Source organism: Podarcis liolepis, assembly GCF_965112155.1.
Source record: "Podarcis liolepis genome assembly, chromosome: 9".
In the NCBI taxonomy this organism is placed as follows: Eukaryota; Metazoa; Chordata; class Lepidosauria; order Squamata; family Lacertidae; genus Podarcis; species Podarcis liolepis.
The window spans coordinates 8,976,089-9,048,177 of record NC_139564.1 but is presented as its reverse complement, the minus strand read 5'-3'; the positions used below and the strand labels follow the sequence as shown (position 1 = coordinate 9,048,177).

Here is a 72,089-nt window from a genome sequence, read left to right as displayed (position 1 = left end):
GGTTAAAAATTATGATATATGTAAACTGCTAAAGATGATGTAAAATGAAAATCAGATAGCGGGGACTTGGGGAAGCTCACCTAACAAAGGTTAGAAAAAATAAGGACAAGAAAGGTCCGTATAGTAAAAGCTATGGTTTTCCCAGTAGTGATATATGGAAGTGAAAGCTGGACCATAAAGAAGGCTGATTGCTGAAGAATTGATGCTTTTGAATTATTGTGCTGGAGGAGGCTCTCGAGAGTCCCATGGACTGCAAGAAGACCAAACCTATCCATTCTGAAGGAAATCAGCCCTGAGTGCTCACTGGAAGGACAGATCGTGAAGCTGAGGCTCCAATACTTTGGCCACCTCATGAGAAGACTCCCTGGGAAAGACCCTGATGTTGGGAAAGACACAAGGAGAAGGGAACGACAGAGGACGTGTTCTCAAAGCTACCAGCATGAGTTTGACCAAACTGCGGGAGGCAGTAGAAGACAGGAGTGCCTGGCGTGCTCTGGTCCATGGGGTCACGAAGAGTCAGACACAACTAAACGACTAAACAACAACAAGGACAAGACAAGAATTATTGATTGTTTTTCTGTTTGTGTTGTTTATTTGTGTTATAAAATGAATAAAGAAAATTGGAAAAAAAGAAAGAAATTCGGAGTACTGCATGGAGGAGACGAATATCAACGGCTACTAGGCTGATGGCTACGCTCTTTCCTCCACAGTGGGAGAAAGCAATACTTCTGAATACCAGCTGCTGGAAACCACAGGCGGGGAGAGGGCTCTTGTCTTGAATCCTGCTTGCGGGTTTCCCACAGGAATCTAGTTGGCCACTGTGAGAACAAGATGCTGGACTAGTTGCCTATTGGCCTGATCCTGCAGGGTCTTCTTATGTTCTTTTGTCACTTTCAAAGGAAATCTATGTTTCAGTTCACACATTCTTCCTGGAAGCCCAAATGAGATAGGTTCTTATTCAAATGTAGGCCAAGCCAAATTTCTCCCCCCAACCCTAACTGCAGATACCAAAACAACAGGTTTATAGCGAAAATGTGCATAATACACTCCAGTCGGCAAGCACACACCCAAGCCATGTGGTTACAGCTGTTCCCAAGAAAGGCTTGGGTGGAAGCCAGGGGAACAGACAGAAGTGAGAGCAGAAGAAAATAAGGCTAGGGAAGATCAAGGAGAGCTTCTGAACTCCTGCATGGAGACCCGTGATAATCAACTGGAATTACCCATGATTCATCTGGAGGTGTGGGAAGCAGCTGTCTGAGATAATACTAGAATCTGCATCTGCTAAAAGCAAGGGAGGGGAGCAACCATCAAAGGAACACTTTGTAGTTGGGCTTGAATAGAAGACTGAAGAAGTTCTGTAGACTGGCAGACTCGGTTCTCAAAGCGCGAAGGGGGCCTCCCTAGGAAAGATGCCTTGGAAATGGCTAAAGGGAAGCTTGACCTCCTTCCTTCCTTCTAAGAATGGGCCTTAACTGGGTTGGAGATCAGAGTGCTGGTCATCAGATCTCTTGGACCAGCAGCTATCTTCTAAAGTTCTTTGCTCCAGCTTCTTCAATGAATCGGCTATATTCCCTGCATTGATGGAGCACCTCTCATAGAAGAAACTTCAGGACTGAGCTCAGATTCCAGCATCTTTCTGGTAACATATGTATCTCACAACCTGGGACCTTCTACATACAAAGCAGAAGCTCTCTCTACCGCTGAGCTATGGCCCTTCTTCCTGGTTATAACTTAATCAATTGCTGTATCTTAATTGAGGGTGGCGCTGTGGGTAAAACCTCAGTGCCTAGGACTTTCTGATCGTAAGATCGGTGGTTCGAATCCCCGCGGCGGGGTGAGCTCCCGTCGTTCGGTCCCAGCTCCTGCCCACCTAGCAGTTCGAAAGCACCCGTAAGTGCAAGTAGATAAATAGGTACCGCTTTCTAGCAGGAAGGTAAACGGCGTTTCCGTGTGGGGCGCTGGTGCTGGCTCGCCAGCTGCAGCTTCGTCACGCTGGCCACGTGACCCGGAAGTGTCTTTGGACGGCGTCGGCTCCCGGCCTCTTGAGCGAGATGAGCGCGCAACCCTAGAGTCGGTCACGACTGGCCCGTACGGGCAGGGGTACCTTTACCTTTACCTTAATTGAGGATTAAGGGTGGGCAATGAAGAAGAGTGCCTTGGAAACATCCACACACAGATGGGATTGCATAGATCATACTGCAAGAGGTTTGGGGTCAATCTTGTTAGGCATAATTGGGACTTAATTACAGAAGAAAAGATCCCATTATCATTGACTGTGAGAGGATCATTTCAGCTGTACTTAAAGCTAGATGGTCAGAAGAGAAGAACAGAACTAGACTTGTAGGACAAACAAGTTGGAAATGTTGGGTAGTGTGTGTGATCTGAAATTGTCTGAATGGGGTCCTCTTATAACTTCTGCCATTTATTTATTTTTTTACAATGTACAGATTCAGTACATTTTGAAAATAATCTTCACAGAAATTAAATGGTTTTACAGCGGATGAGTTTGGGCAGAAGTTAGATGAGCTAGGAATAATTAAGCCTCAGACCATAAGCTCATCACCACCTGGAAAAAGGAAGAGAAATCCGTCCTCCCCACCCTAACCCAGCCTGTCTCCAATGCTTTTATGGATATAACATTACAGAATTAACGGCCTGGACAGGATTTGCAACTTCCGCTTAAAGCATTTGGAGTGGAACAAATTCTGGGTTGACTTCACCCCTTGGCCAGATGGTCCATTGTTTGCTCAGATGACATGCCCTATATGATCATGGCTTTAATCCTGAAACACTTCCAGGCCCTTTCTGCACCTGCAGAGTGACCCAGGGCTGGCTGGTTCCCACTCCATCAGACGCTCAGATGTAATGCTTTATTATTCTTTTATTTCATTTTTAAAAACAAAAGAACATCTCCACTGCTGTTTGTCAAACAATACCAAGGTGGTGTATGAAAGGGGAATGGCCATGGCTCGGTGGAAGGAAGGGTTGTGGCTCAGTGACAAAGCATCTGTCTTTGCATGCAGAAGGTCCCAGGTTCAATCCTCAGCACCTCCAAGTAGACCTAGGAGAGACTCCTTGCCTAATCCTGGGGAGCCACTGCCAGTCTGTGTAGGAAGTGCTGAGCTAGGCAGAGTAACTGTCCGACACAGCATCAGGCAGCTTTCTAGGTTCTAGAGTGTGTGTGTGTGGGGGGGGGGAATCCATATAAATAAAACTAAAAAGCAACAAATGAGCATTAAAAAATAAAGCAAGAGAGACTATGCCGAAATGGCAAAATTAACTGGGAAGCTTAGAAACCAAGAGGACAAGAACTTTAAAAAAGAATGGGAAAAGTTTATAATTTATGTACTTACGAGACCACTGTAAGCAGGTCAAAACATTAGCAGGATTTTAATCACACTTGTAAAGTAACAGAAAGTATGGATAATTTGGATGGTTAAAATTTGGATAAGTATTGATATGCAGTTGTAAATATGATGATTAGGACCCATGGAAGGGATGGGGGAAGTCAAGAGATTCAGAGCAATCTCAAAATATGGATCTTCAATTATTTTTTATATATGTTTAGATTTGTTAAAAAACTCTATATATAAAGAGAAAGCCAAAGTAGACCTAGTTAGGATCACACTGTTCATGGGTCTGATTTTGTTGTAGTAATTCTTCAGCTGTGTACACACCATACACTGAAAGCACATGGCTTCACCCTAAAAGTGCTGGAAACTGTTATGGGTGCTGGGAATTGTGGTCCTATGAGGGGTAAACTACAGTTCCCATAATTCTTTGGGAGAAGCAGTGCACTTTATCTGTACCCTGATTGTATGCAGAATTAATCACGCTTGCTGCTTTGATTGCATATTAGATGCAGAAAAGTAGGAGAATACGATATGAAACTATAGAAAGTGGGAGGGAATGGTGTCAACATCTGATAATCACCATTTTCTTTACAGTCCCCTTTTCATCATCACTGTGGAAGACAGAGGTTTGCAAGTCTTTGCCATGTCCTATGCAATTGAGTAGCAAGTTATCAGCAGCTACACTACTAGTGAGCACTGATCAGTAGGATGAATCTTACATATTCTTGTGAAAAATATTGAGTACGTACCTTTCTTTATACACTTTGTTTTGTATATTCTGTTTTACTATACAATGTGTATGCGGGTAGCTCAATTCTGTTATCATTCATTGGTTGTATGCTTTGTACTGTATTTTCAGCTGATGAAGACTATCACGAAAAAGTAGTATCATTCCGGAAACACTGTCTTTGAGACTTTTGGGATGTCTTCCACTGAAACTTTTGAAAAACTATTGAGAAAAGTTTACTTTTTAGACTTTTGAGACGTCTTCTGTTGTAACCTCTGAATAACCATTGTGAGACTGACCTTTGACTTTTGACACCTATCTTGAACACATGGCTTGCCGTTCTGCGCCACTAGTCTATTACATTGTATATATGAACTCCTATTGATTTATTTCTACTTTTTGAATGATATCATTATTCTATTATATATGCTCTAACAGTTATTAGCCTATGTGTTGTGTCTATATTCTGTGATGGATGTCCTCAGCATGGCAGACTTCCAGTCCTGTGTTGCCTTTTGGTTTACAAAGATCCCAAGAAGCTCAAGATCAGTGTATCTGCCAGCCTTGCAACACTCTTCCTAACTCGACGAAGATGCTTCACAAAGTGTGCACAACAGGGCCTGGAAATCACATGTTTTAATGGACAGCCATCCAGATGGTGAAAAGATGTGCGGAGAACCCAGTGCAGCTGCAGAAATTGCTTCCTGCTGGTATTGCTTCCTGAACTCCTTTTCAATGGCTTGTTCCTGCATCTAACAAAGAATGTGGAAACCAGTTTTTAGGGGCAATTAATACATGCAGAAATAGTGCATGTAGCAAATTGTTCCTGGCCTTTATCATTTCAACCTACAGGTGGATAGGACTTCAATGGGTGGGTGGGTGGGTGGGTGTGCATCTGTCTGTTGATGATATTTGACCTCTTGCTGGCATCTATCTTTGTGTGGCAAGGCCCTGAACCCTCCCCCATTGTAGAATAAAGACACTTGACACCAGAATTTAGGTTAATGGGCTGAAAAGGGCCACAACTTTATTGGTTACAGAATGTGAGTGTTATTGGCTTAGGCACTGGAAACCACACAACTATATCTGACTCCTGCCCGCCTGCAGGGAGTCTAATAAGGGTTAACCATCAATAGGGGGAGGCCTGTTGATGCACATCAACTAGGAATTTCCCCAGGGTCACCGACAGGAGTCGTGCTATGGCCCTGGCCCCCGTCTGGGCTTTGGACAGAGGACAACCCCCCCCCGATTCCTTTAACAGAATACCCTTGAAATAGGAGGGGTAGGTGATGGCCGCCACCTCCCCTCCCTCCAACCGAATACTCCAATGCCTAACCACCAAACCTTACAAAGTTGTGACGATTTGCTATGAGGTAGGTGAAAAACCAAGTGGCTGGTGCCAATTTGCCAAGTGGGGAAAATTTCCTACCAGGCCCCTTCAACAGGCGACCAACCAAAGTCCATAGCAAGGTCAAAGGATAAGGAAGGGAGGGAGGGAGAACTGTGCAAGCAGAGGCGAGGTAAAAGAGAGTGAGAGCCTGGCCGCGGCTCGTTTAAATAGGCTAAGCCACGCCCCCCTAAGCCGACCGGATTGGCCGATATGAAATGGTGCGACCAGGAACTCCCTGTGACGCGGAGCTACCAAGAAGAGTTTGGATTTGCTATCCCGCTTTGTTGTTGTTTAGTCATGTCCGACTCTTCGTGACCCCATGGACCAGAGCATGCCAGGCACTTCTGTCTTCCACTGCCTCCCGCAGTTTGGTCAAACTCATGCTGGTAGCTTCGAGAACACCATCCAATCATCTCATCCTCTGTCGTCCCCTTTTCTTTGTACCCTCCATCTTTCTCAACATCAGGGTCTTTTCTATGGAGTCTTCTCTTCTCATGAGGTGGCCAAAGTATTGGAGCCTCAGCTTCACAATCTGTCCTTCCAGTGAGCACCCAGGGCTGATTTCCTTCAGAATGGAGTGGTCTGATCTTCTTGCAGTCCACGGGACTCTCAAGAGTCTCCTCCAGCACCATAATTCAAAAGCATCAATTCTTCGGCGATCAGCCTTCTTTATGGTCCCGCTTTATATCCCGCTTTATCACTATCCAAAGGAGTCTCAAAGTGGCTAACATTCTCCTTTCCATTCCTCCCCCACAACAAACACTCTGTGAGGTGAGTGAGGCTGAGAGACTTCAAAGAAGTGTGACTAGCCCAAGGTCACCCAGCAGCTGCATGTGGAGGAGCAGGGACACAAACCCGGTTCACCAGATTACAAGTCCACCGCTCTTAACCACTACACCACACTGGCTTTACCTAAGCCCCGCCTGCATTGGTTGGGCTCATGATCTGCCCACAATGTCGACTCCCTGCGAGGGGGATCGGCTTTCTCAGGGGGCGTTAGAAGAGTGCTCCTTTGGGGCTAAAGTCAAACCACTGGAGAGTTGCAGCACCCACTGTGGCTGTAGACACTGGTGGAGGAAGAGGAGTGTCCCCCAGGACGCACTCCCTGCCCCTGAAGGCGGTGCGTCCCGCCCCCACCTGCTCTCTGCCCTTGGTGCCGGAGCATGAACCTTTGCCACTGGCTGTAGAGAACAATATGAGAGAGACATGTTTCATTGCAGGTGGGGCAGATGAAAGCACTCAGTTTTGTTGCCACTGGTGCACCATGGTGTTTCTTCTCTGTGCTTCTCCCAGCTGTCATTCCTCCTCTCGTCACTGCCATGGATACACGACCTGACTTCCTGTCCCTCGGCACTGTTGGATTCCCTCATGGATGTTGATGTTGACAGTCTTCATGTCACATTGAGGATCCTGCCATCTTCCGTTCCGTGGACATGACCAAACCAGCATAGACAGGCAGAAGTGTGAACATGCTGGGATTGTGGACTTGGGAGAGCGCATCGTTTGAGACTCATTCCTGCCACATGAGGCCCAAAATCTTCCAAATACTCTATTCCCATAGTGACGAGTTACATTTGTCTTTGCAATACTGAAGCAGGAAGCTGAAGTCATTCAAACGGGTTGTTCCTGGATACATTTACAAAGGCCCATAGCTGTTCTTACAGTAAGAGAGCTTAAAAATTATCCCACCTTCTCCGAAATCTCTTAAAGATGTTCCAAGCGACCTGGGCAACCTTTGAATATTTACACCACTTCAAAAATATTATGAAGTTAATAGCAGGGAGCACAGCAACTCAAATTCACAGGGCTAAACACTAATTGTGATGTTAAATGCATTTTATTTTATTGCTCTTAGAGTGCATGTTTCAAATGGGTTTAATTTTTTTTAAAAAAACTTTTCTATGCTGCCATTCATTTTAAAATTTCTAAGGGGTAGTAGTTACAATTAGGAATAGGCTTTACTTTTGAGTAGACATGGTTAGGACTGGAACCTCAATCCTATCAATGTCGGTAGGTTGTGCAGAAGGCAACCTTCTCTGTCTTTTCCAAAAATGAAAATGTCAATACAACTTTGGGAAACAAATGGGGCCCGAGGCATTGATGATAACATGCAAGATATTTGCTATCGGGCCTACATCAGAAAGAATACAGAATTAGGCCATCCGGCAAGATCTGCAAGCAGCTTCTTTCAAGATAAAGTGAAACGATTAACACATTTTGTGATACCATTTGCGAAACAGTTTGTGTGTGTGTGTGTGTGTGTGTGTGTGTGTGTGTAAGTAAGGAGCCAAGTTCTTTTATTGCTTTCTGTACATCCGGTATCTAAAATAGCTCACTGCTTTGAGCCTAAGAATAGCTCTTTCCTCCACCTCAGATCTCTTTCATTTCATCTTTTTCTCCTCCCTCTAAGACAGATGTGCTTAAACCGTTCTTAATATTGTGTAATGTTCTGCTTTAATGCCAATGTTGTGTTTTAATTGTTGTAAACAGCATTGGAACTTTAGGGTGAAAGGTGGGTAATACTAATTCTACAGACCTTCCAAGTGTCCCTATTTTCCAGGGACAGTCCTGGATTTAGAGAAGCCATCGCTGTTTCTGATTTGATCCTGGAATGTCCTGCTTCTCCTTGGAACATCTCTATTTTCAGCAGAGAAAAATGTTGGAGAGTATGGTAGGATCATAGCTGTCAACGTTTCCCTTTTTTAAAGGGAAATTCCCTTATTCCGAATAGGATTCCTCGCAAGAAAAAGGAAAAATTGACAGCTATGGGTAGGATGCCCATATTTTTATCAAAGAAATGTTGGAGGGTATGATACTAATACTAAAAAACATTCCTCAGAAATGCCTGGACCGCCTGAATCCCAGATGGGGATGACAGAGTACCACTTATTCCTCTCCATAATGCACATGTGATGAAACCCCTGATTCTTCCACCCTTCTTCATCCATGTGTTTGCGATATGTCCACCCAAACACCTCTACTCCCCCCTGTGATGGTCTGCAATGGACAAATGGGAGCCCATATTGTAATTTGCAAAATTAACATTAACAGCTGCCCCTCTGAAGGTCCGGATTTCAGTCAACCCTAATGAATCAGAGAGCAAACGAATTCACTGTGGATTTGCCTTTATCTTTGTGTGACACGTTTTGTTAAGTAGTACGGGAGTTCCTCTCTCCCTTCTGGTAGGTCACTGTGGCGTCTGCCTCCTAGGTGGGTCATAAGGAAAGAGTTAAATGAGTGTGATGTGATTGGCCAGAGAGAAACTGATAGGAGGAGTTAGAGCTAGAGTCGGTGTTGTGTGGAAGTCAGTTGAGAGTGGGGAGTTGGAGAAGGAAGAGGGAGGATAAGTCTGTGGGTTGGTCGAGTTGTGTGGTGAGAGAGTGAGAGGAACTGTTAGGTGCAGTCAGATAGATAGGTGGGATAATCAATTTGAAGTTGTTAGGAACGAATGGTCAGTAAAGAAACTAAGATTAAGAAACTGACAAGAAGAATTAACTGAAGCCTTAAACTTGTTCATGCTTATAAAAATAAACTTGATTATTTTTTAATGTTAAGGACTGTCTGGACACCGTGTGTACCCGAGGGAAACGGGTTGGTGGCAGCGAAGAGGCAATCACAATGGTGGCACAGGGGTCAATAAACCGTCAAACGTCCAGGGACCCTGTGTGATTGCCACAGTCACCAATAAGGATTAACAAGCATTTGGTAGATTTATAGTCCTTTTATTACAGCGTTGTGTTGCGAGCACAAAAAGATCACCCTCTGCAAGGATATCAGTTGCTCACTCTGACCCCCCCCCCCCAAGAAAGAAGTGCGCCAACAGGAAGTTGCCCCTCCCCTGCGTTTCCTTTGTTCTCTGATATGCTCAGTCCTCCAAGTTTGGGGGGAGGGAGGGATCCCCCCACACACTCTCGATTGATGTTTTGCCCAGCTGCTCCCTCCCTTCTGGTTGCTTAGCTACTATCTCATAGCTGGATAGCTCCTGTCTCAGCTGTGCAGCTGCTTCTGAGTCTGCCTGTCTCTCTGCTTCTGGAAACTCTGGAATATTTCCCCTCCTCTTCTGTTAGAAGCTGATCTTCCTGTGATTGCATTCCCTAATCTTCCAATCCAGAGCCACCTCCGACACATTTCCTGGTGAGGAAGACTGTTGAATTGCCTGTCAGGAAGGTCCATGCAATAATGCGATGGAGAGATATTTTTTTAAAAAAACTCAACTACTGTTACATTTAGTATTCCATTCTTCCTTTGTGGCAGGACCTGTTGTGATGAAGGGTGGGCTATAAAGAATATGCCAAATATATAAAATGGTGTGGGGTTGGGGGAATAGAATAAACTTGACTTGGCCAGGCTGAAAAGATGTTATGAAGGACTCCTTCAATAAATGTTCCCTGACCTCTGAATGAACCAACAGGTCTTAAAAACCTTTGTGCTAGCCAAAGCAAATTATTGTAGCGAAGAAGACATTTAAATTATTCTTTCTTTCTTTCTGTCCCCCCATTTCCTAGTGCTGCTTGAAGCAGGACATTTCATCCTGCTGAAGCCCCTTCTGCACCACACATTTAAAGCAGGATTATACAACTTATAAAGAGACATGGCTTCCCCCTAAGAACTCTGGGAAATGTAGTTTGTTAAAGTTCCCAAGAGTTCTTATGAGACCCCCTATTCTCCTTGCAGAACTGCAATTCCCAGAGTGCTTTAGCAATCAATCTCTCTTCCACGGGGAAGTCTGGAAAAGCCATTTCCCATTCCCAGGGAAATGACACTGTGGGCTGGGAGCAAGCCCTCCCCACACGCAAGGGGGGGGGAATAGCTCCTGCGCCATCAGGGAGTCCTCGGCCACATCATCCCTAGGCTGTCCAATCCAGACGGTCTGGGGGGAATGGTGCAGGCTATTTAAACAGCCCGCGGCCGAGGACTTGCCCCCTTTTTTCTTCCTCCCTCCCTCCCTCCCTTAGGTTAGGCTCTTTATTTCTTGACTTTGCTATGGACCTCGGTTGGTCGCCTAGGTTGTCCAAGGGGCCTGGTAGGAATATTTTTCCACTTGGCAAATTGGCACCGGCCATTTGGTTTTTCGCCTACCTCGTAGCAAATCATCACAACTTTGTAAGGTTTGACGGTTAGGCATTGGAGTATTCAGTTGGAGGGGAGGGGAGGTAGTGGCCATCACCTACCCCTCCTAATTCAAGTGTATTCCATTAAAGGAATCTGAGGGATGTGGTCTCTGTCCAAAGCCCCAGACGGGGGGCTAGGGCCATGGCATGACCCCTAGCGGTGACCCTGGGGGAGTTCCTAGTTGATGTGCATCAGCAGGGCTCCCCCTACTGGTGGTTAACCCTTCCAAGACTTCCTGCGGATGGGCAGGAGTCAGATATAGTTGTGTGGTTTCCAGTGCCTAAGCCAATAACACTCACATTCTGTAACCAATAAAGTTGTGGTCTTTTTTCACCCATTAACCTAAAATGCTGTCTCACGTGTCTTTATTCCGCTTCCTGGGAGGGTTTGGGACTTTGCCACACAATGGTAGATTGCACAACAAGAACCAGGGCTGACGTGCAGCCGGAGTTAGCACAACTATTGCCTTGGATTCCTTTGTGGTGCGACGTTTAAACTGTACCATCCACTAGTGCAAGGACTCTTGTGTGCTGGTGGGCAGAGAATGTTAGGTTCAACCCTAATTAGGCAAGCAGTGCCAACCCAATTTCATGTGGCCTTGGGGAAAGCAGGTGAGCAAGCACTCTGATGGAAATAGTGTTTTCCTCTGAAAAATCCACAGTTCATTACTTGGGCCCAGGCTACCTGAAAGATCATATCTCCCTACAGAAACCTTTCCATTTTCTAAGATCTTCAGGTGAGTGCTTTCTCTCGGCCCCATCAACATCAGTTGGTGCTGATATGAGAGAGAGTCTTTTCTGTGGCTGCTCCTATGTTGTGGAATTCGCTCCCAGGAGAAGTTAGCCCGGCTCCTTCTTTGTTATCCTTCTGTTGGCAGCCCAAGAACTCCCTGTTCAGGCAGGCTTTTGGAAAATATGGTGCAAATGTTGCATTCTCACTGGGCTGCTGTCAGAACAAACTGTGTCTTAATTGCTGGTTCTAAATGCGTTTCGGTGTATTTTAACTAATTTGTTTGCATTACTATGTATTTCATAATGATGTTTTTAAATGTTGGAAGTCACCTTGACATCCCAGCTCGTGAGAAAGGAGCGCTATAAAAACATTAACTAGAAGGATTAAAGAAATAAATTAAATACAAGATTAAAAACCGGGTGTGGGGAGAAGACTGTTTGCACTTATATGGGACAAATAATCTCAGCTGCTTAGTCTCTTCAGAGTCTGGCTACATTTGATCATAGAAGGTTGGAAGTACAGTTGGAAGGGGCCAAAAAACATCTGGTCTAACCCCCTCCAATGATTGGTTTGATGAGTTATGGTTTATTAAATGTTTTTGGAAAGCAATAGACAGATAAACATCTTATTTTATTTATTTTATTAATTGTTGTAGTTACGATATTATGGCAAAAGTTCTGGGATTTTTTCTTTCTTGATTGTAATTGTATACAAACCATTCATTTAATAACATTCCTTTTTAATTTTCAAGTGGGGGGGGAGATGGGATCACCAGGAATTATGCTACCAATCCAGTTGAAGATGCAAAAATAAGAAAGCAAGAACAGCCTGCTTATTTTATTCTGCTGGATCTTTGCACAGCTTCTTTGAACAGAGCTCAAGGTGCATTTTTTCATCATCATCCCCACCCCTTGGTGAAAAACTGTATCTAAGGCCAACAAGTTTTTTTCTCGCTTGTGTGATGTCTAGCCATATTGAAGGGCAAAAGATGCAGCTGCAAGGAGAATAGGACAGGATCATGCCAACAGAGAACATAACATAATGCAGGAAAGCTGGTTGCTATTAGCCTCAAGGTGGAGAGCCAAATGTAACACCGTTGTCACCGGTTCACAAGCCTGACTGCTTGGAGAAACCAGTGACCGGACACCACCATTTATTATTATTGTTATATATATAAAAAATAGAGCTTTGATTGTCCCATATTGAGGTCAACTTGTCCCCTCAGGGAACTGATCTTCCTCCAACACAGACTGTATGGAAGGAATCCTAGTCACTTTGAAGGTTCTGGGGAAACTAGATCGCAATAGACCACAGGTTGTGCCCTTGTTGGAATCTTTGCCGCACAACATGGCTTGGACATAGAATCACAGAACTGCAGAGTTGGTAGGGACCCCGAGGGCAATCTAGTCCAACCTCCTGCAATGTCGGAACCTCAGTATGTGGTCCCCCCATCTATTTTAAACCAAAGAAGACCCTGCTTAGCTTCGCCAATGTGCCTGCAGTTTTACTGCTGCGCATAAGAACAAAAAGAAGAGAGTTTGGAAGGGAGGAGGTTTTTACAAACACTGACATGTGGATAGTGACATGTGGATCCTGAATTAAGCAGGATAGATCCCATTATTCAGTAGTTAGAAGCTTTGACCTCGGAGAATTGGGATCAAATAGCATCCTCACTCTCTCCTTTACCATGGTACCTCAGGTTAAGAACTTAATTCTTTCTGGAGGTCCATTCTTAACCTGAAACTGTTCTTAACCTGAGGTACCACTTTAACTAATGGGGCCTCCCACTGCCGCCCCACTGCTGGAGCACGATTTCTGTTCTCATCCTGAAGCAAAGTTCTTAACCCGAGGTAATATTTCTGGGTTAGCGGAGTCTGTAACCTGAAGCATCTGTAACCTGAGGTACCACTGTATGGTGAAGCCTGCCTTTGCTCCAGATTGTCTTCTGTAAAATAATACACTGTATACAGTGGTACCTTGGTACTCGAATGGCTTGGCTCCCGAACAAATCGGCTCCCGAACGCCGCAAACCCAGAAGTGAGTGTTCCAGTTTGCAAATTTTTTTCGGAAGGCGAACATCTGATACAGCTTCTGCAGCTTCCGGTTGAGTGCAGTAAACTACTGCAGCCAATCAGAAACAGCGCCTTGGTTTTCAAACTGTTTCAGGAGTCAAATGGACTCCGGGAACAGATTAAGTTCGAGAACCAAGGTACCACTGTATCTCCAAGGTGATTGCAAAGATGAACTTGATAAGCATGATTATGCATTGTGCTACCAGAGAAAGTCCTACATTGCAGGGATAGGAAACCTCTTGCAGACAATGTGGGACTCCAACTCCCATCAGCTCCTGCCAGCAGGGCAATGGTCAGGGATAATGGGAGAGGGAGTCCAAGAACATCTGGAGAGCCAAAGGTCCCCTTCCCTAGTTCAGTAGGCATAGCCCACTGGAGAACAGCCATAGCTCAGTGGTAGAGCATCTGCTTTGCGTCCAGAAGGTCCCAAGTTCAACTCCTGACATCTCCAGGTAGAGCTAGGAGAAACTTCCTGCCTGAAACCCTGGAAAGCAGCTGCCGGTCAGTGCAGACAGAACTGAATTAGGTGTATCCAATGGTCTGGTTCTGATCCTATGTCCCTATTTTTATTCCACTTTAAAAACATCACTGCAGTTGCCACCGATTTTACCGATGGTAAAATCCTGGAGGGGCTTCCCATCATAAATCTGAGCAACTGAGATCATACCTTTTAAATATCCCCGGAAACAATTTAGCGTTTGTTTGCCCCACTCCCCTAGGAATAATGAAACCCATCTATAGATCAACTGACTTTCAGCTCTTTTAAATCGAACACTCTTTATAAGGCAGAGGGAGGGAGGGCTGCATGCCCTTGAATGATTTAATGCTAATGTTACAGACTACAAGCGTACTAATGAGGTCAAATTCTACAAACATGTGGAGACAATTTGAGAGGAAAACAGAAATTGCACTCCTGACTTCCACCAAGTGGAAGTCATTTAGACTTTGCTTGATTTTTTATTTTATTTTTTAAGAGATGTATTTGCTCAGGCTGATTATAGGCGGAAAGCAAAAGCCAAGCTGTGGATGAGATTGAGAGCTCAATGAGATATATTCCAAAGGCAGGGCTTGCAATTGACAGCCGACTGTCACATCAACACTCATTGAACAGCTGGAACTGGTTCTCACTGTTTAGCCGACTACGTGTTTGTGATTCAGTCAAGAGGCGATGGAGTGCACCTCTGGGGGTGAGGTCAAATCGCTGTTACCAGCACCAAAGTGACCTCCCTGGGGTGCAAGTCTGGGCTTATAACTGTAGAGCTGGAAGGGACCACAAGGGTCATCCAGACCAACTCCCTGCAATGCCGAAATCTCAACTAAAGCAGCCCTGACACACAGCCATCCACCTCCCATCAGACCAGCCAACCAGCATAGCCAGTGTTGAGGGATGAAGAGTCACAAGTATGAGAAACTTAGGAAGTGTCAGGAGCTCAGCCTACACTCGAGTAGGACCCTGGCAGAGACACATGCCCGACCGGCATGTTCTCTCCCTCCTGGTCGATCGTTTGGAAGCTTCAAAAGCTTTCTTCTGCCCAAACATCACAGCGACCGATGCCAACCGACACTGGCACACTTAGGGATCCGCAGAGTTTGTGCATCATGCGCAACAGACCTCAGCAACTCAGCATTTTGGCTAATCTACTTTATTTACATATAAACACACACAGAGCACTGCAACATGGCTCCCTCTCTCTCTAGCATCAGACAGCAAAGAGAAAAAGAACAAAGGACAATAGGCCCACTTCACGGAACACAGTAACACAAACTGTCTCCGTCACTTCCCACTCTGTGGAGTCAAAACATAAACGTCACGTGAACGACAACAATCCCATGACTGCAATCATGGAGAAGGAATTCTAACAGGAAGTTGCCTTACACTGAGTCAGACCATTGGTTCCATCCAGCTCAGTGTTGTCTGCACATCTGGGCAGCAGTTCTCTAGGGTTTCACAAAGAGTTGTTCCCAGCCCGAGTTGGAGATGCCAGGGACTGAACCCAGGAACTTTTGCTTGCAAGGCAGATCCCTACACCACTGAGCTATGGCCTGTCCCAGGTACTGGCAGTGGGGTCCTTGCTGGAGTATGTGCTTTGGCAGCTGCCTGGTGTTGGCTTTCTCCTGCCACAGGTGCTGCTCCCTGTGGTTTCTGCCTGTTCACCTGCCACCTCTGGAAAGTCCAGCAAAGGAATGAGCAAGGAGAAGGAGTGGGAACCTCAGCATCCCTTCTCCAGAGCAGAGGTGGATTTAAGGGAGTACAACTGGTTCAGTCGCACTGAGGGCAGAGACTTGGAGGTGCCACAGGGCATGCAGCAATTATTATTTAGAACGATGTGTGAGAAGCAGGGAGTGCCAAATTTTGGTGTTGCACAGGGCACCATGCAATCTGAAACCCCAAGGTCTGCCACTGCTCAGACCAAGAGGCCAGCAAAAGACTAGTAAGGTAAAGGTAAAGGGACCCCTGACCATTAGGTCCAGTCGTGGCCGACTCTGGGGTTGTGGTGCTCATCTCGCTTTACTGGCCGAGGGAGCTGGCATACAGCTTCCGGGTCATGTGGCCAGCACGACTGAGCTGCTTCTGGTGAACCAGAGCAGCACACGGAAACCCGTTTACCTTCCTGCCGGAGTGGTACCTATTTATCTATTTGCACTTTGACGTGCTTTCGAACTGCTAGGTTGGCAGGAGCAGGGACTGAGCAACAGGAGCTCACCCCGTCGCGGGGATTCGAACCGCCAACCTTCTGATTGGCAAGTCCTAGGCTCTGTGGTTTAACCCACAGAGCCACCCGCATCCCTAGTAGCTCACATCTAATCCCCAGCAACAGCTCTGCAAAAGGTTAGTGCCAGGGCTCATTTCAGGTGACATCTTCTGGTGCAATGCTGGCCTCATGTGTGTTTTGGCAGCGCTGGCTCCTCATCAAAAAATCCTTCTCAGAAGCTGCTTTCATAAGCAAGAGCCTCAGACTCGGCTTTCGAATCAAGAGCAAAAGGCGTAAGAGCATCAAAACCTTCAACTCCTCACTCACAAAACACACAGAGAGAGATTTTAGAAAAAAACAACCCAATTGTTTGCTTTAGACCCATTTTTCTCTGGGTCATCTGCAAAACTGTGCAGTCAAGTATTTGGTTGGTTTATCCAAGGAGACATAGCTGACCCTTTCTAAAGAAAGCACCGGCATGTGTCAACTGGTTCCTTCCCGAGGCTCTGCTCAGAGCACAGACACCTGCTGGAGGTTTGAATGGCCAGCTAAAGGATGAGATAGTGGCAGGTGCCTCCTGAGAGACCTTCTCTCTCCTGCTCTGCAAATATTCCAGTGGTGCGATGCCATTTCCTTGTGAAATCCCCTGCTACCCGTTGCCCATGTCAACGAAAGCACAGTACCCCATTCTCTGCCTAGGCAGGATCACTGTTTTCGGAGCAAAGAGAGCAAGATGAGGCCAGATGCCCTTTTCGACTGAAATACTGTACCACCGCGATACACAACATTCTTTCCCCTGTTTCTCCTGGAAGTTAACAGTGAAGCGGGTGCTTTATAGGTGAATAATTTCCAGTAAAGCTTCCCACAAGAATGTGCTGTTCGTGCAGAAGGAAAGGAGAGTGGAAGTTTGTGTGTGTGTGTGTGTGTGTGTGTGTGTGTGAGAGAGAGAGAGAGAGAGAGAGAGAGAGAGAGAGAGAGAGAGAGAGACTTGCATCTGATCTAAACAGCAGATATGCAGGTGATGGAAAACAGAAATCACACACAAACACACAATATTCAACAGACTCTCTGAGTAGCTGTAGTTTCTTTAGGAAACTGGGAATCGTAGGTCTGCGATGAGTAAACCTGAGTTCCCAGAATTCTTGGGAGTGAATGAAATTTGCTGATTTAGAACAAGCTTTTAGTGATAAGATATATATATTTTTAAAAACCTGCTGTTTTCTGCCATGGATTGCTGCAATTGTAATTTTTAAATGTCAAATGTATTGTTTCATTAATGCATTGTGTACAGCGTCCTGGTTTGTGTGTGCTTCCTACAGCAAAATATACATCAGGAGGCTGAGTTTGGTCAGAATCAACTATACACTTCCAGAATTAACACTTCTGAATACGTTACTTCTGGTAAATAAGCTACCCTAGCCACTAGAGGGCTGTGCAAATTTGTGTCCCCTGGCTTTTTAGACTCGTGTGGTGCTGTGGGTTAAACCACAGAGCCTAGGACTTGCCGATCAGAAGGGCGGTTCGAATCCCCATGACGGGGTGAGCTCCCGTTGCTTGGTCCCTGCTCCTGCCAACCTAGCAGTTTGAAAGCACGTCAAATTGCAAGTAGATAAATAGGTACCGCTCCGGCGGGAAGGTAAATGGCGTTTCCGTACGCTGCTCTGGTTTGCCAGAAGCGGCTTAGTCATGCTGGCCACATGACCTGGAAGCTGTACGCCGGCTCCCTCGGCCAATAAAGCAAGATGAGCGCCGCAACCCCAGAGTCATCCGCAACTGGACCTAATGGTCAGGGGTCCCTTTACTTTTATCCATGTACTATCTGAAACCAAAGATGATTCCTGCATCGCTGGGAGTTGGGGTCCCAACTCTACCCTTCTATGAGAAGGAAAACAAACTCCTGTCTGCATCTCTACATAGGAACATAGAAAACTGACTTATACCACTGCTCCATCTAGCTCAGTAGTGTTGTCAGTGACTAGCATTTGCCCTGCAGGAGTCACTTCCAGCCCTAACCTGGAGATGACCAGGGTTGAACCTTGGGTTTTCTGCATGCAAAGCAGATGTTCCGCAGTCTCTTTGGGATGCTTTCCTTTTCTGCGCTCGCCTTTTGCTCAGCGCTGCCAGGGCCTGCATGATTTGACTGAATCTTGGCATGATGTACTGAGTTTAGTTAAACGCTGGTCCAGCAGCTCAGTAAGTAAACAAACCCAAGAGGCAGAAGGGATCCATTCTTCTCCCAGCTGGGCACCTTCCTACAAACACAGAGGGCTTTGCAAAGACAGCCAGTCCAACGAGACGGGATTGTGCGGACACCTGGCAATGTCCACTGGTCCTCTCTGCCCCCGAGAGGCAGATCAGTGAGGTTGGTTCTCCTCCATTCTTCCAAAGATCAGGTTAAAATCCTGGGCTGCATCAAAGGCTCATTGCAATGAAGTGGAAAAGCGGCAAGCAGATGTTGGAAAGGGTGGGTTAAAGACTGAAAGAGCAGCGAGATGAAATGAAGAGGCAGATAAAACATGCATTTGGCGTAAATTCATTGCTGCTGCTCACTGACAATCGGTAAAACAAGAGAGTCAGTGTAGTGTAGTGGTTAGCAGGGGAGACCAGAGTTCGAATCTCCACTGAGCTATGAAGCTCACTGGGTGGCCTTTAGCCAATTACTGCCTCTCAGGGTTGTCCTGGGGATTAAATCTCTAATTCTAATGAACAACCACCAGGGCTTATTTAATTTTCCAGAAGCTTGTGTGCCCCCTTGCAGACCAGGAGTTTATAACTGAAATCATCATTGATCTGACAACTGTTGGAAATAAAATATTAGGTGAAATGACCCTCTGGCCTGCTGTGGCAGGGCTCTTCTGACCATAGCTGTCAAAGTTTCCCATTTTTTAAAAGGAAATTCCCTTATTCTGAATAGGATTCCTCGCAAGAAAAGGGAAAAGTTGATAGCTATGCTTCTGACTATCTGGCTATGCATCCTATTTCCAGTTGCTGCCAGCCAGACTTTGCTAGGAAGTCTACAAGCAGGATATATGAATTTCTCCCCTCCAGTTTGTCTTCACCTCTGGATTTTCAAAAATACACTGCTGCTGAGCAGGGAGGCTCCATTCAGCTGTCACAAACAACAGACTGATCCTCCAAATATATTTTCCCCAATTCATCTTTGAAAGTAGTTTTCTTTTGCTTGAAAGTTGGGAGAAGAGAGGAAAGAGGCAAACTGATACTATGCCCTTCTAAAAAGTCACCCTGGAATCTCCTCTTTGGTTGCTTTCTAAACTGGGATGAGGCAGTTCTGCCCTCTCCTATCCCTCTGCCTTTTAAGCATGAGTCCCCATGTTGCAAAGGGCAAAGTGAAATCATTTCTTTACGCAAGTGGATGCCTACCCTTTGAGAACAGTCTCAAAACTGAATCAGACCTTTACACAACAGAATACTAGTGACACCTGGTGGACTTTTGAGGCATGGTGGGAAATAGTGAGACACATTTCTAAAGACCTATCAACACTATAGGTTTAAAGTGGTTTAATAGACATCTCCTCCTTGGCCAAAACCCCCACAAACAAACCCAGGAAACAGATGCTCCAGAGCAGCGGTTCTCAACCTGTGGGTCCCCAGATGTTGTTGGACTACAACTCCCATCATCCCTGAGCCCTGGCCTTGCTAGCTAGGGGTGATGGGAGTTGTAGTTCAACATCTGGGGACCCACAGGTTGAGAAAGGCTGCTCTAGAGAAATCTGAGCACTCTCCTCATAATTAAATTCCAGGGTGTTTTTTGGGTTGTTGTTCTTTTTTGTGGGGGGAGGCATGCCAGTTGCGCTAATACAGAAATCTCCTTATTTATGCCCTGGCTGCAGACCAGCACTCATAGGAGGCAGAGTTCTTCAGGAACTGCAGCTCAGAGGATGGGAGAGTTCTGCTTCCTGGTCTGCTCTTCCCCTGGGGAGTTGCTTGTGCCTTGATGAAGTCCACGGGCTTCTCAGGGGGTCAAGAAAACTGGAGACCCCATTGCCTCAAAGGAGGCAATGACTTCTGAAGGTGGCACCAGCCCTTTATCTAGCTAGGAATAGGGATGTGAAGATATATGGGGTGGTAAACAGCTTCTTTCCCTATTTTTCTTCCAGGTTTCTCCATCTCTAGCTAGGAGACATAACATGGAGGGAGAGGCTACAGTCAATGACCGCCTAACTGGTTCTGCTGCTGCAGGGACTTGCTGAGACAAGTTTGATGCTTGACCTCTAAGGCAAGGGCACTATCCATGGTCCTGAAATTGTAACATGATCTCCCTCCAAGGTGCCTCTGCTTCCCCCCAAATAATCTTGGAAACTGTAGTTTAAGGGTATGAAGAATTGTTAGGGCAGTGTTTCTCAAACTTGGGTCCCCAGCTGCTGTTGGACTACAATTCCCATCCTTCCTGATCACTGGTCCTGCTAGCTAGGGATGATGGGAGTTGTAGTCCAACAACACCTGGGGACCCTAGTTTGAGAAACACAGATTTAAGGGGTAGCCAGTACCTCTCAAGAACATTTTTTGCTATCACATTCTCCTTCATAACATTTATTATTTACATTTAGATGCCACCTTTGCTTCAAGGAGCTCAAGATGGAATACATGGTTTTCCTCCTCCCTATTTTACCCTCACAACAACCCTGTGAGGTAGGTTAGGCTAAGAGGTTAGGCTGAAAAAACAAAGATCATGGCCACTGGTCCCATCACCTCCTGGCAAATAGAAGGGGATGAAATAGAGGCAGTGAGAGATTTTACTTTCTCGGGCTCCATGATCACTGCGGATGGTGACAGCAGTCATGAAATTAAAAGACTCCTGCTTATTGGGAGAAAAGTGATGACAAACCTAAGCAACATCTTAAAAAGCAGAGACATCACCTTGCCGACAAAGGTCCGTATAGTTAAAGGTATGGCTTTCCCAGTAGTGATGTATGGAAGTGAGAGCTGGACCATAAAGAAGGCTGATCGCTGAAGATTTGATGCTTTTGAATTATGGTGCTGGAGGAGACTCTTCAGAGTCCCATGGACTGCAAGAAGATCAAACCGATCCATTCTGAAGGAAATCAGCCCTGAGTGCTCACTGGAAGGACAGATCCTGAAGCTGAGGCTCCAATACTTTGGCTACCTCATGAGAAGAGAAGACTCCCTGGAAAAGACCCTGATGTTGGGAAAGATGGAGGGCACAAGGAGAAGGGGACGACAGAGGACAAGATGGTTGGACAGTGTTCTCGAAGCTACTAGCATGAGTTTGACCCAACTGCGGGAGGCAATGGAAGGCAGGAGTGCCTGACGTGCTCTGCTCCATGGGGTCACGAAGAGTCGGACACGACTAAACAAGAAGAAGATAGATAGATGCATAGAGATAGTTACAGTGGTACCTTGGGTTAAGTACTTAATTTGTTCCAGAGGTCCGTTCTTAACCTGAAACTGTTCTTAACCTGAAGCACCACTTTAGCTAATGGGGCCTCCTGCTGCCGTCGTGCCGCCAGAGCACGATTTCTGTTCTCATCCTGAAGCAAAGTTATTAACCCGAGGTACTATTTCTGGGTTAGCGGAGTCTGTAACCTGAAGCGTATGTAACCTGAAGCATATGTAACCCGAGGTACCACTGTAGATGATAGATAGATAGATAGATAGATAGATAGATAGATAGATAGATAGATTTGTGGTGCCAGAGTTTGTGGGCGCAAGTCACCCATAATTCTTCGACTCTGTGAAGTTAAAATTTATCAATATTTGACTGAACTGTGCCACTGCAGCACATCTTTTAAGTTTCCATATTGCATATACCTTGCATCCCTTATAACTGCATCACCAAACTTGTTTTTTTTCTTTTCTGGAATCACTACTGGGAATAAACATAATTAAAGGAGGTGGAAGGGTTATGCCCACATCCCTCCTAGAGAGCAGTTCTTGGCTTCAGAAGCCTTTGCACACTGCATGACTTTCTTCATCTTTGTGAAACAGACGGGAAAGGAGCAAAGTCTAGCTTGCCTTTCAAGGCCTTTGGTTTATTTCTTGGTTTTCTTTGAGTTTATAGCCTTTGAAGACAGTGTTTACCTACAGCCCAGAAGCAATTCTTGGAGTGAATTTTTGTTTTCTTAAGTGTTTTACAGCCCCGGGCACCTTCCCAGCAAGGACAAACACTCCTTGGGGTTACCCACATCTGAGGATAAAGTAAGTTAAGATGATAAGAAGAAGTTGCATTAGGCCAAAGGCCCATCCAACCCAGAATGCTGTTCTCACTGCAGCCAACCAGATTCTTACAGGAATCCCACTAGCAGGACCTGAGAGCAAGAGCCTTCTTCCCTGCCACGGTTTGCAGCAACTGATATTCAGAAGAAATTTGCTGTTTCCGACCATTGAGGCAGATTACAGCCATAATAGTTTGTATCCATTGATGGCCGAACCCTCCATGAATTTATCCAATCCTCTTTTAAAGCTTTCCAAGTTGGTGGCCATCATTGTCTCTTGTGGGAACGAGTTCAAAAGTTTGAATATGTGGTGTGTGAAGAAGTACAGTGGTACCTCGGGTTACAGACGCTTCAGGTTACAGAGGCGTCAGGTTACAGACTCCGCTAACCCAGAAATAGTATCTCAGGTTAAGAACTTTGCTTCAGTATGAGAACAGAAATCGCGCAGCAGCGGGAGACCCCATTAGCTAAAGTGGTACCTCAGGTTAAGAACAGTTTCAGGTTAAGAACGGATTGAGTTCTTAACCCGAGGTACCACTGTACATTCCTTTTTCTGTTCTGAATTTTCCAACATCGGCTTTATTTGATGTCCACGAGGCTCCCAGTGCGTTTCTGACCACAATTCAAAGTGTTGGTGCTGACCTTTAAAGCCCTAAACAGCCTCGGCCCAGTATACCTGAAGGAGCGTCTCCACCCCCACCATTCAGCCCAACACTGAGGTCCAGCTCCAAGGGCCTCCTGGTGGTTCCCTCACTGCGAGAACCAGACTGAGGGCCTTCTCGGTAGTGGCGCCCACGCTGTGGAACACCTTCCCATCAGATGTCAAGGAGATAAACAACTACAGTGGTACCTCTGGTTACGTACTTAATTCGTTCCGAAGGTCCGTTTTTAACCTGAAACTGTTCTTAACCTGAAGCACCACTTTAGCTAATGGGGCCTCGCGCTGCCGCCACGCTGCACCGCCGGAGCATGATTTCTGTACTCATCCTGAAGCAAAGTTCTTAATCCAAGGTATTATTTCCGGGTTAGCGGAGTCTGTAACCTGAAGCTTATGTAACCCGAGGTACCACTGTATCTGACTTTCAGAAGACCTCTGAAGGCAACCCTGTTTAAGCAAGTTTTTAATGTTTGATGTTTTATTGTGCTTTTAATATTCTGTTGGGAGCCACCCAGAGTGGCTGTGGAAACCCAGCCAGATGGGCGGGGTATAAATAATAAATTATTATTATAAATTATTATTTTTACTAGAAGAGAGGGAGAAAAATGTCTCTCTCCCCACTTACCATGCATAATTTTATACATGTCTGCTGTGCCCCACTTTATTCTCATTTTTTGTACTTACTCTAAAAAGACCCAAACGATGCCCTTTTCCAAAAAAATTCCAGCTCTAAAATACCCCATTTGAAGTCCTTTGCTTTATTAACTTGTTTTTATTTTGTAAAAATTATATGCCGCTTGTTTGTTGGGGGACGGACTTCAAAGTGGTTTACAAATAATATAAAACAGAATTATCACTAAAAAATTACAACCATAATTTTTTAAAAAACAAAGAAATTTAAAACCACAATAAAATAGACTAAAACAAATTGATACTCTTATATACTTTCTAAACATATGGCTTGTCTAAATAAGATCGTCTGCAGCGGATGCCGGAAAGAATAAAGGGAAGGCACCTGCCTGAGATCAATAGGCAGGCAGTTCCAAAGTGTTGATGCTGCCATATTAAGTGACTGAGTTCTTACAGATGCGGTGCAGATGTTTTGTCCCTGTCCTGCCTCTACTGCCAATAAGAAGATTATTAATTATTATTATTGCATAATAAGGAAATCCCTAACAAATGCAATAAAAAAAATCCTGCTCAGAGGTAAATTCTATTAGGCTTCATTGGACTTTGATCATTGGGTCTGGGACTTACAGCCATGCACCACACTCACATGCACGCTTACTCAGGAGTAAACCTAGCCGGATACAATGGGGCTTAACTTCAGGTAAGAGTGCATGGGGTTTTCTGGCAGCAAGCAATGCCTGCAAACCTATGCACACTTATTTGGGAGTAAACCTCATTTGAACGCACCGGGATTCCCAAGGAAGCCTGCATATGAGCAGACTGCAGCGCTATGGAATTTTGTATTTAATTCCCAGCTGAGCAATATGCCTCCCTTAAGGGCGCAGCGAACCACCCAACTACCATTGAGCGCAACCATATGCCTTTCAACGCGAGAACTACAGCCCCCACAACCCCTTGCGCCAGCGTGGAACGCTTCGGGAGGCCGGGGTCCTCCGCTCCCATTGGCTTTCCCACCGCGGCTGCCCTGGCTTCCGCCTGCCTCTCTTGCCCTTCGAGTCCTCTCGGATACAGCCTCCAGCCAGGGAAACCTTGCCCCGAAATAAGCAAATCACGCCCGTACCGTGACAGGCCGCTTACCCACCTCTGCTCTTCCATATATGTATATACACAAACTTCTCTTGTCAGGCGCTTGCATGGTGTGCCTGCAGAAGCCCCTCTGGCGCATGCGCACCGGGTTGCGATGTCGTGACAGGAAGGGGCCGGCCTCGCAAGGCCCCCCCTTGTCATTGGCAGCCAGGGCGAAGGCGCCGGGGCGATGTCTTGCTGCGGGAGCGGCGCCGTGGGCGCGCGAGGCCTCGGCCGCCTCCTCCTGCTCCGTGAGTGAGGGTCGGCCGTCGGGGGGCGGGGCCAGGCCGGTGGAGGCGGGGCCAACGGGAAGGGGGGTCTCGTCACGTGACGCTGAACTACTTTTCCTCCCCCCTAAATTTAACCCTTATCTCTGTCCTTTTCGGGGTGGGGGGTTCCTCTCTCCCCCCCCTTTCTGTTCTGAAATGGAATTAAAGGTAAGGGAAGCAGGTATAGATATTGCACGTTCGGAGAATTTGCAACAATACAAATAATAATAATAGTCATTTATACCCCGCCCATCTGACTGAGTTTCCCCAGCCATTCTGGGCGGCTTCCACCAAAAGATTAAAAATACATTAAAACATAAGTAATTAAAAACTTCCCTAAACAGGGCTCCCTTCAAATAATAATAATAATAGTAATAATAATAAATTTCATTTATACCCCGCCCTCCCCAGCCAAGACCGGGCTCAGGGCGGCTAACAACCGCTAATAAAAACAAGTTGATTAAAATACAATTTAAAAAACAAGATTAAAATACAACATTAAAACATTAAGATGCAGCCTCTTCACAGGAGGAGAAGGGAAAAAGAAAGAGGGGAAGGGGATCAAGTTGATTCCAAGCCAAAGGCCAGGCGGAACAACTCTGTCTTACAGGCCCTGCAGAAAGAAATCAGATCCTGCAGGGCCCTGGTCTCATGAGGCAGAGCGTTCCACCAGTGTTGAAAAGGCCCTGGCTCTGGTTGAGGCTAATCTGACTTCCTTAGGGCCTGGGACCTCTAGGGTGTTGTTATTTATGGATCTTAAGGTCCTCCGTAGGGCATAGCAGGAGATGAGTTAAGAGCTGTCCTTGGCGACAAATACATAAAACATGTAGGGCTGTATATGAATTCAATAAATGCCAATAATGATAATGTGGGGGGTTTGGGGGGGGGGGAGAACCTCAGTTACTTGATTTAGTGGGTGGTTGCTGCCTCCCCTCTAACTTCCTTAGGGCCCGTGTCTGCATATCAAAGCCACAGCTCAGCAATACCTCAAGGATCACCTCTTTCTATATGAACCTACCGGGATCCTGAGATCATCTTCTGTGGCTCTCCTTCGTGTGCCTCTTTGAGAGCTCCGGAGGGTGGCAACACAAGAACAGGGCCTTTTCTGCAGTTGCTCCCCATCTATGGAAAGCTCTCCCCATGGAAATTCACCTGGCACCTTCGTTGTACACCTTTTTACCAGGCCTTTGGGTGATATGATTGACATCCTATGCCCTTTTTAAAATGTGGCTCTTTTTGGTGTGTGTGTTATTGGATTATTGTTTTTATTTTGATTTTATATATTGTGATCTTTTCTGTGAACCGTCCTGAGACCTCCGGGTATAGGGCGGTACCGTATTTTTCGCCCTATAGGACGCACTTTTTCCCCTCCAAAAATGAAGGGGAAATGTGTGTGCGTCCTATGGGGCGAATGCACCCCTCTCGCTCTCCAGGCTTCAGGAAGCTATCCGCAAGTCTTGCAAGCCCGGCGGGATGTCCCGCGGGCTCTCAAGGCTTGCGGGCAGCAGCCTGCAGCCCAAAAGCTCGGGGGACAGCGGGGAGGCGCAGCGCCGCCACCCCGCTATTCCCCGACCTGATCTGGAGGCTGGGGGGGGGGGAGAAGCAAGCTTGCTTCTCCCCCCGCCAGCCCCACAAACTCGGGGGACAGCGGGGCAAGCTGTCCCTGAAGGCAGAAGAGGGAGACGGAGCGCTCTGTCTCCCTCTTCTAGCTTGGGGATGGCTGCGCAAAGCCTCTGCAGGGCAGCGGAGTGCGCTGCCCCACAGAGGCTAGGGAGGCTGTCCCTGAAGGCAGAAGAGGGAGACGGAGTGCTCCGCCTCCCTCTTCTAGCTTGGGGATGGCTGCGCAAACCTGGGGGGGGGGAATAAATTTTCCCCCTTGATTTCCCCCCCAAAAAACTAGGTGCGTCCTATGGGCCGGTGCGTCCTATGGGGCGAAAAATACGGTATATAAATTCAATAATCAATCAATCAATCATATAAAGTCAATCAATTAATAAGCAAGCTATGGGGTGTGTGGTAGCCAGGGTGTTTCCCCCCAGTGGGGCATCCTTGAGGCTCCCAGCCTCTGTGTGCATGCAAATACACATGGGAATTTGTGCCAAACTGAGTCTTTGACCTGGGTGGATTAAAGCCTAGTTATGTGAATTTATACTTCCATCGGTGCAGAAGTTCAGCCATTTGGTCGCTCGCTGGGGAAAGATGGTTTGAGCATCTTGCACCCATCCTGGTCCGACTGTGCTGGCTTCCACTCAGCTTCTGGGCCCAATTCAAAGTGCTGGTTTAGAACTAGAAAGCCTTAAATGGATCAGGACCACAGTACCTCAAGGTCAGCCTCTCCCTATATGAACTGACCTGGACCCAGTGATCATCCTCAGAGGTCTTTCTTCGTTTGCCTCTTCCGCAGGAGGTCTGGAGGGCGGCAACATGAGAAGGCGACCTTTTCTGTGGTCCCTCCCTGTTTGTGGAAGGCTCTCTCCCTCTCGCCTGGTGCCATCATGACATTTAGGTTCTATCGATCTCAATAAAACACTAGTTTCCGGATTGGGCTGGGCTAATTTTGCCTGGGAATTTTAGTTCCAGTGGCATAGCTAGGCGTGAGCCCCAGATCTTCTTCTTCTTCTTTTTTTTTTTTTTTTGCTTCACCCCAGATCTCCGCCTTCTTCCCACCTTGTAAGAATTACTGTTATTAAACCTTTTTGCTTCCATAGTCACTGGGCATGCTGCAAAGCATAGTGGCACCTGGCATCTTAAGTTGATCTGAGCCCTAAATTTTTATCTGTAGATTTAAAATAAGGACTTAGGAAGTTGGGACACGGGTGGCACTGTGGGTTAAACCACAAAGCCTAGGGCTTGCCGATCGGAAGGTCGGCGGTTTGAATCCCCATGACGGGGTGAGCTCCCGTTGCTCGGTCCCTGCTCCTGCCAACCTAGCAGTTTGAAAGCACGTCAAAGTGCAAGTAGATAAATAGGTACCGCTCTGGCGAGAAGGTAAACGGCATTTCCGTGCGCTGCTCTGGTTCGCCAGAAGCGGCTTAGTCATGCTGGCCACATACGCTGGCTCCCTCGGCCAGTAAAGCGAGATGAGCGCCGCAACCCCAGAGTCGTCCGCAACTGGACCTAATGGTCAGGGGTCCCTTTACCTTACTTAGGAAAATAGGAAGCTGTCTTATATCGAGTCATACCCTTGATCCATCTACCTTAGTGTTGTCTACACTAAGGCTCTCCGGGGTTTCAGAAAGGGCTTTCCAAGTCCAAAGATGCTTCAGAGGAGGAGGAGGGGCTTGAACCTGCAACCTTTGCCATGCAAAAATGTGCTCTGCCTATGAGTTGCAGCCCTTCGCTGTAACACAGCTGGTTAACTTCAAATGTATGCAAGCATGTGTTTGTGGCATGCTTGTACCGCAAAATCTTCCACTCCCGTTGGGTTGTTTTGTTTGTTGCCTGGGCACTCATTGGTGCAGATCTTAATTCCCCAGACCACACACTCAGTGCTACCTCGGAATTAAAAATACCGTAGTTAAACACTTTGCTGCTCCTTGAGATGTATTCCCCCTCTTCCATTAAACTAAAAGCAAACAACCAAATATCCCAGTTAAAATAAAAACCACAGGCCATGTGAGGTTTGGTGCGTAGTTAAATTCTTACTGGAGGAAAGGCACCTCATCTCAACCATAATTGCTTTTTATGGCTTTATAGCTATAGTTTAACAATGAGAAAACCAAGAGTACACATTTGCAGTGGAACAACATAATGAAAGTTGAGTGGCGCCTTTCTGCATACTCTCATACTTTCTTTTGTTCCTGGATGTATTCCTGGGTGCTGTTCACGTTTGCCTGGATGAAGAGTGTAGAATTTTTAAAAAGGTGCCTGTGTTTTGCACGTTTCCTTCTTCTTCTCTCTCTCTCCTCCCCCCTCCCTCTTTTTGGAGTTTCATGAGATACCATCAGTTTTTCTCTTTTGATTGCATCCTTTGCTGTCCCTGCATGAGCAGAATGGACTTTTGCTTGTGAAACGGAACCTCACCTCCCTTTTCTCTTCTTGCATGTACACGGAATCTGCTGGGGGGGGGAGGGATTTGGGGACCCTCTGGAGCAGATTTGAGGGGTGCACGGGGTTGAGGGTGGTGCAGAAGGGAGGATGATAAAATCCCATTGGCCAAGGGAACATTCACTCACGCAGCATTGGATTCCACCCAGTTTATATGCATCTATCTAGTTTGACCAACATGAGTTTTTACTGAGTTCTTAGTAAACAGCTGTAACTTGTGGTTGCAGCCCAAAAAACCCCTCCCCCTCTCCAGTCTCCTGGCATGTGCAGGGGTTGAACACTGCAGACACGTATCTGCTTAAACTAGAGCACAATGAACAATGCTGGTTTATAGCAATTGCTATAGTAATTAGTTTTGTGAGTCTCAGAACTTGTTTGGTGAAGTTAATATTTCAGGATGATGGGTGTATAGCGCCCACCCATTCTGGAGTTCATTGGTACTAGAATACTTGGATTTAAGCCCATTGATTCAATTGTGCCATCTTAAAACTAAAGCATTTCAGCTTTATTAGATTGTTGATAACCCTAATTAGAGCTAATTAGGAGTTTCATGGGCTCTGAGCCATCCCTAACTGCTTTTTGAATGACAGGTACTCGCACTTGTGCAAAAGGAAGCGCATGGTTTCGAATACCGGCCCTTACACATTTTAGATTTCATTCTCTTGCTGTTGAAAATCCAAATTTGGCGGGGCGGGGGGTGGGGAGGAAGAAGCATATGACCTGATGTGTTGGAACACAAATTATAAATTATTATTGGGGCCTGAATGAAGTTTATGATTTCTTCCTTATACTGCAAATGTTAGGGTCCAGTTAAAATGTGATTGCTAGAACCTATCCTCTAAGGTTTAAAGAACAAGGCAGAACTATTTGCAAAAGGGCTTTGAAGCAGCACCCAGCAGGATTGAAAGTCTCCACTCATCAGCTGATAAGCGAAGACTTTAGTCCCGCTCCCTGCCATGATCTCAGCAGGATTCAATCCCGCACTGATGAGAATGGGTCAAATACTGCTGCTTTTGCTGCACATGTCAATTCCATGTGGTGAACTGACACAATCAGTCAGTGCAGAATTGAACACCGACCATCAGCTGATGTCACCCATCATTCAGAGTGATGTCAGCTAATTGGCAGATGGACATGGTTTTGGAAAAATAGCATCGTGCTCTGAAAGTTACTTTGGTAATTGCTTTTGAAAGCTCCTATTCTTTCAATAAAATTGTTTGAGTTAATATTAAAGGTGCAATGATCTTTCTTTTTCCTTTTTAAAAAGCAGACTAACATGGTTGTCCTGTAATTTGTCAAAAAAAAGTATGATAAAGTTTAATTTTCTGAGTTGTGCATTTATCCTGCGTTCACAAAATAAGGCGATCGAGCTTTTTCTGTATTTTTTTCCCCTAGTGCAGAAAAATGGGGTACGGCATTGTTCCTATTTGGCCACACGAAAGAATCTTTACATCACTAAAGACACAAAGGTCGTTTGTCAGGGTTTTACCGGCAAACAGGTATGTGTTTGGCTGTACCTTTCTCATACTGTTGAAGAGTGGTTTTCAAACTGGGTTTGAGGAGCCCTGGGGTTCCTTCGGTGAACTTTGCAATGGTCCATTAGCAAGATTTGGCATGGCAGACCAGCTTCCTTGAAAGATAGCTTGCTGCTGCTGCTGTTTGTCTTCCCCTGCAATGCACAGCTGGGATGAAGTTTCTGGTATATTCTAGGACATGTTCCCAGCTTGTACAGAGCACTGGCTGCAAATGGCATATTGTAGCTTATTGTGAATGTGCAGTTGTGCTGGCTGTTAAAGAGGAGATCTCAGTCACTTTGCACCTCCCCAGACTTTTTAGGTCTCCTTGGCAGTGAAGCCAAGGTTTGAGTTCATGAGTTCTCTGAATCCAGGATTGTGGTTAAGGTCTCTCCTGAATCACAAACGGTAGCCAATGTTTGTTCGATGGTTTCAGGTCTTGTTTAAGAAGGAGACACCTTAACCACGATCCCAGGTTCAGAAGACGTGCTAAGTCAATCCTTGATGTCCCACACTGACCCATACACCCCCCTCCCAGCCTGGCGTCAAAATTGGGTGGTGCAACACCTCCTCTTACCTACTCAGAAGAAGGAGAGGCATTCGGCAGAGCCTGTGGAGGAGCTAAAAGGCTGCAAGCTCTTCTCTAGGAGCCAGCGTAGTTCTGCAGTCACATTGAGCCATGTGACGTATGAACCATACCAGTGCTGCCCCATAGGCCTAACCACTTACCTGCACTCAGTAAGAACTGGGCATTCAGTAAGACGTTTGGGGGCACCAGGTCTTCTGATACACACATGGATTTGTTGTTAGGAAGGCTGATGTTTGTGGGGATCCCTGGAGGTAGAATAACATCACCATCATAAGAGGCCTGCTGGGTTACAGCGAAGGACCGCAGTAGCTAACTAGATGCTCCTGAGATCTTCCGAGTGTGAAGGCAGCATCGCTCCTTTTTTCCCAATGTGGGGCTCAGACCCTAATACTAAGAGTTTCCTGCTCTACTGACTGAGCTAGTGGATTGGGAGAAGACTTAGTCCAACTAATAGTAGTGCCCAAGGTCATGGAAGGTTAGTTTTATGTTGTATATGTGTTGTAATTAGAACTGGTTGACAGATCTAGTTCTGAAACCATTGTTCAAGTTGTAAACGTCAGTACAAACTAGAGGAAACACATTGTTTTGTTCTCCTGCATACAGTTTGTATCTGCCTATACTGCAAATGGTGTCTTCTATTTATAGCTTCTCATGCCACACTTAATGTTTGGAATGCTGATCCATCATGGGGCACAGAAATGAAGCTGTGCCTTAGTTCTAGAACGCAGTAGGGCATATTCCTTGTCTGTTAACTTGTGGATTTTTCTGCTTTCGACTTTTCAGTTTTTAAGGAAAGCAGCAGAATTGACCTTGGGAGAATTTGGTTTAGTCCAGGAGTGAGGAGCTTGTGGTTCTGCAGTTATCATTGGACTTCCATTAATCCCAGCCAGCATAATGGTCAGAAGTCATGGAATTGTAGTCCAAAAACATCTGGAGGGACACATGTTCCTTATCCCTAGTTTAGTCCAAGGCCCAGACTTACTATACAGAATTTACTGTTTAGAACAATTGAATGCTATATCTCTGTTTGGACTGTGCCACTTAATATTGCAGGTTTGAGATGGCACATTTACATGCTTCCCAGGCTTGATAAAAATAGCCAAGCATTTATTCCTCTGCACTTAGAAATCTAGCACCTCATGCTAGTAGCGTATGCTTGATTTTTTAAAAAAATTGGATCATGGTTACTGACTCTCATGCAGCTCCCATTTCTTTCACTGGCCTTGTGCAGGAGAAGTCTAGCTTTGGATCACTTTTGTCCTCCTATCTTAACCTAGTTTTTGTTATGTTTGATTTTCTCTTGCAGGGTACCTTTCACAGTCAACAGGCGTTGGAATATGGCACCAATCTAGTAGGAGGGATTTCTCCTGGCAAAGGGGGCAAAACTCACTTGGGGCTTCCGGTCTTTAACTCCGTGAGGGAGGTAATAATATATTGCTATATGAGAACTGATCCCACATTGTGGCTACATCCAGGCTAGATCATCTAAATGTTTCACCAAATAGTCGTGCAGTAGAAAGCAAATTTCAGCTTCTAATGCTGAGAATATTCTTTTGGCATGCCAAGCAACTTGAAAGATTGATGATTTCTTCTTTTTTTTAAATGTAATTGTATCTTAGGCTAAAGAGAAAACGGGTGCTTCTGCCTCTGCAATATATGTGCCGCCACCATTTGCTGCCGCCGCCATCAATGAAGCCATTGACGCAGAAATCCCCCTCGTTGTGTGCATTACAGAAGGTATTCCCCAGCAGGACATGGTGCGTGTCAAACACAGATTGCTTCGTCAGGACAAGACTCGGCTCGTTGGCCCAAATTGCCCAGGAGTGATCAACGTAAGGGCTCAAGTGAAGTTAAAACTAGTGGAGATCTTCTTGAGAGAGTAGAAGCCTATATATTTTGGCTAAAGGCAAGCGTGCCGCCTGATTAACATACTTTCCTGTATTGTAGGCACCATCCTGGTGAGCTGTAGTGTTCTCCCAGTGTTATGTGACTCCACTTTCCAGCTTCCCTGACCATTTTTTAAAATATATATGTATATAATTTTTATTAAATTTTCTGTTTTACAATTTAGAATACTCATTTTTACATCCTTAAGATATCAATGACTTCCCTTCTCTTTCCATGGTTCATTTTGCATATCATAAATCCTTGCGTATTTTACATAAACTAAACCATTCAGTATTCCATTATTACATCCATCAAAACTTATTTACGCTGTTGAATTTATCTTAACGCTGCCAACATCTTAAAGTGTACACAATTCTCCCCCATATATTCAATAAACATTTTCCAATCTTCTCTAAACTTACGTTCTTCTTGTTCTCTAATTCTGTATGTTAAGTCTGCAAGCTGTGCATATTCCTCAGCTTAAGTTGCCATTTTTCTTTAGTTGGGACCTCACTCGTTTGCCATTTTTTGTTCTAACGAGACATGGGCCGCAGTAGTGACATACTCAGCTTCCCTGACCATTTGCCATGCTTGCTGCACGCTGATGGGATGTGTAGTCCAACAGCACTGAGAGGGCCACAGATTTCCCATCTTTGATCCAGCTAATGCAGTGCAGTATGTGATGTCTTAGATTTGTAAACTCATGTTCAAAACCCCACTTGTCACTATCCCTTAACCCAGGCAGTATTATAGTGTTACTGTGAGATCAAAGCAGAATGTGTTTTTATATTCTGTTGGAAGCCGCCCAGAGTGGCTGGGGTAACGCAATCAGATGGGCAGGGTATGTGGAAAACGAGTTGGGTCCCAGCTAAAGAAGAATGTCAACTTAAGCCGACAGAATATGCGCAGCTTGCAGATTTAACATACAGTGGTACCTCAGGTTACAAATGCTTCGGGTTATGAACGCCTCAGGTTACAAACTCAGCTATCTCGGAAGTAGTATGTCGGGTTGCGAACTTTGCCCCCGAATGAGAACGGAAACTGCGTGCTGGCAGCATGGTGGCAGCGGGAGGCCCCATTAGTGAAAGCGCGCCTCAGGTTAAGAATGGTTTTGGGTTAAAGAACAGACCTCTGGAACGAATTAAGTTCGTAACCCGAGCTACCACTGTAAAGAATTAGAGAACAAGAAGAACATACGTTTAGAGAAGATTGGAAAACGTTTATTGAATATATGGGGGGGGGGATTGGGGACACCTGAAAACCTTGGCGGTGTTAAGATAAATTCAACAGTGTAAATAAGGTTTGATGGATGTATAAATGGAATACTGAATGGTTTAGTTTTTGTAAAATATGCAGGAATCTGGGATATGCAAAACGAACCATGGAAGGAGAAGAAAGGAAGTCATTGATATTGTAAGGATGTTAAAATGGGCATTTTAGTATGACAAAAAATTAATAAAAAATTATATAGAAAAGATGGATGGGGTACAAATAAAATAATAATAAGAACTACTACTACTACTACTACTATAATGAAAAACCAACCTTTTCCAAACTTCGTTTTGGGGACCCCTGGAGCTTAATAATGAGAAGATCAGCTTTCTCGCACCGTGCCTTGCATGCTGCAGCTGATCTTTCTGGAGTCATGGGGACAGTGTGCTCTGTTCATGCAAGGCGTAGCAAACACTCCATAAGGATTGACAGCATACCCTCTTCCATCAGCATCTGGAGTGGCTACCTCTGCCCTGGAACATGCTCCACAATCCCGTGCATAGTACAAAGGACTTGCAGCAAGTTCAGAGGCCGCTTTGGGCAGGCTTGAGACACTGGGAAGGAGTCTTATAGAGGAAGGTTGCGGTGGTGACTTCGGATAAGTGTATGAAATGATGCTGATCACGTTTTTTTTTTTTTTTTTTTAGCCTGGAGAATGTAAAATTGGTATCATGCCTGGCCACATTCACAAGAAAGGAAGAATTGGTAAGATCTCAAAGATTTTTCTGGTGTGTTTTCGAAAAATAACAACAACAACAACAATAATAACAAAAACCTGCAATTGTATTTGCTCTAATACAATAGAGTGTGCATTTGGCTTAACACCCTAGCCTTCAAGATATTAGTCAATGTTGACGACATCTTCAATTTCATGAGAGGTTTATTTTTAAACCTCTTGTGAGCCTTGGAGACTTTTGAGTAACAACCAACTAACAAGTTTAAATAATAATAATAATAATAATAATAATAATAATAATAATAATAATAATAATGAAAATAAGAATGACACAGTGCTGAATTCATTGGATTGGACATACCCACCACCTTTTGATTTGGCAGGTCCTGTGCAGGAACTATAACAGAGGCAGGCTTGAAGCAGCAGACCCTGCTTCAGGGACAAATTCAAATAAAACACATGTGCCATCTTGCCATATTTGCTAGGGCCAAGTCCTCCCATGCAGAACCCAGAGTCTTCGGAGGGGGAAATCGGAATGGCAGTCTTCTGAGTAAGGCCCAACTGAGCCCAGTCTTGAAATATCCAACCAAGTCTGCCCTTAGTTTGCAGCCTGTGTTAAGTGTGAACCCATGCCATGACATATGCACGCTTCAAAAGAGAGATAACCCCCAGGTTGGCTTGAGTGCTCTCTCCCCAACCTAAGGATTGGATTTTAGATTCCTCAAGTGGCGATGCGCTGTTATTTTCGCACATGCAACAAAGGCAGGCACTTCATATAAAAACGATTTGCCATATGGGCGAGCATTATATCGAAACCCAAACGCCATGCCCTTTTAAATGGGCAGTTTCAAAGTTGACTGCTGTCCTCTTTTAAGTTTCAAACAGTGGTTGATAACACAATGGGCTTTGCTGAGTTATTGTGGGGTTTGATTTCTTCAATGTCACAATCAGGACACCCTCCTGCACACTCTACACTTTTGAATAAGTAAACTCCAGACAATGGGAAATCTTTGCAAAGCTGCTCTTGGTGTGGGGCCTATACTTCAGGGGCTGCTGGTATAATGCTCCTACTTTGCTGTTACGTTGCATTGTGTGGCTCAGGAATCTCTAGTGTAACTTAACTTACATGATCTTCACCTTATGGCAAGAATACTTTTTGAATGTTATGTGCTGATCATGAAATTAGAACTTACAAGGTTCAAAGGTCAGCTTGTTACGTAAGTTGCTATATATAAATTTGTATATCTATCTATATATCTTTTTTCTTTCTTTTCTCCTTTCCTTACCCTTCAGGTATTGTGTCGAGATCTGGCACTCTGACGTACGAAGCTGTTCATCAGACAACTCAAGTTGGACTGGGACAATCCTTCTGTGTTGGTGGGTTTGAGAGAGGCTCAGTCAGTGTGTAAGAAAATACATATGATCTTAGAAACCACTTAAGAAATGCTAACTCACATCCCACTTTGCATTAAATGTGCGTTTTGCAGTAGTGCTAAACCAAATTGCCCCCCATGGCAACCTGTGAACAGGGTGGGGAGACACAACTGGGGAGGTTCAATCTGATGACGGGCCACAAATGGATGAATTATATGGCTGAGAGTTCAGTTTTGCAAGTGAGTGTGAAAGATCAGTCTCTGTTAGAAGAGGAGATGAGTGAATCTTCACTCTTTTATCCTGTATCTGTTTTGGCATCCCTTTGGTTCTACTCTGGTTGAATCCCAGAATTTCAGATTTAGGAAGTTCAGGCTGTAGTTTGCACATGTCTCCCAAACTGGTGTTATTGTGCAAATAAAAAGAAAGAGTTGCCTTCGGAAATTCATTTTCTAATTTACATTCGGCGTGTTGATTGAAAAGAGGCAGAAAAGGAAGCAGGAATTCTCTCTCACTTGACTTAAAAAATTCTGGCAGTTTACCTCTGGAACAGTTAACTGAGTCTGACATTTTGAGTTCTGCTCTGGTAAATGTGCCCAGCACAAGAGAATTTCAACACCAGGGTGAGAATCCAGAAGAGGAGGATTTCATAAGTTCCCAAAGGTTTTATCTTATTTTAACTGCTACAAATGAAGGTGAGGCCTTAAGCCAAGTCTTAGATACTGCATTCCTCCTTCAAAGTTGTAGCCTGCTGAAGGATTGCCATGGTAGCCTTAGGCCTTGGGTACCAACTCCTGTGCTAAAAGAGGGTATTCATAAATACGATTTGTGCTAAATGTGTAATGAAAAGGAAAGGAATGATGCTTCAATCTTCTTTTAACTTAATCTGAGGGCTGTATCCTTCACAATTTTTGCTGGAAACAGATTGTGATTTTACATCATTTTGGTAATTCTGCATCTACCGTAACTGAATATATGGGGTTATGCCCAACTAACTTCTATGCAAAGTTGACCCATCAAAATTAACTGACCAAAGCAAATAATGTACCTTAATTTCAGTGGGTCTGCTCAGAATATGAGTAACATTGGCTACCATACAAAATGTTTCCCTCAGCTTTTTTGGTTGGTGCTTGCAGCCATTTTCCAACCTGTCGGGCAGCATCCGTCAAAGTAGTTGCACTTGCGCAAGGTTTTCCATTTTCACAATGGAACTTTCCCTCTCCTCTCCCTGGGCACCTTCTTCACCTTCCCCAAATCTGCTTCCAACCCCTGGAACAGGGGAAGGGAACAGAGTGGGAAGGGAAGTTCCTATACAGAGGCAAAGATCCTTGCTCTGGCAGGACTACTTCATTGGAGAATGCTCTGTATCACAAGGTACAAGTTGGGAACTGGCTTAAAGATCTGTGAAAAGGCAACTTAAAATCTCTGCATGTAAAGGTTGTGGTTTAGCCCTTTGGAGGCATAGATATTTACATGTAAAAGGCCCCAAATTCAATCCACAAGATCCCTTCTTAAAGGTTTGCAGGTCATAGGGTTAAGAATGACTTCTCTTGAGAACCTGTCAACATAGATGGTTTCAAGGCAGCTGCTTATATTTTATAACTCACTTTTTATTAGCCATATACCAACTTTTTGTTGTCCTTTTCTGAAACCAGAAATATTGGTAGGGGCAGAGCTGAACGACCCGATTGCCAGCTATCTAATAGCTGAAATGACGCTCCAAGACTGTTTGTTATCCTTAACTGAAAGTGGGCAACTCAAGTTGGTGGTCCTGAAAGTTCTGCTGCCCCTATTAGTGGAATTGGTCTCTGGAAGAAATGTGCTGCTCTTAATAGGACTCTTTGAAACCTTTCAGGCATCGGAGGAGACCCATTCAATGGAACAAATTTTATTGACTGCCTGGATGTCTTCCTGAAGGATCCGCACACCGAAGGAATTATACTGATAGGCGAGATTGGTGGAAACGCAGAAGAGGATGCCGCTCAGTTCCTTAGGGAAAACAATTCTGTAAGCTTAAATGTTTTGAGAGTGTGTCTCCTGTGCACATTCTGCTTATTGAGGAAGGAGGAGGGATAACCGTTTTAAAAGTTCATCTGTTTGTATTCCACTCTTTTAAAGTCAATGGGTTGGGTCGAAAGAGTCCCCTTGGAAGGAATTTACACCCCTCACTAGAATGTTGCACGAGGAAGATGAAGGTAAATCCCAAAGATGTACTTATGTGACCTCCTAAGTATAAGAACTGAGGTTGCTTCTAGATGGCATGTATGTTGGAACATTCATCCTGATTCCTTTGCATAAAATTTGCAGAGAGGTTATGTGATGTCGCATTTAGCAGTGCATTTTCCTGTCCCTTTCCTTGCCCAATGTGGGTTTGTTGCACACAAGCACCAGATCAACTATAACTCTGCGACCTGCATTTGCCACTGTGCAGTTGTATCCCACCGACAAAATAGCTGCCATCCAGAAGCATCGCAAATCCCTTTTCATCACTCAAACGAAAGTTGTCTATAGTACAATTAAGTACACCAAGCTCAGCAGAGAGATTAATCAATAACCTTTTGAAAGCCTGGCATTTGCAGGGTAAAAGCATTAAGTGGTTGTTACATGCGGCTACATATTTGCTAACTCCTCACTGTTCCCCATTAAACATGATGGAAATAATGATGTAAGACTACCTCACCAAATGGAAAGGAAGATTCACCTATAAATTTAGCCCATGGGCTCATTTCCGATGGTACCATTTTGCAGCAAATACTGCAGTTCCCCAAATTTCCTATGCAGGCAAATGGGCAATGAGTGAGTGAAATTTGCTCATGCAACCAGACAGCCCACAAACTTGGGAATGGTTCACAGAATTGAGAGTTGTGTGTGTGGATTACTTATTTGTGACATACAGGTGGTATTCAGAAGCTAATCGGCATGACTTAACATATGTGTGGGGACGCGGGTGGCGCTGTGCTCTAAACCACTGAACCTAGGGCTTGCCGATCAGAAGGTCGGCAGCTCGAATCCCCGCAACAGGGTGAGCTCCTCTTGCTTGTGTCAGCATCGCCTTTGAGCCAGTGCTACCAACTGGACTCATCCACTTCAGCCCCGACTGGGCTAGGTGAGCTGGGTAGCACTTCCAGAGACCACCTTCTGCACAGGAACAGGTCGAAGTGCTGTGGACTCACAGCTTAGAGTTGTGAGCACCGGATTCACTTCCACAAGAAGACAGTCGTCACACAGCAGAGTATAGCAGAGCATAAACGACTCGGAGAGCAGCTCTGTAGATTATCTTCTTTATTCTATCTACAACTATAATACACAACTATATACAGAGCTAAATGAGGTCTAAACGAAAAATGCTGAACTGCAGTGTCTTAGCAGCAACCTTATATATACACACGATCTCTCTCTAACACTCAGTCTCTCTCTATCCGACACTTTGATGTGAGGCTGGAGCGGAATAAGTAGAGAGCAGAAACCGCCCCCTCCTCTCTGGAGAATCAGCAGAGAACATCAGCAGATTCTTGGATATGGGAGGGGTGAAATCTCCTCAGCTCAGTCCCAGCTCCTGCTAACCTAGCAGTTCGAAAGCACGTCAAAGTGCAAGTAGATAAATAGGTACTGCTCTGGCGGGAAGGTAAATGGTGTTTCTGTGTTCTGCTCTGGTTTCGCCAGAAGCGGCTTAGTCATGCTGGCCACATGACCCGGAAAATCTGCGGACAAACACCAGCTCCCTCGGGCAGTAAAACAAGATGAACGCTGCAACCTCAAAGTCGTTTGCAACTGGACTTAACTGTCGGGTCCTTTACCTTTACCTTTTTTTAACGTATGTGCATTTTAATTTCAGTGGGTCTACAATGAGTAGGACTTGGCTGAATATCACCCGCAGTGTTGCATGAATTGTTTTAGGGGCAGCTTTTAAGGCTTTCAGAATCTGTGTTTGTCCCATAAGGAAAAAGTAATACCTGATCCAGATGGGTTTTTTTGCGCACAGTCACATTTTACTTGGAATTGATTTCCCATGTTTGTGGAATATGTTGCCAGGAAGCTGTGGTCAAGTCGATAGGTGGCCAGAGTTGCATGATTGTTTCTCTGGAAACTCTTGAGGTTTCTTGAATAACTGGACCAGTCCCAGGAGCTTCTTCAAGGCCACAAAACATGGCTAGATTTGGATTTTGGTTTCTTGAGTCAGCCTTTGCACATCATTCTTCACTCAAAAGCTTTTATGGCCCAGCTACTACACATCTACAGTGGTAGCTCTGTTTAAGAACTTAATTCGTTCTGGCGTCTCATTCTTAACCTGAAACTGTTCTTAACCTGGTAAAGTGCTAATGGGGCCTCCCACTGCCGCTGCACCACTGCTGCACAATTTCTGTTCTCATCCTGAAGCAAAGTACTTAACCCGAGGTACTATTTCTGGGTTAGTGGAGTCTGTAACCTGAAGCGTCTGTAACCCGAGGTACCACTGTACTTCAGTTTTACACTTTGGCTTGCAAAACAATTCGCAAACGGCACCAAAGATGAAATTGTAACTGTAATCATTATCCCCTCTCCCCCAAAGTGGACTTTTTTTTTTGGTATATCTACCGCAGGAGCTGGCTTCTAAAATCAAAACTACTTAAATATTTCCTTGGTGGCCTATACATGAGCTATACAAGCTTGATCCTTATGGGAATTTTGTTGCACTCACTTCCTTCCTTTTCTCTGCCCAGAACTCTCAGGCCGTTTCCTTATCTCTGCCCCTAATCCTCAGGCTGGTGCTTCAGCGTGGATGTCTTTTCTTGTCCAAACGCGCCAATAATAATAAGGGGTGATATGATAGCCATGTTCAAATATAGAAAAGGATGTCACATAGAGGAGGGAGAAAGGTTGTTTTCTGCTGCTCCAGAGAAGCGGACATGGAGCAATGGATCCAAACTACAAGAAAGAAGATTCCACCTAAACATTAGGAAGAACTTCCTGACAGTAAGAGCTGTTGGACAGTGGAATTTGCTGCCAAGGAGTGTGGTGGAGTCTCCTCCTTTGGAGGTCTTTAAGCAGAGGCTTGACAACCATATGTCAGGAGTGCTCTGATGGTGTTTCCTGCTTGGCAGGGGGTTGGACTCGATGGCCCTTGTGGTCTCTTCCAACTCTATGATTCTATGAATAACTGTGCTCACTGGGGTAGTTGCAACTCTGCTTTCTCTCTCTCGCCTCTCTATTAAATGATTCCTCTTTCGTCACAGGGTCCAGACGCCAAGCCAGTCGTCTCGTTTATAGCTGGAGTCACCGCTCCTCCAGGCAGAAGGATGGGCCACGCGGGGGCTATCATTGCTGGTGGGAAAGGTGGAGCGAAAGAGAAAATTGCTGCCCTACAGAATGCTGGCGTTGTCGTCAGTATGTCTCCTGCTCAGCTGGGCTCTACTATATACAAGGTTAGTTCAGCAGCCATTTAGAAGTTCAAGGACACAGTGCTGCTCCTCTGCAACTTAAAGGCAATGGAGCTTGCCAGGATGTTGCCAGAAACATTGGGCACTGTGAAATACGTTCTGCTTCATTCCTATGAACGAGGTTTTTGTTGGGTTGGGTTTCTTTCAATGCAACAAGCGTGGTAGAAGTTTGCAGATTTAGGTTGTTGGACATGAACAAGGGATACTTGGGTTCAGATTCCCACTCGGCCACTAGGGCTGGGCAATCTGGTTTTCAACGTCATGATATATCACCATCATCATGTATGTCAAGTATGAATGCTAGGCCCAAAAAAAGATGGCGAATTCGCAAGGCATGATATGCTGGCAGGTGAAGCGGGAAACTGGTTTTTTCAAGGAAAAATGTATAACTGTGTCCAAAAGAATATTGGTTTTGCTTAATGAAAGCAAAAATCCCCTGATAAAAACAGGACGGAACTGGCGATGAACAACAGTAATAAATATCCTTTGAAAAGAACAAAGACAAGGAGGAACTGATGGTGGGCCACGGACAGATGATAAAGGCCTGAAACACGTTGTATGTATTTCTGAGGTACAACAGCAAAGGTGATGTGGTGGTCCAGAAGGAGAACAGGAGGAGGGTGGCAGAAACTCAGTTGTTCTAAAAGCCAGCCGATAGACGTCAAGGGGTAAGAAGACTATAAAAAGGGCACTCTGCTTACCCTCAGCGTGGTAACTTGGTTTTTTGGAAATCCGGAGAGGCAACTGATATCCCGTATGCTATAGGACTTTCAATAAGACAGGTCGGAGACCAGATTTGGGTTTACACACCTTTCATGTAACATTTATTTCATATAGTCAAGTATACATTAATAAATTGGTACCAAGAGGTTCAAACACTCACACATTCACTCAAATATTCACACAAGGTCCTTCACATGGGTTGATCAATGTAAGAGCTGTGGGTGTTGGATTGTAGCGCTGGTCCCAGCAACCCTGAGGGTAAGCAGACTGCCCTTTTTTTTATTATTATTACTGTTGTTCATCGCCAGTTCCATCCTGTTTTTATCAGGGGATTTTTGCTTTCATTAAGCAAAACCAATGTTCTTTTGGACACAGTTATACATTTTTCCTTGATAAAACCAGTTTCTCAGACAGGAACGAAGATTTGGAGATAGGCTTCAGTGGTCCAGACTACGGGGAGCCCAGAAAAATTAGTAATTACAATTTGGACTATAATTTGGTCACTTTTTTATTTTTGTTTGTCGTTTTTAATTGGATTGGATTATGGTGTGGATATGATGATTGGCTGTTTTTATTGGAAAATCAATAAAAATGATTTTTTTTAAAAAAAAGATAAAACCAGTTTCTTACTTCGCCTGTCAGCATATCATGCCTTGCGAATTCTCCATCTTCTTTTGGGCCTAACATTCATACTTGACATATACCGATATCTCACTGTGTCTGATACAAGGATGGAGCTGCGCGGAGGCATTGGCTGGCTTCACGGCTTTTCCCGCATCATGATTTTTGGCGGCGCCTGCTCTTGTTAATCGCTGGGCCCTACAGGAGGCGGGAGAGAGCTGAGCTGGCAGAGTTTACAGCGGCTCTTTTCCCCTTGCAATGTGGGTTAGGAAAAATAGCGAAAGTCATAGTTGGGACATCGAAGATTGCAGTCAGTTTGCCAAAAGTTGCCACGGACCCTCAGAAGCTGCTCAGAGTCTAAAGCTGTCAGTTGAGCTCCCTGCAGTGAAGCGTCCTGGCCTCTCTGTGATAACAGAGTATGTTCCTAGTGTTCTCCAGCTACGTCACTGCCAGCCCATTGTGACCCCGAAAACAGGCCAGCCAATGCCATTGAGAAGCGCAGAGCGGCCAGAGAGGGGCCAGGTTATGGAAGAGATTGCAGATGTTAAAGGTGGTAAACTCTGGCAGAAAGGATGGTTTGGCAAATGCTTGTCCCAACTCTAATTAAACCTTGCCTCCGTCTTTATCCCTCAAGGAGTTTGAGAAGAGGAAAATGCTGTGAGAGGAGGAGGAGGAGGGGATCCGTCCGAACATGCCACTGCAGAAATATCACCTCCCTCTGTGCTGCTCACCTGCTGATTTTTCTTTTCTCGAATATAATTGACAACGGTCTTCTGAATTCAGCTTTAAAGCCATCAGGTTTCATTTCAGTGGCTCCTTTGTCCAGACATAATTGTACATCATAGCAAACGAATAAATCTACCACTAAACTTGATTATTTGAAATCCTGGAGCTTGGTAGCTTTTTCTTACAACTTTCCTCAAATCACTTTATTAAAACTCTTTAACTATCTGGAAGCTTTAAGAATGGATATACTTTAAAGTAAAACTGCTTTTTGTTTCTGCTATGGGCTTTTCAGCTTTTATTTTTGATGGACAGTTGTCCTTGACATAGAAATTGGTGCCAAATCCTATTGGTCTAGTACATCAGGCAGAGCTTAGTGGCCTGCAAACGAATCATTAAGCTTTGCTGAGTTAGGTCCAGCACTGGTGGCAATCACAGATATCTTCAGGAGGGAACTGTAATGTATGCAGCTTTCACAAAACACCGAATTTATTCACCAGCAATGCAGTGAGGTCTGAAGACTCAGTTGGAAGTAGTAGAGTGGTCTTCGCCAACCTGCTGCCCTCCAGATATTTTGAACTGCAGCTGCTGTTAATCCTAGCCTCCATTAGCCTTGTTGTCATCAACTCCAGCACTTCGTGGGCATGCTGGCTAGGACAGGTGGGAGTTATAGTCCAGTGTACCTGTAGGGTGCCAGGTTGGCAGAGGCTGTAAGTGGTGCCTGAGGCCAGCTCTGTCTCTCTCACACTGTGTCCAGATGTTTTATCTGAATGCCAAGCCCTGCCCATATTGTACGGGTAGGTGGGGCTGTAGCTTTTAGATCAACTTGCATAGATGGAAATGATTTAAAACACACTCCAAAGTGCATGCAGGGAGAGCAAAGAGTAGTGTTCTCCCGGGATGTTTTTAATTGTTTCATTGATCTGCAAATGCTTTAGCAAAAGGCGTACTGGGTCTGTCCCATGGCAAGTGACCTTAAGCCATCTGAGTTGCATTCTGGGAGGGACAAGGCGATGGCAAGGTTGGTGCGGTGCAAGGATGCCAGCGGAGCCAATCCTGGCAACACGTTTACACCACACCAACCTCGCCACTGCACCAACCTCACGACCGCTTGCCCCTCTCCATCCTGGTGTGCAAGAGTGACTCAGCCACAGAACCCCACTACTTGCTATAGGCAATTTGCTGCAGCCATGACAAATCTGATATTTTCCCTGTCCGCTTCTTGAAAACAAGCCACTGTCCATTGGATGATGGCAGGTCCTTGATTTTTACTAAATGGATCTCTTATTATTTCTAAAGCATGTAATAAGGAGTTCTGTGTATAGTTACTCAGAAGCAACTGCTGCTGTTGGTATCCTCCAAAATGTATTTTCTCCTAAGCTGATTCCAGCAGTCATGCGGACTTCATACATAAATCCTGCTTCAGAAAAAGTCCTTTCATAGCCCTTGTGTTTTTCTTTTTTTAGGTTCTGCCCCCTTTGCTTTTGTCTCTGTGCTGCTTTCCCTTTAATTGCAAACTGCTTGTGCAATTTTCTGTGTGGGCTGTCAACAACATGGACTTCAGTTGCAAAATGTCTGAGCGGAACAATGCATTTCCTCATTTATAAAAAAAGCCTGATTTTCACCTTCTTTTTACTATTAGTATTTTCACCTTGAAAGTTTTTATGGTTCCAAAGAGCCACACGGCAAATTCTGAAGCCCATGAGGTGTTTAACCTCCCTGGCCATCAGTCTGTGAAATGGGAGGAAGTTTCAGCTATTCAAAGGCACGAAGTATCGAGGACCCCCCCCCCATGGGCGTGTCTAAAGGTGGTTCTTTTCCATCGCAACCGTAGTTATCCCGAGAGAAGATTTATTTATACCTCTTTGTACAATGCTGGCCTAATACTCTTGCTCTTACTTGTGTTGTACCCTAGCTTTTTCTGTGCAACTGCTAATGAGTTACTGCAGCTTTTCAAAAAGAGAGAGAGAGAGAGAGAATCTACCGGAGTATATTTTCTGCAAATAATTACCAATGATTCTCTGCTGACAAGTTTTGCTACTTACAGGCATACATAAAATGTTACGCTCGTAAATGAGCTTTACGAGCTATAGCGGAATTTGATGGTGTTTCGGTTTGCTTTCATTATGAACGGAAATAAAATCAAGTAACGCAAAACGGAGCTGGTTGCTTGTGTAGATTGGGGTACCTTTAAAAAGAAAGCCAATCTGTAAAGGAGGACCTTTGGGAAAGGGGGAAGACGGAGGAGGGCTGAGAACCTGTGGATATGATTTTCAAAATGTCGGTGTTGCTCGTTTTTACCAAACATACCCAAAGTGCTTTCTGTATACAAATTGAGACCGATTCCCAGCTTGCTCTTGTCCACTGCCTGCCTTTCGTGGGAAAACGAAAATGACAAATTTTGAGCCCATCTCAAAGTGCCAGTGTCATTCTTAATTAAAAAGTGTGGCAGGCTCTGGTAATTCAATGCTGAGGGACTTGCACTCTGTGCAGACTCAGAGACTGCATGCCCCCTGAGTGAACCATGCAAGCATAGAATTTCGCATTACCGAAAATGACAGCTTGCAAGATTTCTGGGGTTTTTTGGGGGTTGGGGTTGGGGAATGCTACTAGGAGTCAAGGCTGTGATGGAAGTATGTGGGTGCAATCCAGCGCAGAGAACCAGCTCTAAATGTCCTGTTGGAACAAGTTAGAATGCTTGAGGGTGTCCCTTGTGAATAGCCATTGAAATCAATGGACAAACAGCTTAACATCATTAAATTTTTGAATATAATGAATGTTGGATATCACCTCTCTAACAATCCAACCCATCGTGTATGTTGTTTTTTTTAAAAAAGCAAAAATTATTTTGGGGGAGTAGGGTCCTAACTGGAGTTTGCTCATTTGCTTTTGAGTTCAACAGTAGCTGCTGACTCTAGCGACACTAACTAGAAACAACATAAGGAGCTATATCTGAGCCAGTGGTCCATCTAGCACAATATTTTATGTACTGATTGGTGTTCCAGGGTTTCAGGTGGGGAACGGCTCTGGTTCTACCTGGAGATCATAGAATTGTAGAGTTTGAAGGAACCACAAGGATCATCTAGTCCAACCTCCTGCAATACAGTAATCTTTTGCCCAATGTGGGGCTCAAACTCATGATCCTGAGATTAATAGTCTCATGTTCTACAGACTGAGCTATCCCTGCATTCCACACACCCCTTCCCCCAGGAGCAGCTGTATTCAGGTATACATTTCCCATGCTGCAGATTAGGGTTGCCATGTGTCCTCCTTTACAGAGAACTATTATCTGTTTGAAAGGATGTCATAGGAAGCTGTCATACACTGAGTCAAGACTGTTGATCCCTCTAGCCTGTATTGTCTACCCTGAATGGCAGCAGCTCTCCATTTCAGACATCCCCAGCCTTTTGCAGGAGATGCCTGGAGATTGACATTGGCATCTTTTGCATGTGGAGAAGGTGCTCTGCCACTGAGCTTTGCCCTTCTCCAAAGGGAAGATAACGCTTGTTCTCTTTTCTGCCCACGTCAAGCAACATGGAGCTCAAAGCCGGGGGTGTGATGTTATTAGCACGATACTGTGACCATTGGTCTCTGGAAGTCTTACTTCCTGCCCTCAACTGCTAGGCAACACAGAAGAAGGGGAATCCATATAGGTCCTGTCCATAGTTACTGAAGGGATCCTGAGACTCATCCACACGCTGCAACACAGGAATCACAACTAAGAATCCCTGGCAGATGGCCATCTAACCTGTGCTTAGAAACCTCCAATGAAGGAGAGCCCACCACTTTCCGAGGCCATCGCAAACTGTTCCTCAACCCTTGGTGAGTTATACAATGTCGTATCCAATGTTGCTCTTCCACTTCCATAGCAGACTTCCACTTGCACAATGGAACTTCCTCTTCAGCACAGCTCCTTTTTCTCCCCCTGTGTGCCCTGAAAATGGGCTCCAGAGGCTTGGAGGATACCCCAGGGCAGTTTTTGAGAGTGAGCACAAAGGAGAAGTCCTGTTGCATGAGCAGAACACCCATGTGCACAACACTGGATACAGCCCACATTGCCTGTAGAGACAGGCATTTAAATTGTGCAGCAAGATACCATTGCATGGAGCTTCCTTGGATAAAACAAGGAGCCAACTATTTTATTGATTGCATTCATATCCCATCTTTTCCTCTGAGGAGCTCAAGGTAGCACACATGGTTCTCCCCTCTTCATTTTCTCCTCACAACAACCTGGTGAGGGAAATTAGACTGAGAGGCAGTGTCTGGCCCAAGCTTCGTGATCGAATGGGATTTTGAACTCTGCTCTCCCACACTAAACACTACACCACACTGCCTGTCATCTACCACTCTGGGTATAGATCTACTCCTTCCCACCCTCTCCTTTTTAGCTTTGCAGCAAAACCATTTTAGCTGGGGATGCTGGAGGTGGAGCACATGTCCTCTCCTGGCATGAGATACTTCTCTGTCTAGGCCAGTGGTTCTCAACCTGTGGGTCCCCAGATGTTGTTGAACTACAACTCCCATCATCCCTGACCACTGGTAAATCTGGCTAGGAATGATGGGAGTTATAGTCCAACAACATCTGGGGACCCACAGGTTGAGAACCACTGGTCTAGGCAATAGACGTGTGGGAGGATCTGCAGCCAAAGTACAAATGCTTGATTGCTAGACAGTCACAAACAGAGGACTCTATGATGCCATGTCTAAACTTTCGTGTGGGGAGGGAGAACAATAGAAACTTAATCTTCCTGCCACGGCACACGCTTCTCATCTGTGATGGCGTAGAATAGCTAAGCACTCCTCCAGGGAGCACACTCTATTTCGAACTGGAGTATGGACTTTTGTAACTTTTAAGGGTTATTGCCTGGCTTCTTTTCAACACTGCAACTGTTGAATCATGGCAATACTTTTAAGTGAGTAAACTTTATATTTTTTTTGTTCACTTAAACAGCCTGAGAGTGATTTCTTTGTTAAGAGGGAAACATAAAGTGGGAAGATGACCTAAGTCTGCCTAAAGCATCCTTTGATATCATAATTGTTCTAGAAGGTTATGCAATTTTCTCCTAAAAAAAGGCTTCTAAAGATAAGCGGTACACGGATGGTGACATTACCCTGCTGAAATAGGCAATTGCTTTCTCACACAAGTGAGAAAAGGAGGAAGGTTAATAAATAAATAATATATCCTCTCCTACTCATCTAAATCCATACAGCAAGATAGACAGCTGAGAGTCTTTCTGATCGAATGCTAGGGAGCCGAGGAACCCGGGAGAAAATCAAGACTGCATCCCCTCGCCCTACAGCTCACTGCTTTTTAGTACAGCAGCCTTTATCGCTGGACTTTGCCCTTTGCTATTCTGTGCTCCAGCAAATGCAGAAGCCGGAGTTTATTGCATCCAGTTTTATGGTTGGTATAAAAGCAATAGCAGCGGGGGTTTTCTGCAGGAGACTTGCATTCATAAATCTGAAATGCAAAGTGTTCAGAACCTCCGCAGTGTCAGGGATGCCTGAGTCCACAGAAACCAATGGACTCAGGTGTGCTTAAGATTGGGCTGTCTGGCATTTAGAATGGCCAGACGTTGAAAACGTAACTTCTCCGTTGTTGACAATCAGGGTCTGGGGAAACTGTTATCATAAGCAGAGGCTTGGAACATTTTTCATCCATTTTTCAGACCATATTCCCTTCAGGGGGTGGGAGTAGGGAACATGCCAATGGTGGGCAGGACCAGAGGCAAAAGTGGGTGGAGAAACAAATTAAAATATACTGTTGTGTATTAGGCTATTCTCTCTCTCTCTCTCTCTCTCTCTCTCTCTCCTCCTTATCCAAGCATGGAAGAGTCTTTATCGGGGTTCAGGGCCCCACTCCAGCCAAGCAAATATTCTGAAGGAGGAAGCAAAACAGGGGAAGATAAGGGCATGTCTAGGGAGGGGGTGCGGTGTGGGGAGAGCGCCAGGGGCCAGATAGTTGTGGAGGGCCACATTTGGGCCTGAGGTTTTCTACCCCTGCCTATAAAAAGCTAATGCATTCAGACATTTCAAAGTAGTTCAACAAGTTCACCTGTTGGAGAGGATAAAAGGAAAGGAATGTCTTTGCAACTTTCTAAAACACTCGATTTTGCTGTCTTGTTAAAAGTTTTGAAACAGTAAAAAAATAATAAAGCCAGCGTGAAGATAGGCGCCATCATCCTAACGATGTGTTGCTCTGATTCCTCTGAGAGTTGTTAAAAAGCTAGGAATTATTTTCTCATGATGAAAAGGGAAATGGAAACAGCTCATGTGAAAAGGTTGCTTTGTCAGGTCCTGTTTTAATGTCTGAGCAATAACAGTATTAGAGGGGAAATGTATTCTCCTGCAGTGTTGTTCATCACGCTCCTAGAATTTCCGTACTGACTTCTGTCTGATTCCTGGCAGAAATTGATTTAAAGAGCATCATCATCCCGTTCAAAGATGTGGAAGGCTCCGAGCTAGAGAAACGTGAAGGTTGTTTGAGATTTCTTCAAAGATTTAAGGGCCAAGTTGCTGCAATGATACTGGATTGTCTCTGAAAAGAGCAGCTAGCTGGGCACAAATGGATTTTGCCAGATGCAATAATAATAATGATCAGCTGTCATCTAACAGAGAGAAATTCCCATCATATCTGGGATCTTGCATGCAAAAGATGCAGCCTGGTTTTTCTCTCTCGACACCTTAGGGTGCTTCCGGACGATCTGTTTCTTGAGCGTTCATCCTGTTTTGTTTGCTGGGAGATTAGCAACTTAAGAAGTATTCATTCCAGTTTGTTTGTGGAAAGGTTAGATACTCATGCATCAAAGCAAGTGCTATCTCACACTTTCAGCTGCATTTCTCCATCACTTAACTCAAAAAAAGCCTCATCTATTGGAGAAGGGGACTTGTTGAGTGAAACTTCCAAATCAACTCTGATTGCGCAGCCTGAATTTGTCGGTATGTCATTGAATCAACCCCAAAATGGCAGTTATCTAGAAGAACCCTTAGTTAAAATTGAAAGTGCTACCATGGGCCAATCCTAGCACAAACACTGCCCACTGGGAATGATGGCCATGTTCAAGGACATGAACTACTGCCATGTTGTAGTAGTAATAGTACTACTACTACTAGTAGTAGTAAGGTAAAGGTAAAGGGACCCCTGACCATTAGGTCCAGTCGTGGCCGACTCTGGGGTTGCGGCGCTCATCTCGCTTTACTGGCCGAGGGAGCCGGCGTACTGCTTCTGGGTCACGTGGCCAGCATGACTAAGCCACTTCTGGTGAACCAGAGCAGTGTACGGAAACGCCATTTACCTTCCCGCCAGAGTGGTACCTATTTATCTACTTGCACTTTGACGTGCTTTCGAACTGCTAGGTTGGCAGGAGCTGGGACCGAGCAATGGGAGCTCACCCCGTCACAGGGATTCAAACCGCGACCTTCTGATCAGCAGGCCCTAGGCCTAGGCTCTGTGGTTTAACCCACAGTGCCACCCACGTCCCAGTAGTAGTAGTAGTGCTTATTATATAAAGTCAAAGGTAAAGGTGGTGCTGTGGGTTAAACCACAGAGCCTAGGACTTGCCGATCAGAAGGTCGGCGGTTCGAATCCCCGCGATGGGGTGAGCTCCCGTTGCTCGGTCCCTGCTCCTGCCAACCTAGCAGTTCAAAAGGTAAAGGACTCCTGGATGGTTAAGTCCAGTCAAAGGAGATGATAGGGTTGCAACACTCATCTCCCTTTCAGGCTGAGGGAGCCGGTGTTTGTCTGTAGACAGCTTTCTGGGTCATTTGTCCAGCATGACTAAACTACTTCTGGTGCAACAGAAACACCATGACCGAAACCAGAGTGCATGGAAATGCCGTTTCCTTTCTCACCACAGCGGTACCTATTTATCTACTTGCACTGGTGTGCTTTCAAACTGCTAATATTTATATGCTACTCATCTGACTGGGTTGCCCCAGCCACTCTGGATGGCTCCCAACAAAAAATAGTAAAAACACAATGCAATATCAAACGCTAAAAACTTCCCTGAACAGGGCAACTTTCAGATGTCTTTTAAAAAATCAGGTAGCTGTTTATCTGTTTGACATCTGCTGGGAGGACGTTGGGAGGAGATGAAGCAGGTGTCTTCTCTGCTGCTCCTGAGCGCAAGATGAGTTCCAGTGGATGACAATGGCAGGGAAGTAGATTTGGACTAAATATTGGGAGAAATGTTCCAATGGGAAGAGCGGCCAGACAGCAGAACAACCTTCCTCCAGAAGTATTGTGTTCTCCTTCACTGGTGAGGCTGGGTGACCATTTTGTCAAGGATGCTGTTGTCACAGGCTCCCCACACTGAGCGAAAGGTCAAACTAGTCAGCCTCCAAAATCTCTCCCAACCCTGAAATTCTATGATACCTCTTTTTAAAGGGCAGAATATGAACCAGGGACACCCGGGTACAGACTGGTATGCAGCTACAATCTCAGAGCTGATGCTTAAAGTTGTATGAAATAGTTTGAATGCATGAAGTATTGTCAGGGGTTCAGGAGCAGAGGCAAGGGCAAGGGAGGAAACAGAGAGCGAGGGGGAGGAGGCAGAAGAAAAGATGAGTGATGACGACGACCCGAGATCTCCGAGTCTTTCCAGTGAATCAGAAGATTCACAGGAAGGAGCACCAGTGGCCAGGGCAAGGGGGGAGCCTAGGGGGACACCCCAGGAAGAAAGGGCCAGAGGGGACTCAGAGGGGAGCAGTTGGAAATCGGGACCAGCGTCACCGCCAGAGAGCAGGGGAGAGGAAGGGCGCCAGGTATCAAGCGCTGGCAGCTCACAACAGGAGGGAGGGCACGAGTCAGGAGTGGCCACACCTCCATCGGGGAGCGAAGAAACGGTTGAGCGGAAAGTGGAAGGTTGGGCGCGCGCGCCAAGTTCAAATGCACAGGAAGGTGGCGCAGTAAGTAGCCCGGAAAGGGAGCCAGGTCCTAAAGCCTGGCGCAAGGAGACAGGAGGGTCCGGGGGGGGGGTCAGCGTCAGAAGAATCCCGGAAGGAAGAGACCCCGGGGGGCAGAGGGACCCAGAGAAGAACAGTCAGGTGGAAAAGGTGGAGTAAGGCTAGGATATTAAGTTGGTGTACAGGGGGCGGAGACTCAGACGGAGCTTCGCCGGTCTAACCCTTAAGACGTAGAGTTGCGCGCAGCAGCTTGAGAATGGAAACTGTAACTCAATAAAAGACTTTTACAAGTGACCGCTGGCTAGCGTGATCCTCTGTGAGCTAGGATCTGGAAGCAGCTCTGACAAGTATGAATTTATATTTATGGTTTTAAATGTGATTTGCTTGGAGACCTTTTAGGTAGCAAGCGACTAATAAGCTGAGTAAGTCTAATAATTAAAGCAGCTCAACAGTGGAATTTTGGAAGGTTCTGGGCTCTCCTCCACTGTGGTTTATAAACAGAGGTTGAATGGCCATCTGTCAGGGATTATTTAGCTGTGTTTCCTGCATTCAATTTTAGAATCACAGAAGTGTAGAGTTGGAAGGGACCTGTAGGGTCATCTCATTCAACCCCCTGCAGTGCAGGAATCTCAGCTCAAACATCCATGACAGATGGCCATCCAACCTCTGCTTAAAAACCTCCAAAGAATGAGAGTCCACCACCTCCTGAGGGAGACTGTTCCACTACTGAACAGCTCTTACTGTCAGAAAGTTTTTCCTTATGTTTAGTCGGAATCTCTTTTCTTGGATCCCTTCCAATCAGGGTTCAGGCCTCATCATGGGACTGAAACTGCCTTGGTCGCACTGGTTGATGATCTCCGGTGAGCTAGGGACAAAGGTGAGAGTTGTTTCCTAGTTCTGCTGGATCTCTCAGCGGCCTTTGATACAATCGACCATAACATCCTTCTGGACCGTCTAGAGGGGTTGGGAGCTGGGGGCACTGTTATACAGTGGTTTCGCTCCTTTCTCCTGGGACGTGTTCAGAAAGTGGTGGTGGGGGATGAGTGTTCAGACCCTTGGGCCCTCACTTGTGGGGTGCCTCAGGGTTCCGTCCTCTCCCCCATGCTTTTTAACATCTATATGAAGCCGCTGGGAGAGATCATCAGGGGGTTTGGACTGGGTGTCCATCAATATGCAGATGATACCCAGCTCTACCTTTCTTTCAAATCAGAACCAGTGAAGGCGGTGAAGGTCCTGTGTGAGTGCCTGGAGGCGGTTGGAGGATGGATGGCGGCTAATGGATTGAAGTTGAATCCTGACAAGACAGAAGTACTGTTTTTGGGGGACAGGGGGCGGGCTGGTGTGGAGGACTCCCTGGTCCTGAATGGGGTAACTGTGCCCCTGAAGGACCAGGTGCGTAGCCTGGGAGTCATTTTGGACTCACAGCTGTCCATGGAGGCACAGGTCAATTCTGTATCCAGGGCAGCTGTCTACCAACTCCACCTGGTACGCAGGCTGAGACCCTACCTGCCCGCTGACTGTCTGGCCAGAGTGGTGCATGCTCTAGTTATCTCCCGCTTGGACTACTGCAATGCGCTCTACGTGGGGCTACCTTTGAAGGTGACTCGGAAACTACAACTAATCCAGAATGCGGCAGCTAGACTGGTGACTGGGGGCGGCCGCCGAGACCACATAACACCGGTCTTGAAAGACCTACATTGGCTCCCAGTACGTTTCCGAGCACAATTCAAAGTGTTGGTGCTGACCTTTAAAGCCCTAAACGGCTTCGGCCCAGTATACCTGAAGGAGCGTCTCCACCCCCATCGTTCTGCCCGGACACTGAGGTCCAGCGCCGAGGGCCTTCTGGCGGTTCCCTCATTGCGAGAAGCGAAGCTACAGGGAACCAGGCAGAGGGCCTTTTCGGTGGTGGCGCCCGCCCTGTGGAATGCCCTCCCATCGGATGTCAAGATGATGGACAACTACCTGACATTCAGAAAACATCTTAAGGCGGCCCTATTCAGGGAAGCTTTTAATGTATGATATTTTAGTGTTTTTTGGTTTCTGTGGAAGCCGCCCAGAGTGGCTGGGGAAACCCAGCCAGATGGGCGGGGTACAAATAATAAATTATTATTATTATTATTATTATTATTATTATTGCAACTTGAAGCCATTGGTTTGAGTCCTACCCTCCAGAGCAGGAGAAAAGAAGGTTGTTTTCTGCTGCTCCAGAGAAGCGGACACGGAGCAATGGATCCAAACTACAAGAAAGAAGATTCCACCTAAACATTAGGAAGAACTTCCTGACAGTAAGAGCTGTTCGACAGTGGAATTTGCTGCCAAGGAGTGTGGTGGAGTCTCCTTCTTTGGAGGTCTTTAAGCAGAGGCTTGACAACCATATGTCAGGAGTGCTCTGATGGTGTTTCCTGCTTGGCAGGGGGTTGGACTCGATGGCCCTTGTGGTCTCTTCCAACTCTGTGATTCTATGATTCTATGATTCTATGATTCTATCTTCCACGTCACAGCCCTTGAGATAATCGAAGATGGCTATCACATCTCCTCTCAGTCTCCTCTTCCCCATGCTAAACGTATGCAGCTCCTTCAACCATTCCTCATAAGGCTTGGTTTCCAGACTCTTGGTCGTCTCAGTTGCCCTACTCTGCATGCCTTCCAGCTTGTCCACATCCTTCTTAAATTGTGTTGCCTAGAATTGGATACAGTATTCCAGATGTGGTTTGACCAAGTCAGTACTTCCCTTGATCTGGATACTATAATTCTGTTGATGCAGCCTAGAATACTATTAGCTTTTTTCTTCTTCTCCTGCTGCATTGCACTGTTGACTGACGTTAAGCTTGTGGTCTGCTAAGAGCCCTAGATCCTTTTCACATGTACTGCTAGTAAGCCAAGTGTCCCACATCCTATCTTTGTGCATCTGGTTCTTCCTGCCTAAGTGCAGAACCTTACATTTGTCCCTGCTTAAATTCATTTTGTTAGTTCGCAGGGGGTTGAGCTAGATAACCTATGGCGTCCCTTCCAACTCTACAGTTCTATTGTTCTATAATAGTGGTCTTCACATGGCTTCTAGTGGCCCTTGTAAACCAGGCAGCGGATTAAGCCCAAACACAGGGGGACCAGTGACTCTCTGGCAACTCCATAACTTTGCACTGAGTTTGCAAGAAATGAAACGGAGTCCCTTGTCTAGCTATGCCAGATCAATCCAGGCCATTTTCATGAAGTGCAATCACAGATACACTGACAACTACACTTTAACAATGGGGGGAAAACCAGGGGCAAGTGCTTTTTCATGTTCACCAATAAACAATCCTTCCAGCCTAAACTCACTTATATAACTACCATGAGTCATCCCTGCAATTGTAGCCTTTCAGTGTTTCAAAGCACACCAGCCACCTAGACCGTCTGGGACTTGTATAATTCTCTCCCCAGAGCAGCATCAGTTTGAAGAACACCATCCTCTCTTCACAGAGCCAATCTTTCTTCCCGTAATTAGGAAAAATGGCACCAAATAAAAGTGTTGAACGGGTAGCTAGTCCTTGGGGGATCGACTCTGAGCATCTTAGAAGCTGTAAGGCAGGGAGAAGGAACTTCAGGCCCAGATTCCAAATGTGGCCCTCAGGCCTCTCCATCCGGCCCTCAGGATTCTCTCCAGGCCACACACCCTCCTGAGCTGCACCGCTCACCAGTCCAGCTTTGCACCTTCCTTGGGTGTACTTGCCTAACTGGAATATGTCCTTGTACTCTGCTGATATTTGTTGCTTGTCTGGAGGACAGAGATAAATGTATGAGTATGAAGAAAAGGAAAAAACTCTCCTACTGTACACAGGTAAAAATCTTATTTATTGCTGTGCCTGCTTTTGCCCCGATGCTGTTCATCACTGGCAATTGGCCCCCAAATGTTTCCCAGGAGGAAATGTGGCCCTCAAATTTGTCGCTCCTTGTGCTGTACTGAAATAAGTGCATCTTTTGCCTTATAATGAATCTTTGCAGCCAACTGGGTACGCAACCAACAAGACATCCATCCCTAGGGGTGTCAATATATGCTTATTTGGCAAATGTCCGAGAATATGCTGCGCAGAGTTCTACCAGTCAGTGTTATTAGATCCCTTACATTCTCTCTCTCTCTTTTTAATAAAATATTTATTGAGATTTTAAACAATAAAACCAACCTTCCAATCAAACCAAAAAGAAAACAACATTATCACACACAAAGCAAAACAGATAAATACAATACAAAACATAAGAATCAAAAAAAGAAAACATAAAAAGGCATGAAAAAAGACATAGAAATCCAAATTTTTACTTATTGTTTTCATAACCCTACTTCCCGACTTCCTCACATCTCCCTTTTCTGTGTTCCTTTTTACACAAATCATATTCAGCAATATCTTACCCTCTTTCAAATCATAGTCTATAGATCCCTTACATTCTCAGCAGAGTTTTAGTTCCAAGAGATATTGGAGTAGCTGAAGTCTACCATGACTACCATATCTGCTCTAGGAGGAACTCATCCAAGTCTTCAGTCTGCCTTGGAAATCTATAGCAGACACCTATAGTAAGGTCAGAGTTGTTTCTTTTTTCTACAATTTTTACTCACATGCTCACAATCTGCCTTCCATGCACCAGGTCATGGATCTCTTCACAAGTGTACACATCCCTTACATATAGTGTTACTCCTCCTCCCTTCCTGTTTGGTTTATTCCTTTAGGGCAGGTTATACCCCTCAATTCCTCCATTTCAGTCATGAGACTCATCCCGCCAGTTTTCAGTAAAAGGTAACAGTAAAGGACCCCTGGATGGTCAAATCCAGTCAAAGGTGACTATGGGGTTGTGGTGTTCATCTCGCTTCAGGCCGAGGAAGCCAGCATTTGTCCGCAGACAGCTTTCTGGGTCATGTGACCAGCATAACTAAACTGCTTCTGGCGTGAGAGGACACCGTGGCGGAAACCAGAGTGCACAGAAATGCTGTTTACCTTCCCGCCGCAGCGGTACCTATTTATCTACTTGCACTGTTGTGCTTTTGAACTGCTAGGTTGGTGGGAGCTGGGGCAGAGCAATGGGAGCTCATATTTGCCATCCTGTTTTAAGAGCTCAGATTCGTCTTGCTTGTTTCCCATACTCTGTCAACCAATAACAGCATCCTGGAGAATTTACAACAGAGGGAATGTCATCTGGAAATGAAAGCAGGAAGGGAATGCAGCTTGAGTGGCAGATTCCTCTTCTTGGATGAGGGTTATTTAATGTGAAATAAACACTCAATCTTCTTTTTCCCTCCAGGGCCAGTAAGCAATCTTCCAGCAGTTCTCAGCATGCAAGCCAAAGCAATGAATCAGGACCAGTCTGGAAGATTAAGAAACTTAATAAAACCTAGTTTCCCCCTTCTGCTGCTGGTACAAGGAGGTGGGTGGTAGATTATTGTCCCAAACAGGGTAAAAACATTAGAAGAGTTATGCTGGAAGAGATCAAAACATACAAGTGAAAACTGTGATGCAGCAGCAAAAACAAAACAAAAACCTCATGCTGTTCTAGGCTACATTACCAGAGGTGTCCCAATCAAGGGAAGTAATAGTACCACCATTTTATTAGGGTTCTGTCACACTTTGGAGGAAAAGGGGAGAATGACTGGGACACATTTGAGCAAGGTCAATTTGCATTCAGAGTTAGAAATGTCAGAAGCAGCATTTTGACGTGTGTAGCCACTCCTGACTCTTAGTTATCTCACAGAATCATAGAATTGTAGCGTTGGAAGGCACCATGAGAGTAAAAATATTTTGCCCAACGTGGGGCTCGAACCCACGACCCCAAGGTTAAGAATCTCCTGCCCCACCAACTGAACTATCCCAGGCGAACTGCCATTGTGAGTGAGATGCAGAGAGAACCCTGGAAGGATTGCCGGTGATGAGCAACAGCCTCCCTCTGCCCCCAGATGCTAGGACAGATGGAGAAATCCTGCTGCCCTAAACTCAGTGGGAAAGACCACGCAGAGAACCTCTGAAGGCAAATCTCCACATCTGTCAACCTGGCCTGGTGTTCTGCAGGCCTGCGTCTTCCCCTGAAGAAAAGTCCTTTGGCCTCTAAATCTTTCAACAGCGGCTTCAGCTCCGGAGCTCGTCTCCCTCGCGAGCTTTTGTACCTGTGCTTCAGAGATAGGAAACCATTAATCCTCCAGCTAATCCGTGTTGTTGGCACTTCAGCCAGCCAGCCCTGCAAAGATAGCTGGGCCTTATGGAATTTCATTCTTTTTTAGAGAGAGAGAAGATGCGATTAAGGTGGAATGCATCTTTGCAGGCAGTGAAAACCAAGCGGCCCTCTCTCCTGTGCCCATGATGTGTAGAAGTATAGGAAGCTACCTTATGATGAATAAACCCCTTGATCCATCTAGCTCAGTAATTTATACACCAACCAGAAGAGGCTCTCCAGAGTTTCAGTTCCAACCCTACCTGGAGATGCTGCAGAATTGAACCTGGGACCTTTTGCATGCAAGAGCTCCATCCCTTTATGTCACTTCTTACTGTTGGCATCTGCCTGTCTTGGGAGACAATGCAGTGCGCCTCTGGGAGTGAAGTCAAAGCACTGTGTTAGCAGCACTGAAGTCACCTCCTTGGGCACAAGCCTGGGGAGAGTGTTTGGAGGTTCTGGGCTGCCCTGGAGAAGGTAAAGGACCCCTGGGCAGTTAAGTCCAATCAAAGGCAACTATGGGGTTGCAGCACTCATCTTGCTTTCAGGCCAAGGGAGCCGGCGTTTGTTCACAGACAGCTTTCCTGGTCATGTGGTCAGCATGACCAAGCCACTTCTGGCACAATGGAACATCGTGATGGAAACCAGAGTGCACAGAAATGCCGTTTACCTTCCCACTACAACGGTACCTATTTATCTACTTGCACTGTTGTGCTTTCAAACTGCTAGGTTGGCAGGAGCTGGGACAAAGCAACGGGAGCTCCCCCCGTTGCGGGGATTCGAACCGCCGACCTTCTGATCGGCAAGCCCAAGAGGCTTGGTGGTTTAGACCACAGCATCACCCGCATCCTCAGGACAAGACCCTCCCCTCAGCTCTGCAAATGTGATCTTAAGGAAAACAGAGCAATACTTTTGGCACCAGGAGTTGACTTCACTCCAGATTTGGGTAGGGTTTACTCCTTAGTTAACAACAACAACAATTTATATACTGCCCATCTGACTGGGTTGCCTCAGTCACTCTGGGCAGATTCCAATAGATTAAACACATTAAGCATAGTAAAACACTGAACATTAAAAATTTCCCCATATTTCTTTTCCTGAACATTTCCCACAAGGCAGTGGAGGTTTAGGAGCAGAGTTTTCTGATACGGGCTCCCTTCCCAAGTTGAGAAACCTCACCTACCCCTCACTTCCCTCTTCAGCACGTGCAGAAACTGCCTTCTTGACTTTTGGACCCACTATTGGTCTGCTGAATTCTCCAGAGCCTGACTTCACATGCAGTGGAAGTCTCACAGAGACCGAGTGGCAACCATCACCTGGTTTAGCTGGCTAGTTGAAGCTTATAGGAGCCACAGATGAGAGATGAGTGTAGGTAGACTACTTCATATTACTTCTTCATTTCATTTCTTCAGATCGTTCATGCTCCACCTTATTTAAAAGGGCATCAAGGAATTTAAGAACAGGCAGCCTCACCAGAAAAATACAAACTGTATCAAAAGCAGCTGAGAAGTCTAGGAAACTTGACACTCCCTGTCTATCTTCAGGGCAAAGGTGGTTTCAGTCACAAAAACAGGCCTGACCCCCCAATTGAAATGGATCTAGAAAATCAGTTTCTTCAAAGGGTGGATTTGGACATTATTGTTCTTGACACTTAACATCTGAGTTTTCTGATATTAGTGACTGATCATGGCTTCTTTTTGAGACCACATGTTGACTTTTGCAGCAAAGCATAAGAACGAAAGTGGTTCCAGACCAGTGTCTTCTTTTCCACAGTGGCCAATCTGATTTCTCTGCAAAGCCCACAAAGAGGACAAGAGCACAACCAGTTGCCCCATGAAGTGGTGTTCAGTTGCAAGCTGCCTCAGATCCTGAGGAGGGCACATAGCCCTATTGGCATTGACCCATGACAGGGACTTCTTGGTGGTAGCTCCCTATCTCTGAAATGCCCCTCCTGGTGAGGTACTGTACATCTGCATTCCTCATTAATAACATTCAGGAGGAATATAGAAACATTTGTGCTTTTCCAAGCACTTGATGACTGAAAAATACAGTTCCTGGCAACCCTGAAATTATGTGATTGGTTTTTAATTGTTCTTAGATGTTCTTAATTTGTTTGGAAACTATTTTAAGTATGGTTTTCTTTTCTTTTTAATTGCATTGTCTTAAATGTTTGGTGTTTGCAACCTTTTGCTCCTTTGGCAGGAAGGGTGGGCTTTAGATTAAATAAAATAATAATAATTCCGCCCAAATTAAAATTAAATTAAATTTAAATTGTTGAAGGTGGTAGAGCAGGCTCAGCCCCCAGCAACTGTCTATTTAGCCACCAGCTTTAATTGTGCGTATATAGATGAATAACATATAATGGCTGCATTGTAATAAACTTTTGCAAGCACTAGAGGGTAGCATGTACTGTGAGAAGAAGGGGAAAAACCAGCCCCCCCTAAAATAAGTTCCAAGTGCAGTTCAGGGGAAAACATTGTAAGCATTGAGATCAATGCTGGTTTTCACAAACTGCAGTGCACAGACAGCAGCATGGGCTCACCTGTCTCGCACACTCATCATCTCAGCTCTGTTTTCTGTGAGATGGAATCTGTTACCAGCCCTACCATGAGGGGACAAGCTCAGGCAAGTGGTTTTTGGTGTTGTTATGAAAAATAAATAAATCACAAATCTCTAACAATAATAATTTGCAGCACATTAAAACAGACAGATTTGTTCTAATTGCTTTTGGTTTTTGGTTTTTTACTGCCTGGGAAAGCTGCTCATAGTATTTCCTGCATCAAAATAACTTGTCCAGCCTTTGGGTAGCTCTGCATCTTGATCAGATGCGATGGGGGGAAAAGTCATTTGTTGTACCACTTCTAGGGGTGGGCGAATCAATGTACAGTGGTACCTTGGGTTACAGACACTTCAGATTATAAACGCTTCAGGTTACAGACTCCGCTAACCCAGAAATAGTACCTCAAGTTAAGAACTTTGCTTCAGGATGAGAACAGAAACCGTGTGGTGGCAGCAGGAGGCCCCATTAGCTAAAGTGGTACCTCAGGTTAAGAACAGTTTCAGGTTAAGAACGGACCTCCAGAACGAATTAAGTTCTTAACCCGAGGTACCACTGTACAGTGGTACCTCAGTTTAAGAACAGTCCTGTTTATGAATGATTCGGTTTACGAACACCACAAAACCGGAAGTAGTGTCCCGGTTTGTGAACTTTACCCCGGTCTAAGAATGGAATCCGAATGGTGGAAGGGCACCGGTGGCAGGAGGCCTCATTAGGGAAAGTGTGCCTCAGTTTAAGAAAGGTTTGGTTTAAGAATGGACTTCAGGAATGGATCATAAACCGAGGTACCATGCTATGTCCATTTCTTTCTGATTTTCGTTTTTCTGGTCAAGTTCAGTTGTCCACATTTCCACATCAGTTTGCATTGAAATCTCCCAAATTGGGGGGGGGGGGGGGACAGGGGACGACAGTCAGCATTTTAGTACGTATTTCTTATAGAATCAGAACTGTGGAGTTGGAAGAGATCCCAAGGTTCATCAAGTCACAAAGCAATTTGTACGCAATTTTCTCCACTATACATACTTTTGCAAGCAGGTTCCCTTCTTAGCAAGCATTTCTGTATGTTCCTTTCAATAATGCAAGCATCTATCCCCATCCCCATCCCAGTGTGGTGTAGTGGTTAAGAGCGGTAGACTCGTAATCTGGTGAACCGGGTTCGCTTCCCTGCTCCTCCACATGCAGCTGCTGGGTGACCTTGGGCTAGTCACTCTTCTCTGAAGTCTCTCAGCTTCACTCACCTCACAGAGTGTTTGTTGTGGAGGAGGAGGGGAAAGGAGATTGTTAGCCGCTTTGAGACTCCGTAGGGTAGTGATAAAGTGGGATATCAAGTCCAAACTCTTCTTCTTCAAAGTATCCTTCTAGTATACGTTGGTTGGCTGGAGAACAGCACTGCAAAATTCAGAAAAGAGCAAATGCCAAAGGATGGTTGTGTTTTTGGTTCACATATCATTTCTGGAAAGTGCAAATTAGGCCGATTCACCTTTAAATGTGAACTGAATCAAATTCCTTCCCCTTTAGGCAGGAAAGCATCTTGGACCTGCCGTGATCAACACAACCTGTCACTGCTGAAGATTGGAATGCCTAATTTTGGATATTTATGGAATCATAGATTTATAGAGTTAGAAGGGATCCCATCTAGGGTGATCTGGTCCAACTGCAGACATCTCAATGAAAGCATCCACAGCAGATGGCCATCCAACCTCTGCTTAAAAACCTCCAAGGAAGGAGAGTCCACCACCTCACAAGGGAGACCATTTCACCGTTGAACAGCTCTTCCTGTCAGAAAGTTCTTTCTGATGTTTAGTCGGAATATCCTTTCTTGTAACTTCAATCCATTGTTTCTTTTTGATGGGGTTTTTTTTTTTATTGAAGTTTTCACAATACAGTGGTACCTCGGGTTAAGAACTTAATTTGTTCTGGAGGTCTGTTCTTAACCTGAAACTGTTCTTAACCTGAGGTACCACTTTAGCTAACGGGGCCTCCTGCTACTGCATGATTTCTGTTCTCATCCTGAGATAAAGTTCTTAACCTGAGGTACTATTTTTGGGTTAGCGGAGTCTGTAACCTGAAGCGTCTGTAACCTGAAGCATCTGTAACCCTAGGTACCACTGTACAATTAAAAGAACAAACTAATGTATGAGAAATAAAGGGGGGGGGGAGAAACTAAATAAAGAAGAAACCGAAACAGAAACTACAAAATCCTCTCTCACCACTATAACAACTTTCATCCCTTACTGACGAAAGTGTGCCCTTCCACCTGGTCTCATCCCTCTCTTCTCACAGTCTCTCAGCCTGTGAGTTCTCCTCTTAGCAGCATCTCACAAGGGGTCCTCAAACTGTGCTCCCCTTTCATCTGTAAACAGTAACTCTTCTTACTATTGTTACATTGGTTTGAGTCCTACCCTCCAGAGCACATAGGACCCAACCCCTAGGGACTGAGGGGTCTTCGCCCCCGGCCCCCATATAGTATGTGAGGGAGCTGGGCCCCACCAATGTTAAAGGACTTTGCCATTCAAATGATGTACATACTGCGCCATGTGATCGATTATGCAGGGCTGGGCTTACCTGCCCTCCCCCAATATTTTATTCAAGTTGGCACCCCTGCTGGAGAAGGAGGGTAGGACTCGAATAGACAGTCCACTAGGGACACAGGTAGTGCTGTGGTCTAAACCACTGAGCCTCTTGAGCTTGCTGATCAGAAGGTCAGTGGTTTGAATCCCTGAGATGGGGTGAGCTCCCGTTGGTTTGTCCCAGCTTCTGCCAACCTAGCGGTTCGAAAGCATACCAGTGCAAGTAGATAAATAGGTACCGCTCCGGCGGGAAGGTAAACCATTTCCATGCACTCTAGCCGCCCAGAGTGGCTGGGGAAACCCAGCCAGATGGGCAGGGTATAAATAATATATTATTATTATAGCTTCCGTCACAGTGTTCCATTGCCCCAGAAGTGGTTTAGTCTTGCTGGCCACATGACTCGGAAAGCTGTCTGCGGACAAATGCTGGCTCACTCAGCCTGAAGCAAGAAGAGCGCCACAACCCCATAGTCTCCTTTGACTGGACTCAACTGTCCAGGGGTCCTTTACCTTTCACCTTTAGACAGTCCTCTATTCTGATAGCTTGCTCCACCTTCCATGTGACAACCCTGCAGATATTTTAAGATGTATTGCTACTGTTTCTTTCTTTTTAAGCAAAGACTCTATATGTCAGGTGTTATGTACTGAGTTGAATAGGATCCAAACTGCAGCAGTCTGATTGGTCCTAGAACAATAGGATTCAGAATGCAGCAGTCTGATTGGTCCTAGAACAATGCAGCAGTATGATTGGTTGGCAGGAACCACCCAATCCTGCTCCAGATAGAAGTGAATCCACAACCTGATTGGCTTACAGTAGAATTCCGGAATTAGCCAATCATGTGCAGCCCATTGTGTAAATAATGTATATAAAGCAGATACTGTGAGGGGACTTCCATTCATTCCTCCTCACCACTATGAGCTGAATAAAGAGCATGAAATCACTTTGCGACTCTGAGTATATTTCATCAGGCAAAAGAAATGGCTTGCCACAGTGGCTGTTAGTGCTTGCTGCAAATGGCTGCTGGCTACGATGACTATGTTCTTCCTCCAGTGTTGGAAACAACATACCTCTGAATGCCAGTTCCTAGGAATCAGAAATGGGAAAAGTGGTGCTGCATTCAGGCTTCCCATGGGAGCATCTGATTGGCCATCTGGTGTGCTCTTCTTATGCTACTGAAGATTATACTTCCCAGGTCTATTGGCCAGCTGAGTCATTTCTCCCTCTTTCTTGGATAATGTTTTCTCTCGCGTCATACAGTTCCTGAACAAATCCTTAAATGGGTTGTTCTTTTCACCTCTGAGAAGAGGCTGCCAGGCTAACTCACTGCCCACACTCCCTACTGAGCTTTAAAATGTGGCCGAGAGACTGCATCCACTTTGTATTCTAGCAGTTACTGCGCAATTATATTGCAATACTACCTTTCATTTTATTTTTTTCTTTTAAAGACCTCATTATTTCCAGGACTTTATGCCTGCAAACCAATGGCTCGAGACCATGCCCAACAAGCAGAACCCCATGCCAATAATATGCATATAAAACTGTTAACATAAAACACCACAACCAGTGTAAAATAGTCACGGTGGTACATGTGGGGACTGGATATGCTTGGCTGCAAAGGAAATCAGGGGGAAAGGATTGCTATCCTTAATAGTAGGTACCACTAGGCAGAACATAGGAAGGTGCTTTATACTGAATCAGACCACCAGTCCCTCATTCATGCACCCCTAGATGATGCTGGGACTACAACTCCCATCATCCTTGACTCTTGGTCATGCTGGCTGGGGCAGGTGGGAGTTGGAGTCCAGTCCCAACAACTTCTGAAGCAAAGCAGGTTCCCTATCCCTGCCCTGCTCTGACCGGCAGTGGTTTTAAAGGTTTTCAGATGAGAATTTACCATCCCTGAGGATTGAAACTGAGATCTTCTGAATGCAAAGCAGAGGCTCTGACACTGAGCTATGGCTTTTGCCCTCTGGTGGCAAAGAGAACCAAGCTAAACCAGAAAATATCTTTATTCAGTCTGTTTATATTACACTCCAAGGAACTCAATGAGCTACAAACTGTAGGTCTCAGTGGTGTGGCATGGGACGGGCTGTAGGGGGATTGCTCTGGGCACAAAACTGTTAGGGGCACAACATTTCAACATCCAGTGCTGCCTCATTACAGCTTCACACTTCTATCCCTGGGCTCCACTGGAAACAGCTTCTCTGTGCGAACCAGGAGGTGACCTCTCCAGATAACGGAACAACTCTTCTTTTCTTATCTCTGTAGCTGTGATCTCCTGGGTTATGTGGATGCCATTAGGCCATTGAGTGTACATGCATTTTGCTCCCCTCCCCACTCTTTGTGTGGGCACAGGTGCTGGCAACCCCCGCTATGGCACTGGTAGGTTTCCCACCTACTGCATCGTCACAGCAACCCTTTGAAGTAGGTCAGGCTGAGAAATGGTGCCTGGCCTAAGGTCAAAATTAGGCAGGACTGCATACAAAAATGTGCATGTTATAATAAATTTATGCAAGCATGCTAATGAATTTCCATGAGGACTTTAAAAAACAAAACAAAGAAAAATGGTGTGCAATATGGAGAACTGAATTGAAGGTGGGGAAAATAAGAAACCAAGAGAAACCAAAACGGACAGATTCATCCATCCCAGAATTCCTTGAGCAAGCTATGCAAATTTAACAGAATTTTGAAACATGGTTGCATTTATAGTGCCAACATGTCTTCAAAACAATTTGGGGGAGTCCTTGGTAGGATGTGGTAAGTAAGGAAGGTAGGACGTAGAAGTGAATTGGAACGAGTCACCACAACTAAGCCTGTGAAGACCTCTGCAGCAGACACTCTTAAGTGTCTTCTGGCCTCCTCCATTAGCAACTTTGCTAAACCACTGAGTAAAGCAACTGGAATACAGAACACTTAACAAACTGGCCCGGGAGCCCTTTCTTTTCAGTATTCTTAGCAGTAAGCACTTGCGGCAGCACTTGTATTTTGAAGTGTTATGAATACCGGATTCCCCAAATGCATTGCAGTTTCAATATAGTCTTTGAGACTCCGGTTAACTTAGAGGCTTTTGATCTGTGTTAATCACAGCTCTTTGATGCACTTGGACCTTTGGGCTTTGCACTAGTCATTCACTTGCAGCTTACGTGAAAAAGTTGCGTTCCAACCTTTAGAGGAGGCATGGCGATTAGGGTGATTTATAGGCTGGCTTACCTGATCCAGGCAGGGATATGGCGACAGGGATCTCTCATCCTCTGTCAAGTGAGCCATTAATTCTAGCCCTGTAAAGATGTTTGGCTTAACTTTTCTGGTGGTCCCAAGTCTCCTATGCTACGCTCTCTTTCCTTAGATGGATGAAGTCAATTAAATTGCCCATTAAGGATTCTTTTATAACTCCTCCACCCTCCCCATAACAGATTATCTTCTTGTATTTTCATCCTACGATAATCATATTAAAATTACACGCAGAGTCATTTGTAGTTTGGAAGAGCAGCTTCTTCCCTGTTTCAGCATCAGTGTGCACATAGATGTCAGGAGGCTTGGGGGCAAGGAATGGCAGTGAGGTGTAAGACGACAGAGTGTGCCACAGAGCCTGCCCTGAATGCCTAACCTAGTTTGCTGCCTTCAGGGGCTGTGGAGGCAGTAGCAGTTAGAGGGGAGGGGCAACAGCACTCACCTGACCCCATGTCACCATCATCACTGCAGCTTACCAGGTGTCATGGACTGGCTGGATGCAGAGGAATGGTGGGAGGAACCAGCTGGGGAACCACCAAGGGAAGAAGACTTAGAGCCCAGGGATTGGTGGGGGGACAACCATGAGTGGTCAGAGGGAGAAGACTGGGAAGAGGAGGTATCAGAAGCTGAAGAGGTAACAGGGCTAGGAGAGTTTGTCAGAGAGAGATCTAGAAGCAGAGGTAGGCTGAAGCAGGGGAGGAGAGAGGCCAAGAGGCAGAGATGAGTCAGGCTGGTGAAGCATCATGGGTCTCTTCCCCTCCTGCTGTGACAAGCTTCCCCCAGTCTCCCTGAACCAGAAGAGGGATGAAAAGGGTGGAGAAGAGGTCAGCTTCACTCAGGCACAGTCTCTGATTGCTTGGGGGGAAACCTGGAGAGAAAGGGACTTAGGCAGCTGTGGGGAGGTGGAGACTCTCAATTTCAGCAACTGATCCATTGGCAAGACCTAACAGGGATGAGCTGCTGTGCTCATCAGGCCTGTCAACCCACCAAGTCTGTGCAGATCATGATCTTGCTAATAAAGATATCATAACTCCACCTTGCACAGCGTGATTTACTGTGGGCTCCTTCCTGACACCAGGAGGAGGAAAGGCAAGGTGGCTGGCACAGTGCAAACACATTGTGGGATTGGCTCCAGCAATGAGTTTGAACCACACCAACCTCACCACTTCCTTACCCTTCCGGTAAGCCAGAGCAATGCCAAAAGACTGGTAAGTGCTGCTGCCCTACCATAGGTGACAACTCTCTGGGGCCCTGGGTGCCCAAGCAACCACAACATTCCCCATGAAGGGGCTGGGCACCCACAAAATTCAGTGCCAGGGCCATGCATGATGCATGGCACCTATGGCCCTGGGCACTCACGATCGTGGGGCCAAGTTGGCACTCCTGTGCCCTACCAACAGCTACTGAGTGGGGGATGCTGTCCTGTCCTGGATGATGGAAGAAAATATAACTGCCAACTGCCAGCTCAGTAGGAATTACGGGGATGGCGATGCCATCTTGCCCATTGTTTCAGGCAACAAACTTGTCTTCTCTACAACTGTCCTTCTTTACCAAGGATTTAATACAGTGGATGCTTGGGTTGCGAACATGATCCGTGTGGGAGGCACGTTTGCAACCCACAGTGCCATGTCTGCGCACACGTGGGTCACGATTTGGCATTTCTGCACATGCACAAAGCACAATTCAGTACTTCTGTGCATGCGTGAGCGCAGAAACCTGGAAGTAACCCGTTCCGGTACTTCTGGGTTCGGCGCAGTGTGCAACCCAAAAACGCATAGCCTGAAGTGTCTGTAACCCGAGGTATGACTGTATATGATTCCTATTTTCAGATACCTACTCCTGTCCCACTTTCAGACTCAGAACTCAAACTCTAAAAACATTTAGACCGCAATGCTGTGGTCCATTAATCCCCATTGAACTCAGTAGGGCTCCCTTCTGAGAAGACATTGTACAGTTAGGCATTCTTGGTTAGGAGAACACACTGTCCATGTCTTTGCTGGAGTGTGCCCATAGCCCTGGGCTGCCCTTGACCCTGTGTTTATTGACTGCAGGAGCAGCTAATCACTGCCAGGTTAACAATGAGTGGCCAACATGGCTAATGAAGCCTTTTCAAAAAGCGAGTCTCTGATCTACAGAGCTCCAGGGCAGAACCATCATTAAGATTTCCAGAAGAATGAAGGTTCACCCTGTTTATTTGGACTTAAGACATTGCCGACAATGGGCTTGGCTTCAGTTATTTATTTCATGAACACTGAGACCTCAAAATTCTTTTTCAGTCTGGAGGATTTGGTGTGTGCAGTGCTTTTTTTATTAAAAAAATGTTTAGGGGTACTCTCATTTGGACTCAAGAAAATCACCATTTTATAGTTCAAATCGGGGAAAATAAATACAGTAAAAGGACAAAAGGACAAAGATTCACAAAATGTTTAGGGGTATGCATACCCCTGCATCCCCTCAGAAAAAAAGCACACATATATTCAGTCTTCCACTGATGCTTCGTGCTGTTTATGTATCATTTATACTATATATATTTTTTATCACAGCTAGAAATGAAACAGTGGTCTCCCCACCCCCTTTCTCTTTGGAGAAATCCTTTCTGAGCAATGAAAAAGACCTCTGATTCTGTTCCTATAGAAACAGACTTTAATGAGTGCGATTTTAAACTGTGGGATAATCTTTGTCCACACGAAGGAAAGCCTGTTTTATTCCTTCCCACAGTTCCTTCCCTCCTTCGCCTTTGGCCCCTGAAATCCCTTTTGGGAAGAGAGAACCAAGAGCCCTTAAAGAAAGGCAAATGATACATTGGAAGACGAATCACAATTAGCTCATGCTGACTCTCCCCAAGATGCCAGTCATCACCCAAAAGTAGGAGTGGACAAATTGATCTGTTTCTTATCCGTCTCATTTTCCGATAGTAGGAGCTTTTTGACAGTGGAACAGACTCCCTTGGGAGGTTGTGGACTCCTTCACTGGAGGTTTCTAAGCAGAGGTTGGGTGACCATCTGTCTTGGATGCTTTAGTTGAGATTCCTGCGTAGCAGGGGGTTGGACTGGATCACCCTTGGGGTCCCTTCCATCCCTACGGTTCTATGATTCACACATGCCCACCCATAAGTCTGCTCTGTCCCATTTTTACATTTTCTTTTTTTAAAAAAATCAGCATTTGAACATTCACATTTAAGTACCTATTTAAATATGAATATCAAGTGTATTTTCTCTCAAAGTATGCATTTTAATCACATTTTGATCCATACTTCTTTGGCCAATTACTCTGCCAGAAAATTCAGGAAATGCAAAATCGAATGAATAGCTTGAGACCCTGCCCCCTTGGGAAACTCACCCAAGCACACCTGCTGTAGACTGGAACTGGGTATGTGAAGTGCAGCTGAATGAGACACAACTGTGGACAGCTAGAGGAAGTCACATCAACCTTGGCGCATGCCCACAAAAGCACCTAGAATAAGAGACTAGGGTGATGTCAGCAGGTTCCAGGGACCCTCTTTGTTGTGCGATTTTGGGACTGAGCTTTGAGTTTGCTTTTGTGCTGAGTGAGAGCCAGTAGACTGAGAGCTGATGTGTGGAGAGATATATCAGAAGAAGAAAGGATTGATATCATTATGTATTTACAGTGGATGCTCAGGTTGAGAACATGATCCGTGCGGGATGCACGTTCACAACCCACAGCATTCGCAACCCGCGCCTGCGTGTCTGTGCACGCGTGAGTTGCGATTCGGTGCTTCTGCACATGTGCGTCTGCCGAAACCCAGATATAAGCCGTTCTGGTACTTCCAGAAGCCAGTATGGTGTAGTGGTTAAGAGCGGGAGTCTCTGGGGAACCGGGCTCGCGTCTCCGCTCCTCCACATGCAGCTGCTGGGTGACCTTGGGCCAGTCACACTTCTTTGAAGTCTCTCGGCCCCACTCACCTCACAGAGTGTTTGTTGTGGGGGAGGAAGGAAAAGGAGAATGTTAGCCGCTTTGAGACTCCTGAAGGGGAGTGAAAGGCGGGATATCAAATCCAAACTCCTCCTCCTCCTCCTCCTCCTCTTCTTCTTCTTCTTCTTCTTCTTCTTCTTCTTCTTCTTCCAGGTTTCAGCGGTCCATAACCCGAAAAAACGCAACCTGAAGCAGCTGTAACCCGAGGTATGAATGTATTAGCAATTTGTATCAATCTATCAATCAATCAATCAATCAATTTATTTTTTAAAAATAGTAGTTGTTTTTCTTTTCTGTGCATTGTTTGGTGCTATTTTAGTACAGAAATGTGTTCCCTAAACTTTGCCCTGAATCAATATGACCTTCAGCATACTGATAGAAAATCTTCAGCAATGATGCCATACTGTGGAACCTTGACTTACGTACGGCTCTGCTTATGTATGATTCCAGTTATGACCTTTAGTAGTTGCTTCGACTTATGAACAGAGGCCTTGCCAGCAGCCCGGAGCTCACCCGGCCAGCTGCAGAGCAGCGCTGGGGCCTCTGCCACCAGGGAGAGAGCTCCCATCCCACCCCCAAAGCTGTGGAAGAGGTGCTGCCTGCAAGAGGCACAGCAGGCGCACTGGAGCCCCAAACCTGCTGAGGAACTAACCTGAGGAAGTCCAGAGAAGAACCTGGCCTGGCAAGAAAAAAAGTGACCCTGGCCAAAGTGAATCAGCTCTTTACTGACCCTTGTCCCCACCTCCAGCTGGTAGTAGCCAGGTAAGCCCACCCACCCTCAGTGCACGTAAGAAAAAATAATAATGTTTTTTCCCCATCTACAATACTGTCTTATTTATTTTACAGTACAGTACATTGATTATTGTCTTCATTTTATGGATCTATGGTCTTGTTAGACAGTAAAATCCATGTTAAATCACTGTTTTAGGG

The 72,089-nt window shown here is 45.5% G+C and overlaps 1 protein-coding gene across 2 annotated transcripts; it reads left to right on the top strand.

Moving 5' to 3' along the window:
- Positions 1-24,784: 24,784 nt before the first annotated feature.
- SUCLG1 (succinate-CoA ligase GDP/ADP-forming subunit alpha) lies at positions 24,785-45,952 on the top strand (the record flags this gene model as incomplete). Of its 2 annotated transcripts, none has more annotated exons than XM_083458951.1 (9): positions 24,785-24,937; positions 30,403-30,501; positions 32,412-32,528; positions 32,725-32,937; positions 34,912-34,969; positions 36,234-36,317; positions 38,167-38,318; positions 41,525-41,713; positions 43,707-45,952. In XM_083458951.1, the coding sequence occupies 9 exons, from the start codon at positions 24,785-24,787 to the stop codon at positions 43,731-43,733; spliced, it is 1,092 nt and encodes a 363-aa protein (XP_083315077.1). In that variant the 3' UTR covers positions 43,734-45,952. The 2 variants fall into 2 exon arrangements, with proteins under 2 accessions (XP_083315077.1, XP_083315078.1); XM_083458952.1 differs by having other exon boundaries at positions 24,794-24,937; positions 30,398-30,501.
- Positions 45,953-72,089: the final 26,137 nt, after the last annotated feature.